Genomic DNA, 72,089 nt, shown 5'->3' on the forward strand with positions numbered 1-72,089 from the left:
ATGCTCTTTTCTCTCTGAAAAAATCATAAAAATATTTGACTTCATATCCTATATGTATTCTTCTTACATCAGATCATGATTTTTTTTTGTATACACTCAAGGTCCTTGCCATGTGAATGCCACCCACTGTATCTCTCAATCTAGAAATGTATTTTTATTTTTATGTTTCTATCTCAAGAGACTCTCTCAACTCCATCTTTTTCTATCGGTACCACTTGATTGTGGCCTAGTCATGCTCTGCTTCCCGAGAGTATGTCAGTAACCCCTGACTCCTTTTCATCTTCAGTTTCCCCAGATGTGCTGGTGTTATTCTTCTCACCTGGACCTCATGCCTCAACACTCCACATTCCCATCCTTTCTCTATGCTAATGTTGTCCACACCGCAACCAGAGTGATCTAGAAAAGCAAACCACATCTTGTTGGTTCCTGGTTTATATCCTTCCAGTGTATTCCCTTTACACTGAGAATGAAATCCAGCTCCTCAGCAAGACCAGGATGATGAGGGAGATGCGGCCCCCACCTTCTTGCCTCTCATTCTCTGTGTTCCAGCCTAGACTTTAGCATAACAACACTTATTTTACAGATGAGCAAATGGAAACTTAGAGAGGTTAAATGTATTCAAGATTACACAGCTGGTCAATAACACAACGCAGGTCTATTTGACTCCAGAGAATACACTCTTACCCAATGCTACAAAACTCACATTTCTTCCTCTATGGAACATTCCTAGATATTTTAATTTGCAGAAAGGTATTGTACCTTTATTAGTGCTTAACCTTAGATTATTAATTATAATCGCATCTTTCCCTGCAAACTTTGGGCTTCACAAGGCACGTCCTAGTACAATTTTGGTATAATGCCTAGCATATCATAGACAACAGGTAACAATTTTGGGGTAATTGATTAATTATTCTGTGCTATAATTAATTAATAGAAGGCAGAGACGTTGTAGATATGTTATAAATATTTAAATAAAATATGTTTTCCTGAATTCTGACATTCAATCATAACAGAAAGCTGAGAAGCCCAACACGCTTTCTATTTTTTTTCATTTTCCAACAGTCATTTTTATTATTTTAGTGTGTTGACTCAAAAGAAAAACAAAACAAAACAAAATTCTAGAAAATACTTGTTAGTTCTGGAAGCACAAATAAAATCAAACAATCAAAAACATTCATTTAATAGATGGCAAATTCAATACTATGAGAGAGTTTAAGACTTCAAAAAATCATAGACTGCCTCTGAAGGTGTTTTGATTTTCCTGTCACTCAAATTGCTGAAATAAAAATAGGAACACATGACAAGTACATAGAAAGCCATAATTTTACTGACATATCCACAAAATCTTGAGGATTCAAGAAAGTAGAAAGAAATTTCATAGACTTTATTAGAGTCCCCGATGGTTGGACAAAGGTCTTCCTGTAATAGTTTTATTTGTCAGCAGAGACTTGATAGAGGAACAACATCTTTGGAGGGGGTCAGTATTCTAGATAAGAGAATTGGCATATTAATTTCTGACTCAAAGAGAAATTAAAAAAAATATTTTTAAGTAGGGATTAATTAGTCATTTCAAAAGCAATCGTTGTTAGATAGATGGTGTGGGCAGAAATGGATGGATGGGGAAGGGCATTTGGGTTGACAATAGCCAGGTGAAAATCCTTATAGTCTCACTATTGAGGAGTTGTGATTTAAAAACATTTTTTTAATGTTTATTTATTTTAGAGAGAGAAAGCACGAGTGGGGGAGGAACAGAGAGAGGGAGACAAGGATCCCAAGCAGGCTCTGAGCTGACAGGAGTGAGCCACATGTGGGGCTCAAACCAGGAGATCATGACCTGAGCTGAAGTTAGACGCTCAACAGACTGAGCCACCCAGGCATCCTGTGAGGAGTTGTGATTTGATGAGAGGTATGTTTCTATCCAGAAATTAGGTAACGGTGGTTTTCTGCTCACTGCACTGTTAGCCAAGAGTTTCTTCCAGTGTTCAACTCCCTCACCAATTCCTTTGTGCATGGAATTTAATTTACCACAGACAGTTTTTTAAAGCCAATTTTAAGAGTTTAGTGAAATTTCTCCTCCCATTCTCCCCACAACATATAGGAGGCAAACATCCAAGAACCTCTCAATCTCTCTTATTCACAAGGAGGCTTAACAAGTGCTCTAGGTACATCAGAGAAACTTCACTGTGACACAATAATGGGCCTCTGCCCCAGGAGAGATTAGAATTCCAAAACCCCTTTTCCTTGCCTCTTGAAGGATACTTTTATGTTTGACAGGGAGTCAAGATCCTGTCTATACCAGAAGTAAAGGCATTCCGGCATATTTACACTGTGAGTGTTCCCCCCAAATACTGATATATAATAATACAATTTCAATAACTCAAACATTTTCACTTATCCTAATTGAGTTTTAAATATACTCCATTGGTACACTCAGTTGATATAAGGTGACCAATAGAGTTTATTTATGGTGACCACAACAGTTGTCTATTAACTATAAATGGGTCAGAAATTCTGCAGGTTGGTCTGAGTCCTCTCATATTTTACCATTTACCAGGAGGGTGTCCTCTGAGCAGCATCAGCTTCACCTGGAGTTTGTTAGAAATGCAGGTCCTCAGAAGCTCCTGGGTGGCTCAGTTGGTTAAGCATCAGACTTCAGCTCAGGTCATGATCTTGCGTTCCAGTACGAGCCCCGCGTCAGGCTCTGTGCTGACAGCTCAGAGCCTGAAGCCTGCTTTGGATTCTCTTCCTTTCTCTCTGCCCCTCCCCCACTCGCACTCTGTCTCTCTCTCAAAAATAAATAAACATTAAAAAAATTTTTTAAATAAAAAAGAAAATGTAGGCCCTCAGCCTCACTGCAGCCCAGATATTTGCATTGACATTAAAGTAAAAGATGCCCTGTTCTAGGCAGAGACTCTGTGGCTATTTGTGGTGACAGGCCAGTGTGTCTCCCCCAAGCCACACTGCCCCATCCATTGTGGACTGATATGTTGGCAAAAGACCAAACAATAAATTTCTAGAAAAGTTAAATTACAAAACAATGAAAATAATATTTTTAGATGCCAAGTTTTTCATGTGTATGTGCTCTACAGTTAATTTTGCAATCTTTTCTTTGTACATATGTGAGTGAACATGAAAGGGAAATATACAAGAAAAATTTAAAAATAATGAATATAGGGGCGCCTGGGTGGCTCAGTCGGTTAAGCAGCTGACTTCAGCTCAGGTCACGATCTCGCGGTCCGTGAGTTCGAGCCCCGCGTCGGGCTCTGGGCTGATGGCTCGGAGCCTGGAGCCTGCTTCTGATTCTGTGTCTCCCTCTCTCTCTGCCCCTCCCCTGCTCATGCTCTGTCTCTCTCTGTCTCAAAAATAAATTAAAAAAAAAAGTTAAAAAAATAAAAAAAATTAAAAAAATAATGAATATAATGAATAGCATGACATAATGCATAACATAACCATATTAAACATAATACCATTTATAGAGTGTTTCTATGTGCCAAGAATTCATTGTGCTCTACAGTTTCACATAGTATATCACAAGACCCTCATGATTCTCTGAGAGTTTGTCAAGTTCATATGCCCATTTTGTAGATAAATAGGCTAAAGTTTAAGTTAAACAACTGCCTGAGGTCACACAGCTATAAAGTATGGATCCCACATTTGAATCCAAGTTCTGTGTAGAATGAAAGCCTAAAACTTTTGCCTTCTCAATACTTCAATCTGATCTTTCCAAAGAAGAGGGAAATCCAGAGAAAACACGTATGCTGTATTATTTCTGGAAAGTCAGAAGACTTTCTGCTATTACATGCTATTGATGCTATTACAACAATGCTTTCACTCTACCCTCTAAGCTCATTTCTGTTATTGTCACTGTAATAAAATTGATTGTAAGGGACTTGCTAGGCAGAAATAAAACTGCTGATTTTGGGGAAAGTGGGGATGGAGAGAGAGTGGTTGAAAGTGAGGATGGTTCATTAATAGGATAAACACTATAATTTATTACTCAAAGGAAAAAAAATCTTATCTTGAGCTTTACAATGATATCATTATCAAAGAACTCCCTAGAGTGGGGAGATATGTAACAAAGGACATTTTGGGAAATAATATACAATTTGGGAAAGGAGTTATTTGAGTCAATATGTATGCTTTCAGCAAAATAAATAAATAAAGTCCAAAAGTTAACACATCCCATATTTAATCCTTATTTCTTTTTTTTTAATGTTATTTTTAAAGTTTATTTTTGAGAGAGAGAGAGAGATAGAGAGAATGAGCAGGAGAGGAACAGAGAGAGAGGGAGACACAGAATCCAAAGCAAGCTCTAGGCCCTGAGCTGTCAGCACAGAGCCCGATATGGGGCTCGAACCCACTAACCACGAGATCACAACCTGAGCTGAAGTCTGATGCTTAGCCAATTGAGCCACCCAGGCGCTCCTCAGTGGAGATGAACTTCTGACATCTTTAGAGCAAGAATTAGGTTTCATTGTTTTTATTTATTCCCACATCATTTGAGGAGAGCTGCTTTCTAGTGAAGATTATACAGGCAGGCTCCTCCATGACCTCCCTTGTCCTCTGAGTGGCGTCGTTTACTGGCACCTGTGCTCAGACCTGAGTACTGACCTAATGTTCAAGGCAAATCTATTCTTGGCAATATCTGATGTAGTCTTCAATGTGATTATTGATTCTGGTCATTCAAGACACTCGCCGCCTACCATGCCAGGGATGGCTGTCACTGAGCTATATTTTTTACATAGAGCTCATTTTATTTTCCTCCCATCATTCTTTTCTCCTATGGGAGAGGAAATATTACACAATTTTCAGTAGATTAGAATTAGCGATCTATCTGCTTTGCAAATGATATATTAAAGATAAGTGTGTATGGAATGTGTAGAGACCAACATTTCATCTGAGCAATAATCTAACAGGCACTACTGTAATAGTGCTCCTACCATTTGTTAATTGAAAATCAATTGGTTTCCACGTCCAAAATGCTGCAATTACCTGGACAACTACATCACACCGACAACATTTTCTTATGTGTTATTCAGACCCTGACAATTAAACCAGAAATGCAACATATTAATTCTCAAAGCCCTCATCCTTCAGTTGTTTCCCACTTCATCTTTATGATTAATTCAAAGATGGTCTGGCTCAGGGAATATCACACAACTCTGACCAACAGATATTTACAAAATAGAAATGAGGTGCTGAAATTTTTTAGAATTTGGTGCCAAAATTTTTGTCAGTGGGTATTTACAAAATGTGAATGAAGTGCTGAAAGTGTTGAACTTTCTGGGTAAGGGGAATTTGTACATTTTGTTGGTATCGATTAGTCAAAAGACACAAGTACAAAAGGGGGAGGTAATGTGTTAAATATCTTCGAAATTACCAAAGTTATAACTGGACATGAACTTAGAGATAATTTGGTTTCAAACTCCTCAGTTTGCATGTTGAAAACAAATGCAGATGGATGAAATGGCCAGTGAACTAGTTAGTCAATATTCTTTCTTCTCTTGTTGGATTTACAATATTCAACTTGACAACAACAGAAGTTTAGCTAGAACCATATTGTACTCGATTAGGAAATTTGGTTGTAGTTTCAGAGAATATAGGATTTATTCTGAAAAAGTGTAGAGTGCCCAGCCGTTTCTCTTCTTCTTCTCTTTCTCTTTTGTTTTTAAGAAGTTCTTTCAACAGCATAGCAGATTGGGCTGTTTCTTTATCCAGTTGCATCACTATTCAGGGGTCTTCTTTAAGAAATGTTTATTATAGAGGCACCTGGGTGGCTCAGTTAAGAGTCGGACTTCGGCTCAGGCCATGATCTCACGATTGTGCTCTGTGCTGACATCTCAGAACCTGGAGCCTCCTTGGGATTTTGTGTCTCCCTCTTTCACTGCCCCTTCCCTGCTCGCATTCTGTCTCTCTCAAAAATAAATAAACATTACCAAAAATTTTTTTAATTTATTTTATTATTATTAACCCCATTTAGTAGATGAAGAAGTAGGAAATCTTACCAATATTTTCGGTGTCCAATAGAATATAAACAATGGAACAAAGCCTTAAATCTTCATCTTATAACTCCAGATCTCTGGTTTAAGCTCCCTACAATTTCTTAAGTGTTAATATTCACTTACATCTGAATAACAAGACCAAAACCAACTGCCTGGGCTTAATAGGGTGAAAATGCTTTTGTCCTTGGAACGCCAGAGTTGTCTGATTTTATTCCTAGTACATGGACTAGAAAGGTAAGATGTACCTAATGACAGTGAGATAAAATGACTCGTGGCACTGTGCTTTTGGGGCAAAATGGAGTTCGAGAGCTGGAATCCCAGCCATCCAGTATTTTATTACATGGTCACAAGTGTCACTGTGTGTAAGAAACAGTGAAACAAGTCTGCTTTAACCCTCTTTGGCACAGGGATATGTGCCAAAATACCTTTTGAACGTGTAAAGAATATTTTTACCCATCTCCTGCACATTCTTTCATATTCAATATTGTGTTTATAGAAATCTATTTCTGAAGGAAGAGTCTTAATGATACTTTAAGTGAATGAATTAATTAAAATTTAGTATGGTATATATATATATATATATATATATTTTTGCTTAAAAAAAGCTATTTAGAAGCTATTCCAAAATCATCCAATCTATAAATTCACATTTATAGAGTCTATCAAGAAGCATTCTGGCTAGATAATAATTTTGTATTTTGGAATGAGAAACATGAACTGTAATTGATATAGCACAATGACTTAACACTTTATAAATCTCTTTTTTTTTTTCTTTGGTCCTGGTTGCCAGAGAAGCACATTCATTTAATCTTTATCAGAAACTGGAGTTGGCTTTCAACATCAACCTTCCGGTAGCTTATCTCATTTCCTAAAGTGAATTTTTTCAGAGGTATCACAGGGCTAAACGTGTATAAAATATCAATTACTGTGTTTCTCATCGTTGGGTGGGTCTTTATAGATTTCAAAATGTCACAAACTTTACGCCGATCTTACAACCAGCCACTGGGTATTTATTTATTTTTAAATTAAATTCAAAAAATATTTCTTTATTTAAATTATTTATTTTCTTGTTTATTTATTTATTTTGAGAGTAAGAGAGAGAGAGTGTGAGTGGAGGAGGGGCAGAGAGAGAGGGAGAAAATCCCAACCAAGCTCGGGCCCCATCTCACGAAGCTGAAGCGAGATCATGAAATGAGCCGAAATCAAGAGTTGGCCGCTTAACCAACTGAGCCACTGAGGCCCTTATGTATTTATTTTTTTAAAGTAATCTGTACACCCAATGTGGGACTCAAACTCATAACCCCAAGATCATGAGTAGCATGCTCTACTGACTCAGCTAGAAGCCCCAGGGTGTTTCTTTTTTGTTCAAATTTGGAGTTTCAAACAAAACAAACAAAAAGAAAACACAAATAAATAACAAACCTCCTCCACCACCACAAAAGGCCCAGACTTTAAATTTGAGAGAATTTCCCCCCATTGTGGAGTTGGAAAACCCGCGGAAGAATACCTGAAACTCCACGCCTGAAACTCTCTTCCCCTTTTTAGCCAGCCTCCTGGACACCTTGATATCTGATAACATATTTATGGTACACCTGGGGCCAGAAAGATTGAGTACTGTTTATGTTTTTTAATTCTCTATAAGCTTTCCTTTTCTTATCTGCCCGATGAAGTTAAGCTTTTTAGTGCATTACATGAAGCAACATACCTACGGCACATGGTATAAATGTGAATATAATAAGTGAGAAGTTACCAATATTGTTTATGACTACATGGTTGATTTGAGGGGCAGAGACTTGCTCCAGAAGTTAGAATTTCTGAAATGCTGTCCAGGAGGCACTTTATAAGCTGAGTTAATTGAATAAAGTTTGCAGCCTCCTTAGAGAACATATTTCAGGATAAATAAACAAGGTTAACCATACCTACTTTATCTTATCTCTAGTGAAGGCAAAATCAATTAAGGCAAATGAAAATAATTTATTGCTATTCATATAAACTCTTATGTTAATTTACATATGGTTCTTTAGTTTCTTGGGGCTAATTTAAAAACCTCCAGGAGGCGCCTGGGTGGCTCAGTCTGTTGAGTGTCCAACTTTGGCTCAGGTCATGATCCTGTGTGCACACATGCGTGTGCACACAAGAGGGGGAGGGGAAGAGAGAGAAGTCCAAGCAGGCTCCACAGGGCTCCATCTCACAAACATGAGATCATGACCTGAGCCAGAATCAACAGTCAATCCTTAATTGCCTGGCAACCCTGGATATGGAAGCATTTCTTAGGCAAGAAACAAAATTTTCAAACCACAAAGTATGACTGCGTTAAAATTAAAAGTTTCAGTTCAGGGGCGCCTGGGTGGCTCAGTCGGTTGGGCTTCCAACTTCGGCTCAGGTCATGATCTCGCAGTCCGTGAGTTCGAGCCCCGCGTCGGGCTCTGTGCTGATGGCTCAGAGCCTGGGGCCTGCTTCAGATTCTGTGTCTCCCTCTCTCTCTGCCCCTCCCCCACTGTTTCTCTCACCTTCAAAAATAAATAAACATTAAAGAAAAAACAGAAAACAAAAAACAAAAACAAACCTCCAGAACACTTTTGAGGGACCATCAATATTATAAGTATGAATATTTAGAAGTATGACATTAGAAAAAGTTTTGCAAAGAAAAAAGTGTAAGAAATCAAGCCTTAGGAAAACTGCTTGCCCATGAGTCATCCCTCCAGAAATAATTGTTTAAATCATAGAGGAAAATATTTCATCAAATTTACTTATTAGCACAACTTTACTGTGGAAGTTTTTCCAGAAAGTTTAGGAACAATAAAACTTAGATACAAAGCATAAATTACAACAAAAAAAGATAAATTATAAAAAAAAGAAAAACATTAATTACACAGAAAAAATAGAACCTATAATATTGGCCAAAAATTGATTATTTATTACATTAGACTAACTATACTTACCTTAGTCTATTTTAATATTATTATTTTCCACTTGATCTTGTTTTACCCTTCATTATTTTTAATCCATGAGTCTTAAGACACATGTTGGAAGATAGAAATCACGAAGTTAATACAAAGCACGGATAATTTTTCTTTAGTAGCCTCTAAAGAATCTGGTAGTTGGGGCACCTGGGTGGCTCAGTCAGCTGAGCATCCGACTTCAGCTCAGGTCATGATCTCGCGATTTGTGAGTTCGAGCCCCGCATCGGGCTCTGTGCTGACAGCTCAAGAGCCTGGAGCCTACTTCGGATTCTGTGTCTCCCTCTCTTTCTGCCCCTCCCCTGCTTACGCTCTGTCTCTCCCTCTCTCTCAAAAATAAATAAACATTAAAAAAAATTAAAAAAAAAAAAGAATCTGGTAGCGCTCAGTTCTGATACTATCATTTGGAAAAGATTTTCCCTTTAAATATACATAAGCGGGGTCAGTAATTAACAAGTTTATATTCCTATAAATAAATATTTAAAGTTTCTGTCTACTATTTATCAGAAAGTTACATTTCCTTAATTTAAAAAAAAATGCCATCTATTGATGATACAGAGTGGAAAGCTATTGCATTAAAAACATGGTCTTCCTAGATTACAGGTTCTTTAGAGAAAGAGAGTATTCTTATTTATCAGTATAATTCAAATGTCCAACATAAAACCTGTTTGTATACATAGTGGTGGATTAAAAGTTCTTAAATTTAAGGGCACCTATATGTGGCTCAGTCAGTTAAGTGTCCAACTCTTGATTTCGGCTCAGATCATGGTCTCACAGTGTGTGAGTTCGAGCCCTGCATCGGGGTCTGCACTGACAACATGGGGTCTGCTTGGGATTCTCTCTTTCCTTCTCTCTCTGCCTTCCCCTGCTTGCTTTCTGTCTCTCTCTCTCTCTCAAAAATAATAAATAAGTAAACTCAAAAAAATTTGTTAAATTTAACTATCCTATTGAAGTAATTACCACCATGTGAAATGATGTCCTCTTATGAGTAATTCTAGGGTTTTTTCAGGTGCTAAATTTAATAATTTAAGGGGCGCCTGGGTGGCTCAGTCAGTTAAGTGGCCGACTTCGGCTCAGGTCACGATCTCGCGGTCTGTGAGTTCGAGCCCCACGTTGGGCTCTGTGCTGACAGCTCAGAGCCTGGATACTGTTTCAGATTCTGTGTCTCCCTCTCTCTGACCCTCCCCTGTTCATGCTCTGTCGCTCCCTGTCTCAAAAATAAATAAAAAACGTTAAAAAAATTAAAAAAAATTAAAATATGCAAGTTTGCTTTTTCCTAACAAAATTAAATTTCTGAATTTATTATTGTGATGTTTATTCAAGATATGCTCAAAATAGAGTTTATCACTTAAAGACTTAGGAGTGTTCCATAGCCTTGTCCTTTGTCAGTCAGTGATCTACACCCAAAGGGTAGAAAAATTATTATTTTTTTAATGTTTATTTATTTTTGAGAGAGAGACGGAATGCGAGTGGGGAGGGGCAGAGAGAGAGAGATTGAGGGAGACACAGAATCCCAAGCAGGTTCCCGGCTCTGAGCGGTCAGCACAGAGCTACACACAGGGCTCAAACTCATGAACAGTGAGATTGTGACCTGAGCCTAAGTCAGACGCTCAACCAACTGAGCCACCTGGGTGCCCCACAAATGGTAGAAAACTTCTTAAAGTAGTTTTAAAAAAATATTCAAGAACATTAAAGAGTTTATCAATTAGGAAAGCCAGATGTCAGGCCTAAAGGTCACATAGCCAGAGATAAATCTCACACCACACTTGCTGGGTCTACTAGCCACTGTAGCTACAGACACCATTGCCATCGTTGTTGCTGACCTAGATGGCAGAATCGTCGTCCCACTGCCCTGAAACCTGGATACCTCTACACCCATCACATCGCCCAAATAGACTTGACTCAGTTCTGCTTCTTCACATTGCCCATGTCTGAATCAAAGTCTCACATAGCTGAGTCTGACTGGCAGATCCCCCTTCCCATACCAGCACCCTGCATGCAAATGGAAGTTCCGACTTTGGTTCAAATTGGAGGTCCCTGGGATGCATAAAATGAAATTTTCCCAGATGGGAGGATATTGAGAAAGTGCCGTATTATAGGAAACATCCCATAATTCTGCCATAAGTTCTTCCTCACCTCTCTGCCTTCACTCTTTCCACATATCCTTGCTCTCTCTGTTTTGGTCATAATTGTCTTTTTAAAACAAAGTTATCTTTAACAAATGGATTTTCATATATGCTGTACTTAATTCTCCATCAAAAGATACAATCATACTCGCCTTACTTTTCTCAAAGACCTTGAGAGAAAATAAAATAAGATAACTTGTAGACACTTTGAAAAGCAAAATATTTGTTTAAATATATGATATTATTATTAATGTAAGTATTCATTAATATCTTTATGGAAAGACTAGAGAATATTAGATTTACATCATCATGGTCTCAGGAAGATCATTCCTTAGTAGATTTATCATGCAATCTACTAAAGGAGGTGAAGAAAGCCTAAAAACATCCTTTTTATAGATAAGCACGAATAAACTACTTATTAATTAAAAGAGTTCTTTAAAAAAATCTAAAGAAATTTTAGCTATGAGACTAATGTTTATAGATATTAAAGATTTTTTATTAATTAGTTTTAGAGAAAGTTAGTATAGTTATTAAGAATATGAGCTCAGTCAGTCAAGCATCCAACTCTTGATTTTGGCTTAGGTCATGATCTCATGGTTTGTGGTCACATCAGGCTCTGTGCTGACAGCACAGAGACTGCTTGGGATTTTCTGTCTCCTTCTTTTTCTGTCCCTCTTCTGCTGGCACTCTTCCCACCCTCCCCCCAAATAAATAAATAAACATTAAAAGAGAGAGAGAGAGAGAGAATGAGTATGAGCTCAGAATTGGCCAGACCTAATTCTTGGATCTTTAGTTATTGGCTTTGTGGCTAAGAACATTCTTTAACCTCCTTAAGTCCCAGTGTCCCTTTTTGAAAATTTATCCTATATGGAATTATTATAATTAAGTGACATACTATGTATAAATTACATGCCACAGGATTTGGCATATATTATGTGATAAAAATGCAACTTTATACAAGTATTACATTATTTTATATGTCAGAGTAAAGGGATTGAAATCACAGCATTTAACTTCTTCCTTTTGTGAAGGGTGTGTGTGTGTGTGTGTGTGTGTGTGTGTGTGTGTGTGTGTATGTGTTCCTTTTGAAAGATGCCTGATATACTGAATCAGGAAGGAAATCAATTGTTGCCACTCTTGATTCTTCTTACTGGAATGAAATCTTTTTTTTTTCTATCACATAATCTGGAAAACAAATTTAAAGGTGATATTTTTTCATAATCTCACTTTTAAAATGGCCTTAACATTTTTATAAAAAAAAACCCTACTAAGCTGAAAGCTATGCATAGCATTTGCCTTTTCTCTTATATAAATCCCATTATACATGTTAACTATAAGGTATACCTGGTGAATTAAAGTATCTTCCGTTTTTAGCCAGCGTTAATCACCCTACTCTTGATGTATTAATCCACCAATATTTATAAATATTTGTTTTGCCATTATATAATGGAATCTACTTTTTAAATACAGGTCTCTGCTTTTATAACCTCTAAAAACTGGTTAATTGCTGTTGAGGCTGGAACTGATCACAGAAATATTACTGATGTTAAGATTATACCCATACTTAGATGATTTGCTAATTGTAATTTAAATGATAAATATTTTAATAGAAATTTCATTTGCTCTAAGTACACATCAATATGACTCATTTTTATAACATTAACCTATTTTAAGTTGTTAAAATTAAATTTGTTGTTAACCATTGATTAACATTTATTTTCAGTGAACTTTTGTGTGATGAAAATATGATGTAATAGCTTAGACTTTTTAAGAAAACTTAGGGGAGAAATTAGAAAATAGTGCAGACTTCTACATAAAATACATTTTGAGAAGGAAGAGGCAAGATGTCTCTTATCCAAAATGGAAGTATTCTTTCTGAAAATTATTCTCATCATCTGTTGGGAAATATTTGAAATAGGAAGGATATGCCAAAAATAATATACTTTTTAAAGAATTCGCCTATCTTAATATAAGACCTTCAACCTAATCTACCAAAGACAATGTCTGTTTTGAGATATTGATCTAGAAAGTTGTAACAAGAATACAAAGGGAAAGACCAAGATAATTTTCAGCTTTTGGCATTCAAAATAGGATTACACAACAGTAAACGGTCTTGCAAGCCAGGCTGTTGAAGTGAGGAAGGATTTGGAGATTGCACATCAAAATCCTTTTCCCTATGATAAAGATGCCAGACCAGATAGCCAGAGATGCCTGACTTAGAGTTGGAAGTATTAACCAACCTTTGACCCACCGTGGGCAGATATTTGTTAATGAGAAACTTTGTGTTCAACGAACCGATTTCATTTTCTTCCTGGTACACAGCCAAACTACATTTCCAGCTCTTTTGTAGATAGATTCTGACCATGTGTCTGAGCTCACATTCAGGCCATTAGAACCTGAATGGAATGACTGCGTTATTTTTAGGCCTTACCTACAGAAATCTCTCACATGTAATTTGCTCCCTTCTACCTTTGCTGACGACAAAGGTAGAATTGTGCTATGAGGAGACAGCACTTTTAGTGTGTCAAGTCACTGACATTTGGGAGTTACTTATTTTGGTACACAGTTCTAATAGTTATTAAATAAGGTAATCTAAAAATTGCCTGGCCCAAGCCCTAACCCTTCATAATTCCTCAAAACTGTTATGTATTTAATGTCAAGTACTTTAAAAATTCTAAGATTAAAGTAGTAAGAATGTGCATTTCAGATGAAAGCACATAAAGAGGATGGAAGTTAGCTATTGGGGGTACCAAAAACAGAATAGTTTTCTAATCATTTAAAGAATGGTACAGAGTAAAGGAAGAACGTGTTTACTTTCCCAGAAGTTACAACCTAAAGCAATGGGTAAAAATCACAAGGAACTATGATTTGATCTAACTAAAAAGAGACTTTACAAAGACTGTAAGAAATTCTCTTCCTTGCAGCCACTAGCTCGATCTAAGTGACTACATTCTGGTATAGACATCTCTCCATGATTTATACATGGAAACTACATAAATACTACACATATGTTACACACTCTTCTACAGAAGAAATATGTTACATAAAAAACATACTAAATCTTCAGAATTTAGTGTGAGGAAATATGTCTAAAATATTAAGAGAGGAAAAAAAACCTACCAGACACACGAAATAGTATCTTTAGTGTGTTTCAAAAGATAGAGCTTCAAAAACCTTTCAATGAAATTATAACAGATAAAAGAATAAATTATAAATAGAAGTCTTTTTTTGTTGAAAGGAACTTCATTGCTCTTTAAAAATGTCAAAATACAAAATCGATCCCCCCCAGATGAAGGCTCGGAGCTAGCAATGTTTCACTATTAATGGAATTAGAATACTCCGGCTTCAGGTGTTCTACTTACTACAGGAAGTTGCATAATCTACCAGCATCCTTGCAAATTTTTATTATAGAAAGTTCTTATTCAAATTTTATCCTCTTCAATTGAATTGAATTTATCCTCTTGGAATAACTGAAGAACTTTGTCATTCAAACTTAAAAAGCATGAATTTAAGTTTCTTAAACGTAAAAATCCTCAGGACCGTGAGTTGCTGACAATTGTTGGGCAACAGTCTCTAAATACCTGTGTTCTACATCATGAGCACCACTAACACTTATATATTGAAACACGTACTTCTGTAATTATAAATCAGCTTTGGAGACATACCACTGAAAAGAATTAATTCTTCTTTTTTGATCGTTCATTTATTTATCATGAGAGAGAGAGAGAGAGAGAGCGCACGAGCCAGGGAGGGGCAGAGAGGGAGGGAAGGAGAGAATCCAAAGCAGGCTCCCCACTGTCAGTGTAGAGCCTGACACAGGGCTCAATCCCACCAACTATAAGATCATGAGCTCAGCTGATACCGAGAGTCAGACGCTCAACGGAGGGAGCCATCCAGGTGTCCCAAGAACGAATTCTTTATTAACAATGGAATTTACTTATTTCTGAGTTACTTTTCAAATTTCCACAAATCACTTCACTTACATTTATGGTAACGCATTGCCCTTTGAAGTAAATTTACCCACAAACAAAGGAAGGGACTGACAGAAAGTTCCCAACTGTTTATTTGGACACATGAAAATATACTTTCAACTCCTAAGGTTAGAAGAGGTCCATACAAAAAATAGGCCAACACATGGACATGCCCAAGACACAGTTTGTACATTTCCTCTGAAGTAAAGGATTCCCCGGGTGCCGGTGGCTCAGTTGGTTAAGTGTCCAACTTCAGCTCAGGTCATGATCTCACTGCTTGTGAGTTTGAGCCCTGCATCAGGCTCTGTGCTGACAGCTTGGAGCCTGTAGCCTGCTTCAGATTCTGTCTCCATCTCTCTTCTCCTCCGCTGCTCATGCACTCTCTCTCTCTCTCTCTCATGTATAAAATAAAACATAAAAAAAAAAGAAACTTAAAAAAATAAAGAGATAAAAAAGCAGTCCTAAGACTGGTATTAGAAATATCATAATGAAATAGTTTTTGTTGTAATGGATTTGTCATGATATCACATAATCTTTAAAATCTGGGGCATGTATTTATAAGTATTGATATATAAAGAATTGAACGTGGTATATGATACCATTTTTCAGGTTTAGGAAATTGTAAAGGTGCTAAAAAGATTTTAACATATTCTAAACAGAAACATTAAAACAGAACACAGTAATAATTACCCAAATTATAAAGCAACTGAACTCCAACAACTATTAATTTAACTAAGAACAGGAACAACTGAAGAAAATAAATTAAATTGCAGCCAACTAATGTGGCGAGGGGGATAATTTGTCCTATAGACTTTTGCAGAACATTTGTGAAAACCTTCTGCAGCATTAGCTAACATTATTACATTGTATTGAATATTGATTATGCTAGAGAAAAAAAATACTAGCTAAGAAATATGGATGTAATATTCTGAGATGAAAATAAGGCTATACATTACTAAGCAATCTGTTTATATTGCTGATTTAATGACCTCCATCATTATTTATATTCTTCTTCTAGAGGCAATGCATTCTCTTCTGAACCTTGAGCCTCCTTCACTATAAAGTTGGATATTATCTTTGTGGCTGATTGTGAAAAATCATTCCAAATCCTCTTTATATGAAATAGGCTTCGAAGAACCAGAAAAAAATAGTCTGCGGTTTTTACGCTCTTGTTTCTTATCCATTTTCTCCAGTATTTGTTGCTGGGGAATAAAACAAATTATTACAACAAAGCATCCAGAGACAATACAGGCAACTTTAATATGTCTCTATGGTGTTCAGATTACCAAGGAGTGATTTCATTTAGACAGGTTCACGCTAATTAAAGCACACATTATGACTCTACGTTTATACAGTGAATTAACTTATTTTTTGACTGATATGATTTTATATTTGTACAACCCAAGAAATTAACTATAAACCTATGAGGAATATAAAAGTATTCAGTAAATGACTGATTAAATGATTATCAACAAAAATTGATAGATTTTCTGAAAACGATAATTTTAGGGAAAATATAATGAGAAAAATGTTCTATTTATACAGCAGGACACAGTTCAGTGATCAGAAATAAATTTATAAAGAAAGATACGAGTGTAGTTTATAAAAAGAATTGAGTGTGCGCTACTAACATTATTTAATCAGGGAAGAAAGGTGCATCACTCAATAAATCTTACAGTTACTGGCTAGAACATTTAAAGGCGGGGCAAATATCAGCCCATATTTGTTTTAAACAACAAAATACATTGACAGATAGATCAAAGGCTAATTTTAAAAATAAAGAAACCATACAACTAGATGAAAATAAAAGGTAAATTTTGTTTTAATAGTGGTGAGACAGTAAAGATCATTTTAAGTAGGCTACAAAGGGGGCACCTGAGTGATTCTGACTCTTGATTTCAGCTCAGGTTATGATCCCAGGGCTGTGAGATGGGATCAGGCTCCATGCTGCGTGTGGAGCCTACTTCAGACTCTCTCTCCCTCTGTGCTGTCTTCCACTTGAACTCTGTCTAAAAAAAAAAAAAAAAAAAAAAAAAAAAAAAAAGTGGGCTAAAAAAAGCCATAAGGTAAAGATTGTTAAATTTGATTTCTGTTTTTTAAAAAAAAATTTAACATTTATTTGTTTTTTGAGAGAGAGACAGAAGGTGAGTGGGGGAGGGGCACAGAGAGAGGGAGTCACAGATTCCAAAGCAGGGTCCGGACTCTGAGCTGTCAGTACAGAGCCCAACATGGGGCCCGAACTCATGAACCTGGAGATCATGACCTGAGCTGAAGTCAGATGCTTAACTGACTGAGCCACCCAGGGGCCCTTAAATTTGATGTCTAACTAAGCATTTTTCCAAGATGAAGAATTAGTAAACAAGCCCAAAGACAAATATCAAACATGAAAAAAAATATATTTACAAAATATATTACAAAGGCTCAATGTCTTTATTCTATAAAGAATTCTTACATTCACTAAGAAGGGAATCTATAGCTCAAAATAAAAATCGATAAGAGCATACAGAAGCAGTTTACACCTTTTAATTTATTATTTGCCTATTTTTTTTCAATAAGTAATATATTCAGAGTAACCAAAATCCAAATGATATACACTGATGAACATTGAAAATTCATTCCTCTCCTTGTGCCCATGTCCACACCATACCTCCACCTTCTGGACAAAACAAGTTTTAGTAGTCTTTAAAATGTATCTGTGCAGTGTTCATTCATGCAGACATAAGAAATGGAAATCTGCAGGTTTATTTCCCCTCGTTTTACACAAAACATACCATATAATATCCATTCTTCTGTACCACACCTTTTTTGGGGGGGAGGGGGATGTACACACTAATGTGGAGGTTTACCTTTTTTTCCACATAGAATTCATTCTCATTGTTCACGTGTCTTTACATATTTCACTGTGGATATGCTATAGTTTACTTAACAGCTCCCATAAAGATGGGCCTTTGGCTTGTTTTCAGTATTTTGCTATTATGAACAGGAATGCTATGAAGAGTGGTGTACATAGGTCATTTTCTACGTTTATCGGTATATCTGTAAGATATATTTCCCAAAGTGGAATTCCTGAGTCAAAGAGTAAACGTAATTGCAAGATACTGTCAAGTTTCCCTTTATTAGAGGTTGAACTATTTCACCTTCCTGCCAACAGTGTGTGAGTGTTCCTCTTTTCTCAAAGCTCTGCAAATAGAGTTGTCAAATTTTTAACTTGTTAACTATGTGGATATTACATAGATGTATACATATATATGTATATGTACATATATATATATATATGTGTGTGTGTGTTAGTGTAACTTTTAATATGAATAAGAATATCTTTTCCTGTGTTTCACCATTATTTTTCTTGTTTGTGTGTGTATGAATACATTATGCTATTTGTTTTGTTTGTTTTGCTTTTGTTTTTTCTTGAACTTGCAAATAAATTCAATTTCTATACAGTTGAATGATTAAACTTTTCTTCTGTGGCTCCTGGGAAATGTTTTAGTAGTTCCAGAGGCATAGATAGAAAAGGCCTTCCAACTCCAAAACCATAATACAATTCCAACCTGTTCTCTTCAATTACTTGAAGGATTCATTTTTGTAAACATTTAAGTTATTGGCAATTTTGTGGTTTAGACCTGTGGTTGGGTATGAAATATTAATCCAATTTTAATCCACTTCTAAGTGACTACTCTTTTGTGTAACACAATTGAGTAATAAGTTCATAATTACCACTGCTGACTTGTGGTACAAAGGGTTTTTAAATATAAATTGATGCATAGCCTTGATTATACATTTAGAAATATGTTAAAACAAAAACAATATATTTTCATAGAAAAATTTACTAATGGATAATAATGCTGATTGTGAGGGACAATAGGGACTTTCATACATAGCTGATGGGGGGTAAATTGTGAAACCTTATTGGACAGCAGTTTGGTATCATCTATCAACAATTCATGTGCACATAATTTTGATACAGCAATTCTAATTGTAACATCAATATAATCACACAAAAATGTGCAAAACAACATACTTTCCCATTAAGAGATTCATTAACTCTCTTCAGATACATTGACTCAATGCCATGCCAGAAGCTGTTGGAACATGAAGTAGCTCTATATGTATCAGTATAAACTTATTTCTGAGAATTATTAAATGATAAATAAATATTCAGAATAGTATATAATGTAGAACACTGAAATTGATGTAAACAAAAATATATGTGTGTATAAAAATATATGCTTTTAAATATATAAAGCATATAGTGTTATGAACATAAATATGATTAACTACATTATTTTAAAATAGTTTTAAATTCAATGAAAAATTGTGAAGATAGTACATAGAATTTCCATATATCTCACAATCTTTTTCTTCTGCAACGTCTTATAGTAGTATGGTACGATTTTCGAGATTAATGAACCAACATTGATATACTGTTAGTAACTAAAGTCCCTAATTTCCCTAATTTCAAATTCTTCTCGTTTTTCTCCATTGTCTTTTTTTGTTGTTGTTGTTCCCAGATCCCAATCAGGATAACACAATGCATTTAGTGGTCATTCCTCTTTAGGTGCCTGTTGACTGTTGACTTAACTTTACTCAACCTTAACAGTTTTGAGGAATACTGGTCTGTTGCATCATAGGATACCCATCTATTTGAACTGGTCTGATGGTTTTCTTATGATTTGATAAGAATTTGAGGTTTTTTGGAGGGAAACCACAGATGTATATTTCCACTGCCATCACATCACATCACAACAGGGGTGCACACCATCAAACGTGACCATCACTGTTGATATTAACCTTGATCACTTGGCAGAGGTAGGGTTTGTCATGCTTCTTCACTGTAAATTTATTCCTCACAGCCCCATGCTAAGGCCTTTTGAAAAAAGTCACTCTATGTCAGTCTACATTTAAAGGATGCAGAGTTATGCTCCACTTCCTTGGGAGCGAAGTGAATGCATAAATCAGTTGGAATGCTTGTGCACAGGATTCATTTATTTATATCTGTATAGACTCATAGATATTTATTTTAAAATTTTGATTATAATTTAATACTATTTAATTTTTTTTTGCTCGAATTGTTCCAGCTTTGACCTTTGAGAACTCTTTTAGTCAACTCTTGTGCCATAGTAACATACCTCCTACGAAAAATAAAATTTGGTTTTTTTTTTTTAGCTCTTTCTTACTTTCTCGTTATCTGAGGTTCTGTAGGCTAACCTTGTGTGTTTTCTACTCCAGTCCTATAATCAGTTATTTCTCCAAAGCTTCCTTTTATTGGATAATTGTATTAGAAACCACTATCCGAGCAAGTGTTCCTTATTAGTGGGATGGGTCTGCATCTAGACCCTCTTTGTAGACAGGACAAAGAAATATATGTGTAGATACTAAGCTTTGTGCATACCTGTACCTGTAAATATTTCCATGTCTAAGCATCTGAGTCTATATTAAGGCAAACATGAATTCTTATGGATGTATACAGCTTTAATTCATTATAACATGGATCATTTTAGTTCCCTCCCCTTGCTTATTTGCAACTTCTCACTCCAATAACGAGAAATCTTTTTACTATAATCCACCATCTATTTCCTCAATTTGAATATGCATTATAGTTGTATCAGACCAATTAACCTGGATCATCGTGGAACAGAACTTTATCGACTAGATTTTAATTTCATGCAGTTTTTTTTGCCTTTAATCTTATAGACTTCTTTCATTTCCAAAGTAACCAATTGAGCACCTTCGCTCCATCTCACCCCTTCAGTACTATGTTGGCTACTCTGTGACTTTTGCAGTTCTCTATAAAATCTAGAGTTACCTTGTCAATTTCCACAAACTAGCTTACTGGTACTTTAATAAGAAACAGACTTTTTGTTTGTTTGTTTTTAAAGATTTTATTTTTGGGGCACCTGGGTGGCTCAGTTGATTAAGTGCCCAACTTTGGCTCAGGTCATGATCTTGCAGTTCTTGAGTTCAAGCCCCACATGGGGCTCTTTGCTGTCAGCGCAGACTCTGCTTTGGATCCTCCGTTTCCCTCTCTTTCTGATCCTCCCCTGCTTGCACTCTCTTTCTCTCTCTCTCTTTCTCTCAAAAATAAATATTTAAAAAAATAAAGGTTTTATTTTTAATCAATCTCTGAACCCAGCGTGGGACTCTAACTTACAACCCCAAGATCAAGAGTCATGTGCTTTACAGACTGAGCCAGCCAGACGCCCCAACATATTTCTAATTGTATATAGGTTTTCAATTTTCTATTTTATTTTTTCACCCTGAGCATATATTCTTCTAAATCAATCAAGAGCAGCAAAAACAGTCTAGTTCATGGAGATCAGGCCTTAGTACCATTCTCCATTTTATAAAGTTTGATTGTGTGATATTTAATTAGATAAAAGGTCCCTTCTCAATTTAAAGAGACTGCTTAGATAGAAAACCAAAAGGAAAAAAAAAAACCTTCATCAAATAATAAGGATAAAAGAGTAAAAATGTAATTGAAATTCTAAGATCATATTTACTCATTTGTGTATTGTGTTCTTGTCACAGGTTTAGCAATAGAGAAAGTGTAGAATTCATGATCCCTAACCTATATAACCTGGTAATCTAGAGAAGGAATTATAAAGATATCATATATGGCAACACAAACTTCATGAGCACAGGGATCTCAGCTAACTTTTCTATCCCTTAATTCTCAGGATCTACTTATTCCTGGAATATCAGTTTCCTGAATGGAATATAGTATCAAAAGTTACTTGTTTTCTCTTAAAGATACTTTCCTTCTACCAAAGCACAGCTATGTATATTCTATTTTCCATTACTTTAAGAGGATAGAATTTCAACATGATTTTCCAAATATATGTAGTCACTTCATAACTTTTTTTTAAATTTTTCTTAACGTTTATTTATTTTTGAGACAGAGAAAGACAGAGCATGAATGGGGGAGAGTCAGAGAGAAGGAGACACAGAATCTGAAACAGGCTCCAGGCTCTGAGCTGTCAGCACAGAGCCCGACGCGGGGCTCAAACTCACGGACCGCGAGATCATGACCTGAGCCGAAGTCGGCCGCTTAACCGACTGAGCCACCCAGGTGCCCCCATAACTTTTAATCATTATTTTTCATACCAAGTAGGTCAAAACATGACTAATTTTAATCTCATAGAATGGCATAAACAATGCAGAAGACTGATAACGGTTACTGACTGCAAAAAGGGAGGTGATTTCTGATATGTGGGGTGCTAGAAAATTTGTAATTTGAATATCGGAGAAGAGGTCATAGGTGCATAAAATCTGGGCAATTATAGAAGGCTCAGTGACGCAGGTAAAGAGAAAAGTGACTTTAACAGTGATATGTGGGCAACTGTTACTTTTCGGTTTCACATCCAAATACCATTCTGAAATTAAGGGCATCCTTCATTGTTACAGATGCGGTCAGAGGCAGAGATTCTCATTATTGGAAGCACAAGACATTGAGTATTTCCTCTTAGGTAACTCCTGGGAGATAGGGCACAGGCATATGATGCAAGTTTCTGAGCTTCTGTGTAGGGCTCTGAATCTTGAGGCAATGAGCCAAAGAGGGAAGACCATTGGAGACATTATCCAGGGATGCCTCCATGGTGTGGTGATGGCCTACTTCCATCCTGAGGAGGTTGGTGGAGTGTCTGATATTGGTGTTACCAAAACTGTGTGAAACACAATACTCTTGGCCACAACTTTGGGCAAGTTCTTTGCTAGCCAGCTTCTTTGGTTCTCACCCATTGTGCAAGCATTGTGCAAGCTGGAAGTTTGTGAATGTTGAAATACAATTTCACCCCCTTATTTTCCGCTTCAGTTAATCAGTTGATTACTGTTGCTTGCAACTGACAGAAACAAACCACTATATTCAAGTACTAAAAAGAGAGGATAAGGAAATAACTTAAAAAAAGAAATTCCAAGGCTATACAATAATGCTTACTAGGAAATCTCCCTATTGATAAATAGATATCTACCGAAAAATATCAAAACCCTCAGTTCATCGCTCCATCATCTGAAATACATTCTGCAAAATGATATCTGTATTTGGACTAAGAGATTAGAGAAAAAGTAAAGTATGACAATAAAATTGGCTTTAGGGAAAGAAGGGAACATGGGCTGCAATAAAGGAAGTTAGATAATTGACAGAGGGTGCTTTACAGAAATATCAATATAGAATTTCAGTAGTAAGAATGGAGAATTATACATCGCTTATACTGCTTTTGAAACAGTTTCAAAACGCAGTTAAAGGGGAAGCAGAAAAAAATAGTCTGTTTTTCTTGAAATTAAAATTCTAAGGAAATGGGAATCCTCATGTAGTTGAAAACAGATACAGCTTAATGAGCTATAATAAAAAGAAGGCGATTTTTCCTTTAAATTCGTCTTTCTTAATTGTGTGATCATGTGAAGTCTCTGCCTCCATCTATTTTGTTTCTGTCTCCTTCTCAGTGCTTATTTCTGCCTTTCTTTCACATGATTGTCTTCTTCCTGCACACCTCTTTTCTAATAATTAAATCTCTTCATTTTTAGTCCTTGTCTGCCCCACAGGTTCCTGTACTCACTGTCTCTCAGTTCTTGCTCCTCTCACCTAGCTTCATTGGGCATGTCTTGTTCCAGTGGGGGTGGGGGGGCGGGAAACCAGCATGTAGCTCTAAAACAGCTCTACTGGACTCATTACTCCTTCAGGGAAAAATCGGTGCAGTTGGACACTGCTTTGTTCTCTATAGATCAGACTTTAATACGATTGGGACACAGCTTGCTTCCCAAAGAAAAAGTCTTTACATTGCTGTTTGTTCCCAGTGAACAAATATTCAAGAAAATAAAAGTGAGTGCACATATAAACTCACATGTGTACATTCTATTTCAAATGCCCTCCTTTTCTCCTTTCCACATCTCATTGTTAATGTGACCAGTAGTCTTCAACATATGGTGCTCCAGTAAAGTCTTTAATTCTCTGTGAAGGTCTGTGAGACTTTTTTTTAGCATAGCTGGGAATGACATTTACAAACAAAGCATATAATATAAATCCATTACTTATGGTATTGACAAGGTATGAAGAATTGATTAGGGAATTGTTCTATGTAGAAAAACAAGTAACTGATGACAGTCATTTTACACCCACCAGAATGTAAAAATTAATATGTCCAAAGAAATTAAGTGTAGATGTAGAAAGAAGGCAAGATATAAAATGGCATACATTTTTTTAAAAATGCTAAAAAAAGGGGCGACTGGGTGGCTCAGTCAGTTGAGCGTCTGACTTTGGCTCAGGTCATGATCTTGCAGTCCATGAGTTCGAGCCCCGCTCTGTGCTAACAGTTCAGAGTCTGGAGGCTGCTTTGGATTCTGTGTCCACCTCTCTCTTTGTCCCTCTGTTACTGGTACTCTGTCTATCTGGCTGTCTCTCTCTCTCTCAAAAATAAACATTAAATTTAAAATAAAATAAAACAAAATGACATACAATTTGATTTTACGTAATTTCTTACGTTTATTGAATTTTTAAAAAAACATCATATGGAATGTCTTTTAAATTCTTTTCCTCTCTTTTTGCTTGGATTGGCTTTCTTCTATTTTATGGGTGGGGCATGTTCACTAAAAGCTTTACTTTAATAGCAATACAAATAATTTCTTCCTGTGTGTGATTTGCTATTTTATTTTCTAGGTGATATATTTGATGAACTGAAACTCTTAATTTTAACGCAGTCATACTTTGTGGTTTGAAAATTTTGTTTCTTGCCTAAGAAATGCTTCCATATCCAGGGTTACCAGGCAATCAAGGATTGACTGTTGATTCTGGCTCAGGTCATGATCTCATGTTTGTGAGATGGAGCCCTGTGGAGCCTGCTTGGACTTCTCTCTCTTCCCCTCCCCCTCTTGTGTGCACACGCATGTGCGTGCGAGCACTCTCTCTCAAAATAAATAAACTTAAAAGAAAAGAAATACTTCCTTATCCAAAGATACTTTCATGTATTTTCTTCTTAATGTATTATAATTTTTTTAACATTTATGAATTCAACCCACATGGAATAGATCTGTTATTTATGTAGGTGTCCATGTTCATTTTTCCACATAAAAATTTTATCTTACCATCTTTAAAAACTCTTCTTTTCCTACTGATCTGCAGTATTAGATAAGTTATAAATAAATTTGGCTTATCAGTATAGTCTATTTCTAGGTTCCACGCTTTCTTCCTTTGATTTGTTTTTCTACACTTGTATCCGTTTACCTTGTCTGATTCAATTGAGTTATATAATAAATTTTGAGGTCTGATAAAGCAAATTGCACCATTTTTTCTTGCTCAAGATGGGCTTGGCAATTATTGGACTGTATTCTTTCATGTTAATTATAGAAAAAAACATTTATCAGGTTCCATAAAATATAAAAACTACCTCGGGCTGGATAGTAAATAGTTTAGTCATTACAGGCCATATGGTCTCTGTTATAACCACTCAACTCAGCTATTGTAGTGTGAAAGCAGTCACAGATAATACATAAGTAAATGGATGTGTCTGTATCTGGGAGGGGGGAAAAAGCTTTATTTAGGTGGAAGGCTGGATTTGGCCTGAGGTTTGTACTTTGCTGACCCTGTTATATCTATTGCATTACCATAGAGGCTTGGATCCTTAAACAATGTATTACTTAGTGTTGACTTTTTTTCTTTTTCATTTTATATAAATGTAATCTTAATATACGTCTTCTGAGATTTATATCTCTCAATATTTTTTTCAGATTCATCATATTAATGCATATGCCTACAGTCAATTCAATCTCTTTGATGTCATATTTTATTTAAATGTTGTTACATTAAAAAAAAAAACCCAAAAAATAAATAAATAAATGCTGTTATATTTTTCTAATGGGTGCACACCATTTTATCTGTATGAATTCTCCAAATATTGACTACTCAGTAAGTTTTCTTTTCCATTTCTATCTACCCAGTTGACCTTCAAAATGCTAAAAAATTGCTCCAAAATTGGTCCACTGCCAATATTCCAAAGACATGAAACATAGTCTCAGATAATTATTTTCTATCACATTAACAGTGCTTCATGACATGTAAAAAAATGATAGAATTGGGCATATTTAGAGATCAAGGTAAATTTTAAGTTGCTCTATTTTGGTCCTCATTTCCTTAAGTGAAAATGTAGAAATCTTTGGGTGTAAACAGTGCATTTCTCCTACTCTTAAAGGTATCTGAAGATTTCATTCTCAGTGTGGTCCTCAATATATTAAATGGAATGTGAAATTTACTTTCATTAAGTGTTGACTAAACTCAGAAGTTTTAGGGGATCCTGGTATTCTGGCTGGGATTCTTTGGGATAAAACTGAGACATATGATTGACATTTTCAACAACCAGATGCTTTCTATAAAGAAACATATGGGAGGGATTATGTGCTGGAAATCTGGGTTGCAGAAAGTGGCCCTTTCACCTTGTTGAAAGTACCAGGTGCTGCTTTGGAAGACACCCTCAGAAGAAAGGATGTTTACCCTCTGCTTCAGTGAAAACAGGCCACCAAATCCTTTGTATACCCTTTCAGACAATTTCCCAACAAAACGAATCCCTGGGAGGATTGCCAGATTACAGGCTGAGTCACCACAGTGAAAGGTAGTCATTAGTATCAAGTTTTAATATATTCCCTTGAAACAGGATTCAGATAATGGTTGGCCACCTCCTCTCACCTTCAATTAAGAGCTTAAGACCATCGACCATCCCTCTAAGTTCTACTGTATGCACTTGTCCATTCCTCCAGTTCAGAACTTTCTTTCCATTAGTCTCATTTGTTTTCAGATTAATCTTGGTAAAAACTGTCAAAATGTTTTCCATTTCTTTACCCATCATCAGCATCCAAGTATAAATTTGTCCTTTTTTTTTTTTAAGGCCAAATGTGTACCACAGTGAACAAAAGTAACAGTAAAGAGAAAAATGTATAAGGTTTTATCTGGAGCCATACAGTTAATTGTGTGTTGGCAGTATTCGGTGTACCTTCATATTGAATCCTTCTGTATTTGTCTATAGGAGGTACAAAGTAATCTAACTTCTGCTTACTAAATTTCAGCTTATTCACCAAAGACTTGAGCGGTAATATTGTGCTAGTTACAAACTGTCTTTATACAAAAATGACATATACATCATATAATCGGTTCATTGATCCACTCCTAAGTTTTCTTTTTATATTTTTAAATTTTTATTTATTTTTGAGAGAGAGAGGGAGAGCACAAGTGGGGGAGGGGCAGAGAAAGAGAGAGGGAGACACAGACTCCAAAGCAGGCTCTAGGCTCTGAATTATCAGCACAGAGTCCAACATGGGCCTCGAACCCATACTGTGAGATCATGACCTGAGCCAAGTCAGACATTCAACCAACTGAGCCACCAGGAGTCGCAGATCCACTCCCAAGTTTCAGTGAATATATTTGTTTAACTATCATGAAACATTGTCTTGTGACAGACGAGCCTCAGTTACAAATAGATTAGAGGACACCCTTTTTTGAAATTTCTTCTTGAATTTTGTTTACCTGTCTTCACCACCTTCCCCTGAACCTGTTTTTTTTTGTTTTGTTTTTTTTTTTTTTTTCAGCGCTCTACTTTCTATCTCGTTTATTACATTCATGCATTCCAGTTATGGTGTACAGAATTTTGATTGGGAGTGGCTTATTTGTATATTTTTACTTCTCAGTAAACTCTGCTTTCCTCCTTTTCTGACAATACACATTTATTTAACAATACTATCAAATAGAAATTACTTAACTTCTCATCTTGATGAAATTGAAAAGCATTGTCAATTGCCGATCAAAAACAGAACTCCCACCAACACTAAATTGAAGCTCGTGATTTTTTTTTTTTTAGTTACTTGACCCTCTGTCGTTGTATGTGAGATCAAGCCTTTTCAATTTACTCAGAATGGCTGACTAGGCTAAATAGTGAGTATCCTTGGGCATCCCCAGGGGATTTGTGCTGTCTGAAGCATGATTCTTCTGCTAAAAAGTGACTAAATGAATTGAGTCTGGAAATGGTCTCCTGGACATGCTTCTCTTTTGCATAACAACAAAATATACTTTGGGGGACCCTTTATCATGTTACATTAAAAAAAAGACTTCTAGGAAAAATTGTCCATTATACGCTGAGAAGAATTTAAAATATTATTAAGTTAACTTCTCTAGTTTCTTAAATTAACTGTAGTCTGTGTTTTTGAGTTTTCAAGTTCTTATTAAATATTTGGGATCAATGTTTTCCTTGATTTAAAAGGGTTGCTTAGATAAGCAAAGACAAGATGAGCACAAATGAAGCATGAGTCTCAAATTAATGCTGTTAAAATTCTAGGTTCCAGAGAAAAGATTGTGTGAAAGTCATTCTTTCACACCTGAAGCTAACTGAACTTGGGAGAGATGGCTGAGGTATTTAGACTGCCAAGGCTGGATGCAAAGGGATTTTGCATTTTAGTCCCTCTCCCACCCTGATCCACTTTCCACACTTCTCCACCCTATGCTTTCGACCAGAAGGCTCATGCCTAAGGGTCAGTTCACCAGGGTTCCTTTGCTTTCTGCCTTCCCACTGGTGTCAGCTGATCGGAGGCACTGGCAGGATTCCCGGGGAAGGAGAAAAAGAGTATAGTTTTTCCTGTTCCTTTCCTGCTTTAGGCTGCATTTCGTGGTGCTAAATGGATCTCTCTATAATTTCTAGAGCTAGAAGACTGAGGGAACAAGATTAATGGAGAAGACATGAATAAAGGGAGGAAGATGACCAGTGGTGGCATGGCCAAAGAGGGGTTTTGGGGTCAAACAAAATATTTATTTAGGCGTGCCTCCTAGCCTTGATGACACCATTGTATGAATTACTAAAAAAATCCCCTTTCAATAAGATGATTTTCTTTTTTGTTCTCTCTTTTTAAAAAATTTTTTAATGTTTTTATTTATTTTTGAGAGAAAGAGAAGGAGGGGGAGAGAGAGAGAGAGAGAGAGAGAGAGAGAGAGAGAGAACACTAGCAGGGGAAGGACAGAGAGGGAGAGAAAGAATCTCAAGCAGGCTCCATACTGTCGGCACAGAGCCAGATGCGGGGCTCGAACCCACGAACCATGAGTTCATGGCCTGAGCTGAAATCGAGTTGGACACTTAACTGACTGAGCTGCCCAGGCACCCCTCAAGAAGATGATTTTCAAGAAAGCAGGTCTCTCAGAAGATATGGTATACAAAGGCTCTTTTCCTGATCTTGATTGATACAGTCTCTCACCAGGACTTGTCTTCATGAGTGGAACCTAGCCTAGACTTTGATCTCTATTCAGCATCTCTGTGGGGAGCCTTTGTCTAGTGCACTTTTACACAAAGACAGCCTGCTGCTCTGTGTCTCCTGGGGTTTTACTAAATTTGCCCTGTGGCATGAAATGTGTACACTCTCCTCCATTTCCTCTATGACGTATTTCATAAACACTATATTGTTCAAAAAAATATGCAAGTATCTGTGAGTTTGTTTTTCATCTTTAGGTGCTCAAAGAGGAGAACGAGGTGACAGCTGACATCTGGACTAAATGATATATGGTTACACAAAGAAGTGTATGAATAGCTAGATATCAGAATGTGAAATAGAAATTCTGTTATTGATGAACATAAACTGAAGCCTCAAAATTGTGGATAATTTCTAACATTGTAGACTGAGTTGCTAGACACATTCCCATAAGACTCATGCAGGTTGGATCTGATACCATCTCTGTTCTTCAAAGCTGTGACCTAGGAGATGGTGTCACCTGGTATAAACAAGGCCATCTAGACTCACTTATTTAGAAGGAGATGGAGGTGAGATGTGACTCCTGCTTTAGAAGGGACCACCAGGACAGAGACAATCTTGACCATCTCTACTCCATGTTCAAAGTAAAATCCCTAATCTCCTCACAACCTCCCTTCCTTTCTTTCGCCCTATCTTGATTCACGTATTTATGAATTCTTCGAGTTCCATAACCTCAAAGTATCACAGCCTCAATGCCTTAGAAATGTCTTGAATTTCTTGCAAACATATATGGAATCTTTTAATAGTGTGCATTTGCCACACTCCCCCCCCCTTTTTTTTTGAAACTATCCAAGTTCAAATTTTCTCTCCTTCTCACATTCAATACTTCAATATTCTAACTAAACCTAATCGAACTTCCATACTTCTACTCTATTTTTCTATCTTCTAATTTAAACTCAAATATAGCCTTTCATATAAATGATATAGGTTCCAAGGACCATGTCAAACCTACCTAGTCTGATGTTCAGAAGCTCATGGTCTCATACAAGCTCTCTAGGTGGGTCTGATTCAACAGCACACATACTGGTAATCATATACCTCTGTTGTACTGCATCGCATACATCATTCTCAGATGGGTCATCCTAAATCCCAGATTCCGGGCTAAGCAGCATTTGGTACTTATCTTCCTGTGAGCTAATGAAGTCCAAGTTTTAAGGCATTCCATAATCTGGTTCCAGCTCATAGATAAGGAAATCATCTTGCTCTTACCCTGTGCTTCCCTCAAACAAAAGACTTGCCATCACTCAAATAATCTCCAGGAAATTTCCATCTATTTCTTTTTATACTCCCTTCCTTTATTTCTTATCTAAGAAATATAAATATCATTCATTCAAAATGTAGTGCTAAGGGTCATTTTCTGTACTAATTCCATTCAGCGAGGCTCAACTGAAGGTAAATCCATGCTTGATAGAGTTTAACACTTACTTTGTAGAATGTGGTATAAATAAAAAAAAATAGTAAGAAACTAAAAGCCACATTTTAACTCTCAGTTGCCACTAAATGCTGAACAAGTCATTTAATTTCTAAAAATTTTTCCCCCTCTAGTCTATGGAGAAGATTGGATTAGATTTCTTTTTTTTATGCCAAGAATCCAAATGCCTGGGTTCTAGTTCCAGCTATGTCACTTCCAAGGTCTGACCTTGGGGAAACTACTTAACTTTCCCCAAGATTCGATTTCCTCATCTGTAAAATGTGGATGGAAATAATTCCCGTGTTAAAGGATTATATGTTGAAAAGAGGATAGAACAGTGTCTACCACCTAAATTGTGCTTCATAAATGATATTATTGTCATAAGGCCTTGATGATTTTTTTCAATGCCCTTTGATATTCGGCATAGGAAATACAGACTGAATAAATATGTTTTAAAAGAAAAAACGTTGAACATTAGAGTGAATGATAGGATAATTCATTTAGCCGTGATGCGCTGCTGAGCGAATAATGGATTTGGTCTAAACTGGAGGCAAAGGTGATTAGGTACTGTGGAAAAATAAGACTGAAAAGACAGAGCAAGTCCAGGTATGAAGAATTATGGGAACTACACACTGTTCAAATTTGATACAACAGACAAGTGGAAATCATCATGGCTAGTTGAACAGGGAAGCAATACAGATAAAGAAATGACCCTTTTTTTTTTTTTTTTTTTTGCAGCAGATATTGCATGGATTGGAAACAAGAAGGCATGCATATAGGCAACAAACTTTCATAGGTAATATCGCCTATTTTCATATATACTTCACAAAATAACTAACGGGTTACGAGAAGAGTTACGTATCATTATAGTTAAGCTAATTCTTTCTATCTTACACTGTTTTGGTGAGTTGTGTATAAAAAAGAAGATTTTGCTAAACTGATATATTCTTATAAAAGAAGTATAAATTCTATGTTAAGGATGTATATATTGTATATGCTTTAATATAGTTCTTTCTTGCTGGAGCATCATAAAATTTATAGCATGATATATTAAAAATCCTTCATAGTACATTTCAATAATTAGAAAACATGAATGAGTAGGTTATTAGTTTTGAGTACAACAATAGAAAGAATTGCTTCATAACAAAATGATCAGAATGCTATTTGATGGTGTTATAGGAAAATGTGAGGAGCATAAGGATTTTTTCACCTATGGTGAAACATAGTTAGCCAAAAATTATTTATGCTGAAAATGAAATTCATGATTTTCAAGAAGCTTACAATATACATTTGATTATGTCATCTGAGCTCATTAATTATCCTTTATTCTAATAGCACATATGTAATGGATTGAGTGGTCCCATCATTTCCAGAAAAAAGTTAATGCATTTTTTAATAACTTAGAATTTTGGAATCATAGATCAACAAAAGAACTGGTACCTTTAACATTTAGGACACAGTAGTAAGTTGCTTTCCACAAATCAGTTCTTCCGGGTTCTAACACATCTCCTAAAGGAAATCTTTTCTGGGAATTGAATATTGATATAGCCAAACATTTAACCTACAGGTATTATTTCATTGCTGCTTTTAAGTCAAAATTACATTTCCAGAAATAATTGGTAATTGCAACAAAACTAAATCTTTCTAATTTTAATATTCTTAGCAATCTTCATAACACCTAAGATTCCAAGCAAGAAGTCTTTTATGGACATAGTTAATATAATTTTCACAATTATTTAGTTCTCTATTGAGACTTGTGTCTGTAAATTTGTGTTTTTGTTTCTCCCCAGTTGTCTGTCTCTCTCTCACACACACCCTATGCACACAACCTACACACAAATACTCATACATTGTTTGAATAATTACGCTGCAGTTTTTAGATATTATTTTTAAACTTTAAATTTGAAAATGGCTTATGTCAAAATTTCTTTCTTGGATAGGGGATGCACTACTGGTATCCACTTAGATTATGAATAAAAATTTGGCAAAAATTGTTAACCGTAGCATGTCCCCTGTCCTTGACTGTATTCTTAAGCTCCCTTTGAGTTAATATTTAGCTCATCAGATAATTGTATTTAAGATCTGTGTACCTAGGGGCGCCTGACAGCTCAGTTAGGCAGTTAGGCGTCCGACTCTTGATTTCAACTCAGGTCATGATCTCGCGGTTGTGAGATGCTGCCCTGCATTGGGCTTTGTGCTGACAGCATGGAGCCTGCTTACGATTCTCTCTCTCCCTCTTTCTCTGGCCCTCCCCAGATTGTGCTCCTCTCTCTCTCTCTCTCTCTCTCTCTCTCTTAAAATAAATAAATAAATAAATAAACTTAAAAAAAAAAAAGATTTGTGTATCTAGTCAAATTTCCTACTCTGTATATGTGCCTGAGTCAGGTATTGAATAGAAAAGAGTTGGAAAAACTACAATAAAATAGTAATTATTTAAAATGGCTTAGCCTAGTCTCCCCTCTCACCCTTGGCTCACGTTTTTGTACAGGACTCCCCGGAATTTTTGATTGGTGTACTCTAATCCAGTAGGTCCTTTTATGTTGGGGTGCAATGACCAATAGAAACTACATGGATGGGGGGCACCTGGGTGGCTCAGTCGGTTAAGCTTCCAACTTCATCTCAGGTTATGATCTCGTGGTTTGTGAGTTTGAGCCCCGCATTGGGCTCTGTGCTGACAGCTCAGAGCCTGGATCCTGCTTCAGATTCTGTGTCTTCCTCTCCCTCTGCCCCTCCCCTGCTCATGCTCTGACTCTGTGTTTCAAAAATAAATAAACGTTAGGGGCGCCTGGGTGGCACAGTCGGTTAAGCGTCCGACTTCAGCCAGGTCACGATCTCGCGGTCCGTGAGCTCGAGCCCCGCGTCAGGCTCTGGGCTGATGGCTCGGAGCCTGGAGCCTGTTTCTGATTCTGTGTCTCCCTCTCTCTCTGCCCCTCCCCCGTTCATGCTCTGTCTCTCTCTGTCCCAAAAATAAATAAAAAACGTTGAAAAAAAAATTCAAAAATAAATAAACGTTAAAGAAAGAAAGAAAAGAAAGAAAGAAAGAACCTACATGGATGATTCTGGACTCCCTAAAATTGCTTGTTAAATTTTGTCTTTATGCCTGTATTATTGTTTTCAGGAACAACCTTCATCAAACCCAAGAAATTACTTGTGATCCAAAATAAGGTGAAAAACCACACTTTGGCAGGGAGGGGTAAACTAGAGATCTGGGAAAATGGAGGGACATGGCTCTCTGTAGACCCAAATTTCTTTTAAAAATGGCTTTTTTCCCCTCAGAGCTCATGCCTTTCTTCCTACTGTTTCATAATCTCTGTTTATTTAACATAATAAATGTTTTCAATTACAGCATAAAAGCTCTTGGGTGAACCTCTGTTATTTATCTAAATTAAGCCAAGCAATTTCTAATTTCTTCTGAGGCCTTTTAACGAATGGTTAGATGTTGGACCCGCTCTGGCCCCTTAGTGCCCTGCTGGCCTGTGGGAGATCACTGAATTTTTCATTGTGCTCTTGGGCTCCTCTATGTATGGGATGAGGTTTACACTGTATCAATTCAGAGTTCCCTGCTTTGTTAATATCTGTTTTTTGTGAACACATTACTTACTATTATTTCTTTATTCCTGCTCCCAATTAAAGTGACTCACTTCTACAGCTAATTTACTTATGGAGATAATAAAAAATATAATTATTTAGAAATCTGGAGTCATCGGGGTGGCTCAGTCGGTTAAGTGTGGGACTTCAGCTCAGGTCATGGTATCACGGTCTGTGAGTTTGAGCCCTGTGTCGGGCTCTGTGCTGCCAGCTCAGACCCTGGAGCCTGCTTCGGATTCTGTGTCTCCCTCTCTCTCTCTCTTCCCCTCCTCCACTCTCACTCTGTCTCTCTCTCAAAAATAAATAAGCATTAAAAAAAATTTGAAATCTGGAGTTATTTTCTCTCTCAAATTTACTCCCTGGAAAAATACTTAACAAATTATACACATGTAATGGGAAGAATAATAATTAGTATGTTACACAGATCACTTCCAAAATATTTTAAGACAACTTCTTGTATTGGACAATGCCCACAAATGTGGAAATTCAAAGCTCAACAAGACAGAGTTTACGATATGAAGAAACAGGCCGTCTAGAAAGAGAAACCGACTTGAAACCAAATAATGATCATGCTATATCATAGCTCATAGTCCATTTTTAGTTTTTCCTGATTCTTACTTTTTCGTCAATAGTAGTTTTTCTTTGTCTATTCAGAGCAACTCTTTTGGGGAAGGAGTTTTTTTTTCTCCTCATTATTTACATTATAGAAGGACCACAGGAAAAAAAAATGTTAACAGGTGATTTCTTCCTCCCGCTTATAACTTACTGGACCAGGGTGGGACAATGACTCAAGATGAGCCAAGTAGTTTCTCTTTGACGTTGTTAGAACTACAATGGCTGTGAATGTCATGTATGACCAACCTGTGACATGTAAACTTGGAGATAGTAGTTCATATTCTTTTGGCCCAAGAACCAGAGAAATCCAGACACAGAGATAGGCTAGAATATGTACACAACAGGGGGGAGCTGAGAAGAAAGTACTGAAGGAGTTTTTAGTTTCACTGTTTAACTCCACTCTTCAAAAGGCAGTAAAACCTGCACCAGACTATCAGTCTTCCCACCAGGTACCTACCTTTGTCCTTGTTACCACAAGCGAGAAACTTAAATTTTGTACCTCGGTTTCCTCATTCCTCATAAAAGGGAAATGATCGTAATAGTATGCTACACCATGGTAACACTATATATGACTGTGATAATTATAGTATGTTACCCCAGTAGAAATCCTATGGGTTTTGTTGCAAAGATTAAATGAGTTAATACATATAATGTGTTTAGAGCAGATCTTGGCACCTAATAAGCACTTTGATAAACGTGAGCGGATATTACTATTCTTGCCATTGGATTTCATGGGATAACTCTCAATAATTAAGATAAACTCCATCTTTTACTTTCTGGAGTTAGTTTATGTCACAAAAAGCTTGAAAAATTGCCCTTTCTATAAAGTTGTATATTGACATTGGTGTTTTTACTTTAATTGGCAGCACGGGAGACAGCTTAGGCTGATGGAAAAAATGAACCTTGGCAAAATATTTCTCTAAGCTTCATTTTTCTCTTTGTTAAATGCAAGTCTTAATAACTATTGCATAAGGTTGTTTTAGGATTAAATGATTTACAGTGTCTATCACCTGGCTTATTGTGAATAAGCAACAATTCATATGATATTATGCTTATTATTTTTGGTAGATTTATTCTAATTCATTCTGTATTTATTATTATCTGGGTAACTCTATTGTTGCTTGATTTGTTTCAATTTTGAGCTATTTCACTTCAAAATTGTTTGGGGCTTTTTAGCTAGTTATTTTAGGCCTTAAAATAAGCACTGTAATAAAAGAATTAAGTAATTTTACCCATTATGACTATTAAATACCTAATTTTTTTGTCAATTTTCCAAGAATGACAGTTAAAGTAGGATTTAATGTTAACAGTTTAATCATTTCCTTATAGTTCCTACTCTTAATACACTTCCACGTCAATACATATTAGATAAGTTAGTAATTGTTCTCACCACTCTAAAATTTCAAAGTTCTTCTAGAAGAGAATTAAGATACTATGGTAATCAAACAGGCACTTATAATACAGTTTCCGTTTTCTCTACATTCCTTAAATTCTTTTCTTCATTCCACTTCTATTTATAATACTAGTTGCGTCTTTCCTGTTGATGTTTACATTCAGGATTTCATTATTTTATCAGATCCTAAATCTTCTGAATCAACATATATTAAGGTATAGTTTCACAATTTATTAATCAAATAATTCATATAGTTTTTATGTACCATAAATCTAAGAGGCCTACTGTTTTTAATGTTTTTATTTATTTTTGAGGGAGATTGAGAGCATGAGTGGGGGAGGTGCAGAGACAGAGAAGAGAGAGAGAGAGAGAGAGGATCTGAAGCAGGCTCTGTGCTGACAGCAGACAGCCCAACGTGGGGCTTGAACTCACAAATGGTAAGATCATGACCTGAGCCAAATTCGACACTTAACCAACTGAGCCAACCAGGCTCCTCCAAGAGGCCCAATTCAATAAATACCCTTGTACCCACAAGCAGAAATCAGTGAGGTCAAGAACTTTCGCATATAGTTCAAAACAAAGATGTTTTACAATTTTCAAGCATCCGATACTTGTAAGCATAAAATGGCAACAAACAAAAGCTCTCTGATATTAAGAAAGATACTGGTAAAATGCCTCTTTGCCAATGAGGTATTCAAAAACAAAATGACAAATTATTATGAATTTATTGAAATAAACAATACTCCATAAGAAAACCTATGGATTACAATTAAAACTGTACTCAAAGCAAAATAGATAATTTAAATTTATTTATTATTTAAAAAGAAATATACAAGTAAATAAATTTTCATGTTAATAAATTAGAAAAATAATTTATAATCAATTAAGAAGACATTAAAAAATAAGTCCAAAATAAAGTAGTTTAAAACCAAAACACAAAGGGATTTAAAAATACAATGCCTGCACTTTCAACAATTCAACATATCAGTAAGAGAATTATTTCTAGTATTACAGGTCACAGTCAGCAAAATTGGTGAACTTCTTTTTGAAGATTTAGGTAGTACAATGAAGCAAGAATAGAATAAAAATAAGACATATAAGGAAAAAAATACAAAATTTTCCTTCAATTGAAGATGATATAACTCATTTCTAGAAAATGAAAGAAAATTTATTAAAACCTTATGAAAATGAATAAGACCATTTGGAATACTGGCTGTATATCAGATGAATATACAAAAGTCAATAACTTTCTCTATATTCGCAATAATCAGAAATTCAAGTGGAAAATTAGTACGTCATTGACAATGGTAATCAAGATTGTAAAATCCTAATAAAGTTCTAAAAAGCCATTGGACTATAAAGCATTATTGAAGAACATAAGAAATGTGAATAAATAGAGATATACTCCCACTGAACAGGAAGATCTGATTTTATAAAATCAAGTACAGATACTTTAATGAACTTTATTGAAGTATGATTATATACAGTAAAATGTATACATTTTAATTGTGTAGCTGATAGGTTTTAATGAATGTATACATCACTATAATTTCCACCTATTTTGAGATATGGAACATCCTCATCACATCAGTAGATTCTCTTGTGCCCCTTGTAGGGAATGCCCCCCTTACAGGAAATCTCAGGAAACCACTGATCTGAGTTCTATCAGTATAGATTAGATTTGGCATTTTAGAACTGCACATAAATATAGTAATTTAACAGCTACTCTTGTATTTGGCTTCCTTCACTCTATATAAGGTTTTCAAAATTTATTCTCGTTATTGAATCCATGGTTGTATAAGTGGTTCATTCCTTAATCTGCATATTTCATCATAAGATTATATAATGTTTCCACCTCCTTTCACCTGTTCATGGACAGTTTGGTAATTTCTAGTTTGGGGGCCTTATTAAAGTTGTTATTCTGATATTATACTTGAATGTATCATTCTTTTATGAGCATATTTGAACTGTTCTCTTGTGTGAATTCCTAGGAGTGGGATTACTAATTCATATAGCAAGTGCATTTTAAAATAATTTTACCTGGGGCACCTGGGTGGCTCAGTTGGTTAAGCGTCTGACTTTGGCTCAGGTCATGAGATCACCGTTCATGAGTTTGAGCGCCCCGTCAGGCTATGTGCTGACAGCTCAGAGCCTGGAGCCTGCTTCAGATTCTGTGTTTCCCTCTCTCTGCTCCTCTACAGCTTGCACTCTATGTGTGTGTGTGTCTCTCTCTCTCAAAAATAAAGAAACATTTTAAAAAATTAAAAAAAAAGTTTTTCCTGCTTTCTCCTCAAGGATTTTGATGGCTTCCTGTCTTACATTTAGCTCTTTCATCCATTTGAGTTTGTTTCTGTGTATGGTGTAAGAAACTGGTCCAGGTTCATTCCTCTGCACGTCGCTGTCCAGTTTTCCCAGCACCATTTGCTGAAGAGACTGTCTTTATTCCACTGGATGTTCTTTCCTGCTTTATCAAAGATTATTTTGTGGGTCCATTTCTGGCTTCTTTATTCCCTTCCACTGATATGTGTCTGTTTTTGTGCCAGTACTATACTGTCTTGATGATTACTGCTTTGTAATACATCTTGAAGTCTGAGATTGTGATGCCTCCAACTTTGGTTTTCTTTTTCAGGATTGCATTGGCTATTTGGGGTCTCTTCTAGCACCTCAGCCACAGCAACTTCTTACTCAACGTGTCTCTGGAGGCAAGGGAAACAAAAGCAAAAATGAACTATTGGGACCTCATCACTATAAAAAAATTCTGCATGGCGAAAGAAACGATCAGCAAAACTAAAAAGCAGCCAATGGAATGGGAGAAGATATTTGCAAATGACATATCAGATAAAGGGTTAATATCCAAAATCTATAAAGACATTATCAAACTCAACACCCAAAAAAACAAATAATCCAGTGAAGGAATGGGCAGAAGACATGGATAGACATTTTTCCGAAGAAGACTTCCAGATGGCTAACAGACACATGAGAAGACGCTTCAACATCACTCATCATCAGGGAAATACAAATCAAAACCACAGTGAGATATCACCTCACACCTGTCAGAATGGTTAACATTAACAACTCAGGCAATGACACATGTTGGCAAAGTTGTAGAGAAAGAAGAACACTTTTGCACTGCTGGTTGGAATGCAAACTGGTACAGACACTCTGGAAAACAATATGGAGGTTCCTCAAAAAATTAACTACCCTATGACCCATCAATTGCACTACTAGATATTTATCCAAAGGATACAGGTATGCTGTTTGGAAGGGGCACATTCACCCCAATGTTTATAGCAGCGTTATTGACAATAGCCATAGTATGGAAAGAGCCCAAATGTCCATCAACTGATGAATGGGTAAAGAAGATGTGGTGTGTGTGTGTGTGTGTGTGTGTGTGTGTGTATGTATATATATATATATATGCATACACACACACACACACACACACACACACACACCATGGAATATTAGTTGGCAATCAAAAAGAATGAAATCTTGCCATTTGCAACAATGTGGATGGAACTAGAATGTATTATGTTAAGTGAAATTAGGCAGAGAAAGACAAATATTACATGACTTCACTCATATGTGAAATTTAAGATACAAAATAGACGAACATAAGGGAAGGGAAGCAAATATAATATAAAAACAGTATGGGGGATAAAACATAAGAGACTTAAATACATAGAAAAATTGAGGGTTGCTGGAGGGGTTTGGGATAGGTTAAACGAGCAGGAGGCATTAAAGAGGATAATTGCTGGAATGAACATTAGATGTTATATGTAGGGAATGAATCACTGGGTTCTACTTCTGAAATCATCATTGCACTATATGCTAACTTGGATATAAAATTAAAAGATAAAATAATTTTACCTACTTTATTGAAATACAATTCACATACCATGCAATTCACTCTCTGAAAGTTTACAGTTCAGTGATTGTTAGGATATTCACAGATATTTGCAACATCATCACAGTAAATTATAGAACATTTCCATCGCTTTAAAAAGAAACCTTATGTGTCTTAACTGACCCTCCTCTGTCCCCTCATACTTCTCTCATCCCCAAGAAATCACTATTCTACTTTCTGTCTCTGTAGCTTTTCCTATTCTGGATTTTCATATGGATAGAATCAGGGCATATAGCTTTATGTGATTGGCTACTTTCACTTAGTTCAATGTTTAAGAAGTTTATCCACGTTGCAGTATGTATCAGACCTCCATTCCTTTTTATGGACAAATAATATCCCATTGTATGTATATAACACATGTTGTTTATTCATTTATCCATTGATAAACATGTGGATTGTTTCTACCTTTTGACTACTATAAATTATGCTAGTATATGTGTTGTTATGTAAGTTTATTTGTATAAACATGTTCTCATTTTGCAGGGGAATTGCTGAGTCATATGATAATTCTATTTTTAACCATTTGAGGGACTACCTTATTGTTTTCCAAAGCAGTTGCACTATTTTAAATTCCCACAAGTAATGTATGAGAATTCCCATTTCTCTATATCTTCACTAATACTTGTTACTTGATTTTTTGATTCTACCCATCCTAACTGGTATGAAGTGATATCTCACTGTGGTTTTGCTTAGCATGTGCCTGATGACCAATGATGCTGAGCATCTTTGCTTGTGCTTATTGGTCATTTGAATATCTGCCTTCCCTGGAAAATGCCTATTCTAATTTTTTCCCAATTGATTGCTTGGGTTATTTGTCTTCATATTAAATTGTGAGGCTTCTTTATATATTTCATGCAAAATCTGTCTTCAGATATATGATTGGCAAATGTTTTCTTCCATTCTGTGATTGTAACTGAACCCGAATTTGTCTGCCCGATGCACAGCAAAGAAAATCACTAAGACCTCAGGCATGCATCGAGGAAAGGGTTGATTCAAGAGGTAGCCAAACAAGAAGATAGGAGGACAAGACTAAAATCCCCCTTCCTGAAATGGGAGAGAACAAGTATTTTATAACCATAGGGGTTGAGATTACATACATATTGATGAAAAGGGAGGGGAAACTTACAACTATTCACAAGAAAAGATGGAGGATGCACACTGGGCAAACATATAGGTAACACGTATCTCATGTTCACTTTGAGATGGAGACAACATCAGAATGAGGCAAAATTCAGCCTCTGACATCAGGAGGACCTTAGGACAGGAGAAGGGGCGAAGGGCATGCTCTGAGAGCTGGTATAAACTGCATGAAGTCTTGGGCTAGTTATGTCAGGCAAGGTATGCAGGGCCTTGCTTGTTCATAGGCTTGAACCATGTCATTTGACGCTGAGTCCAAGTTTCTGCCTAGACAGCTGATGAATTAGTTAGTGGAGCCTGAAAAGACACAATAGCTGATTAGGGAGAAACAGTTCTTGGAAAAACGAGCTTTAAATTTTCTGCTAGTTGCAACCTCATTAACCCTATGGGGCACAGTTTCATGATTGTCTTTTCACATTCTTGGTAGTGTCCTTTGAAGCACAAAGTTTTGAATTTTGATTAAGTTAAGCTAATTTTTCTTTTGCTTGTGCTTTTGGTATCATATTAAAAAATGTCTTGCTGAAGATTATGTCTGTTTTGTTAAAAGATTTTTTTTTTAGTTTTAGCTCTTACGTTTAGGTCCTTGATCCATCTTACGTTGATTTTTGTATGAAGTGCAAGGTAAGTGTCCAATTTCATTCTTTTGCATGGGGACTTCCAGTTTTCCAATTCATTGAAAAGACTGTCCTTTCGGGGCGCCTGGGTGGCTCAGTCGGTTAAGCCTCCGACTTCAGCTCAGGTCACGATCTCGCGGTCCGTGAGTTCGAGCCCCGCGTCGAGCTCTGGGCTGATGGCTCAGAGCCTGGAGCCTGCTTCCAGTTCTGTGTCTCCCTCTCTCTCTGCCCCTCCCCCATTCATGCTCTGTCTCTCTCTGTCCCAAAAATAAATAAACGTTAAAAAAAAAATTAAAAAAAGAAAAGACTGTCCTTTCTCCATTAAATGGTTTGGGCACACTTACCAAAAGTCAGTTAGCCATAGATGTATGAGTTTATCTTGGAACTCTTAGTGCTGTTCTATTCATCCATGTGACCTTGCTAGTGTCAGTAGACTGTCTTTTATTTTTTTCAGCTTTATTGAGGAATAATTGACAAATAAAATTGTAACATATTTAAAGTGTACATTGTGAATATTAATATATGTATATATTGTGAAAGAATTCCTCCCATATAACTAATTGACACATCGATTACTTCCTATATATGTATGTTGGTGGCAACATTTAAGTTCCAAATGCTTAGCAATTTCAATTCTACAATACAGTGTTATCAGCTATAGAAGTATAGCCACCATTTAATACATTAGATCTTCAGGCCTATTCATCTTGCAGTTCAAAGTTTGTACCCTTTACCAACTTCTCCCTATTCTCACCTCCCCCAACAGTGCTCCCATCCAGCCCCTGGCAACCACTTTCTGCTCTCTGTTTCTAGTCTAGGAGCTTGAATTTTTTTTTTAAGATTCCACATAAAAATGATAGCATTCAGTATTCGACTTAATGGAAGGATTTCCTTCTTTCTCATGGCTGAATAGCATTTTACCATGTGTGTGCACTTGGTGTGTGTGTGTGAATGTACCAGACAGATGTCTGTCTGATATTATGTTTTCATTTCCTTTGAGTATATACCTAGAAGTGGGATTTTCGGATAATATGGTAGTTCTATTTTTTCTTAAATTTTTACTTAAATTCCAGTATTGTTAACATAGTTTCAGGTATACAATATAGTGATTCAACACTTCCTAACAACACCCAGTGCTCATCACAAGTGCACTCCTTAACCCCCATTACTTATTTTACCCATTACCCCACCCAACCCCCCTCTGGTCACCATCAGTTTGTTCTCTATATTTGAGTCTGTTTCTTGTTTTGCTCCCCCCTCCCTTTTTTCCCTGTTCCTCATTTGTTTCTTAAATTCCACATATGATTGAAATCATGTATTTGTCTTTCTCTGACTTATTTTACTTAGCATAATACAATCTAGCTCCATCCACATTGTTGTTGCAAATGGCAAGATTTTATTCTTTGTTATGGCTTAGAATATTTCAGTGTGTGTACACACACACACACACAGAAACATATATATATGTATGCATATATATACATATACATATATGCATATATATGCATACATATATACATATATGTATATGTATGTATGTATATATATATATATGCATGCATATGGTAGTTATATTTTTAATTTTTTTGAGGAACCTCCATACTCTTTTCCACAGTGGCTGCAACAATTTACATTCCCACCAACAGTAGACAAGAGTTCCCCTTTATCCATATCCTCACCAACACTTGTTATCCACTGTCTTTTTGACAATAGACATTCAAGCGGTGGTAAAGCAATATCTCATTTTGATTTTTATTTGCGTTTTCTTGATGATTAGTGATGTTGACCACCTTTGCCTATACCTGTTGGCCATCTGTACGTCTTTTTTGGAGAAAGGTCTATTTAGTTCCTCTGCTTATTTTTAAATCAGATGATGGTGATGACGACGACGATGATGATGATGATGATGATTGCTCTACAGTTGCATGAGTTTCCTATATATTTAAGATATTAACTCCTTACCAGATATAATTTGCAAATATGTTCCCCCATTCCATAGGTTGTCTTTCCATTTTGTTGCTGTTCCTTTTCATTTTGTTGTTGTTCCTTTGTTGTGCAGAAACGCTATAGTTTGATGTAGTTCCATTTGATTAATTTTTTGCTTTTGCTGCCATTGTTTTTAGTGTCATATCCTAAAATGTTAGTTTTCCATCCTACTTATTGTTTAATTTTACTCTATATTTTCTTGCCTTTTAAAATAGAAACTTAGCTAATTTTTTTCTAAATATTTATTTTCCTTTTCTTTTTATTCCCTCCCTTCCTCTCCCCTCCCCTCCTTTTTTCTTTCCTCCCCTTTCTTTCTTCCCTAATGCAAGTCTTTAAACTTCAGGTAATGCTTTAACTGCATACCCAGAAGTGTTGATTTTTTTAATTGTCACTCATCTCCAAACATTTTTTACTTTTCTATATCTTTTTTTAAATTATAGATCGCTTGGGTTTTATATACTTTCCAAACATTTCAGGGTATGTAATTTTATTATTTAATTTATTTCTGTTGGGATTAGAGAATATATTGTGTAATATTTCAGTTTTTTATTGATTAAAATTATTTTATGGCCCAGAATTTGGTCTACCTTCATTAATATTTTATGTTTACTTGAAAAGAATATGGATTCTGTAGAAGTTGAACTGTCTTTTTAAAATTTTAATTAAAGGGTAATGGGTGATAGAGCTTTTCAGATCTTTTGTATTCTGATTTCTTTTTCCTAAAATTTTTTATTGACTACTGAGATAAGGGTGATGTTTTAGTCCATTTGATGTGCTATAACAGAATACCATAGACTGGGTGGCTTATAATCAACAGAAATTTATTTCTCACATTCTAGAGTTTGAGAAGTTCAAGACATCAGTAGGTTTAGTGTCTGATGAGAGCCTACTTCATAGTTTATAGATGGCCATTTTGATGTGTCTTCACATAGTGGAAGGAGTGAGAGTTCTCCAGGGTCTCTTCTAAGGGTACTCATACAATTCATGGAGCTCTGCTCTTGTGACCTAATCACCTCCCAAAGGCCATACCTCCAAACCATCACACTGGGAATTGGGTTTCAACATATGAAATTTAAGGGGGTACACACATTCAGACTATAGCAAGTGATAGTTTCTACAACTATGGCTGTGGAAATTTGTATTATTTCCATTTGCTTTAACTTTTTTTTTCATAAAATTTGAAACTTTGTTACTAAGTGCATATATATTTTTGGTTGATATGTGCTTCTTAGAAATTGGCCCTTTTACCTCTAAGAAATTACTCTCTTTATATTTTGTCTTGAAATATACTTTCTTTAATATTAAGGTAGGCATGCAAGCTTTCTTTTGCTTCCAGTTGCATAGGTAAATATTTTTCATTTGAGAACAAACAGATGGTTACCAGCAGGGAGGCAGGAGCGGTCAGGGTGAAATAGGTAATGGGGATAAAAGAGTGTAATTATCATGATGAGCACTGAGTAATGTATAGAGGTGTTGAATCACTGTATTGTATATCTGAAATTAATATAACACTGTATGTTAACAATACTGGAATTAAAATAAAAAAATGATTTAAAAACTAATGTATTTGTGATGTTATTTATGAAGTATATCTCTGGTAGACAACATAGAGTTGATTCCAAATGATTATCTTTGCCTTTATGCCTTTACGCTATTAGTTTCTCTGAAAAAGTTTTCATTTCACTCTCATTATGCAGAGTATTTTCATTGCATTAGAATTTTATAGACTTGTTTTCATTTCAAGTATTCCATTCCTTTGACATCTGGCTTCTATTATTTCTAATGAGAAATCACAGCATTTTTTTTATCATTGTTCACCATAAGCAATATGCCTCTTTTTCTCTGGCTATTTTGAATATTGTTTCAGTATTATTTCTTTATTTTTTCAGCTGTTTAACTATTCTGTGATGGCCCTAGGTATTGTTTAGTTTGAATTTATCTTGTTTTCAGTTTGCCAAGCTTTGTGGATCTATAAATTAATATTTATCATCAAAATTTTAAATAACTTTGGTCTTTGTTATTTCACATATTTTTTCTGTCTTCACTCGATTTCTGGGATAACTGTTAACATATGTATTAAACCTGAGCAGAACTTCTCAACTGATAGAGCAAAGAAATACACGCATGTAAGCCAGAGTTCCTTCTAAATGTAATAACCTTTATCTATTTAAAACTAAATATGAGTTCTTACTGATATCTCCAACTCTAATACATTAACATCTGGATCATTTAGCCTCTTCCTCTTGCTGGCTGGCAAATTCCTATGTCATAAGTGAGAAATCTGGCTCTCCCCATCTGTCATCCTTTTATTTAATCATTCACTTCCGGTATACACATACAGCAGTGTCAAAAGTTTTAACCCATACTCCTGTAGAGAAAAACATTATCGACTATAGTATAGTCGATATTTTTGTTTTTGGTCTTCCGGACTTCACTCCTTTTCAGTTACTTAGGTCAGTGCCTTTCTTTCCCCACTTCCTTCAGTGAGACTAGTGCGTCCCTTCGTTTTGGTCTTCCGGATTTCACTCCTTTTCAGTTACTTAGGTCAGTGCCTTTCTTTCCCCACTTCCTTCAGTGAGACTAGTGCGTCCCTTCGTAATAAAGTTAGATTCTCGTGTCAAGTCTACATTCCTTCCTGGAATCATCTAACCTCCTTAATACATTTATAATTTTGTATACATTAAGAGTCATTTTTTTGTGCTGTAAATTTCTACAGGTTTTGAAAATGCACAAGTTCATGCATCACTATTACAGTATCATACGAGAAGAGTTTCCCCATTGTAAAAACTCCCTGTGCTTCGTATATTCAATCCTGTATACCCCCTTCACTCCACACTGAATCTCTGACAACCACTGATCTATTTGCCATATTAATAGTTTTGCCTTTTCCAGAATGTGTACAGATGGATCATATAGTATGTATCCTTTTCAGATTGATTTCTTCCACTTAGGAATATACACTTAAAGTTCTCACATGTCTTTTCATTTTCAAATGACATACCTCATTTCTTTTTGTTACTAAATAATTTTTCATTTTATATATGTACCACAGTTTTACTTTTCCATTCACCTATTGAAAGGCATCAGTTTTTCTTCTTCCAGGTCTTGGAAATTATGAAGAAACCTGCTATAAGTATTCATGTGCAGTTTTTTGTATGAATATACTTTTCAAATCTATTGGGTAGATACCTAGCAGTGTGATTGTTGGGTCAAGTGGCAAGATGATAGCTTTTTAAGAAGCTGCCTAAGTATCTTCCAATGACTGTACCATTTTGAAGTTCCACTAGCCAAGAATGAGCTTTCCTGTTGTTATATATCATCCAGCATTTGATATGGTCAACTTTTTAAAATTGGATTTTAGCCATTTTATACTTGAGTGGTTACGTCTCATTTTTGTTTTAATTTTCAATTTCTATATAACTAATGATTTTAAGTATATTTTTATATGCCTTTTTTGCTATATGTGTATCTTCTTTGGTGAGGTGTCTCTTCAGGTATTTTTTGCCCATATTGTAATTGCGTTTTTGTTTTTATATGGTTGAACTTTAAGAGTTCTTTGCATATTTTAGATATAAATCCTTTATCAAATACGTGTTTTGCAAATATTGCTTCCACTTCTATGGATTGTCTTTTCATTCCATTAAGAGTATCTTTCGTAGAGCTGAAGTTTTTAATTTTAACAAAATCCACCTTATCAATTTTGGTTTTTTGTGTATTATGTTTGATGATGTATCTAAAACACTACTGCCAAAAGGTCAGCTAGATTTTTACCTCTTTTTTATAGAAGTTTTATACTTTTTGATTTTACATTTAGGTCTATGATATATGTTGAGGTAATATTTAGGAAAGATGTAAGTTCTGTATAGATTAATCTTTTTAATATATACATCCCGCTGTTCTGACATCGTTTGTTGAAAACACTTTTTTTTTTCATTGCCTGCCTTTTGCTACTTTGTCAAAGGTGAGTTGAATAGAACTGTGTTGTTGTATTTTGGAGCTCTCTATTGTGTTCCATTGGTTTATGTGTCTACTTTTTTGGTAATTCCCTGCTGTCTTGATTACTGAAGATTTAGAGTGAGTTCTGAATTCAAGTAGTGTCAGTCTTTCAACCATGTTCTTCCATATTGTGTTGGTTATATGGATATTTTATCTTTTAACACACAATTTAGAATACAACAAAGAACTTGCTAGATTTTGACTGATATTGCATTGACTCTACAGATCAAGTTGGGAAGTATTTAAATACAGAATATTGTGTCTTCCAATTTACAAAAATGGAATCTCTCTACATATGTTTAGATCTTATTTGATTACTTTAATCAGAGTTCTGCTGTTTTCCACATAGAGATCCAGTGTATATGTTGTTAGACATATACTTAAATATATTTCCTTTTTGTAGTGCAATTGAAAATGATGTGTTTCTGTTTCCTTTTGTTATTGTTGTTGTTTTCTTTGTCTTCCAAACTCGAGGCAACTAACTTTTGTACTTTTGTATATTTACAAAATCACAATCGTGTGACCTTGCTGAAATTGCTTTCTAGTTCTGGAAGGGTTTGTTTGTTTGGTCAATTATTTGAGATTTTTCTACACACACAATCATGTCATCTGCAAATAAAGTCAGTTTTATTTTTTCTTCTCTATCCACATAATCTTTATTTCCTCTTCTTATCTATCTTGTCTTGGATATTGCCAACTGCTTCTACTGCTTTTATTGATATGATGGTATGGTTTTTACTCTTTAGCTTGTTGATATGATGGATTGATTTACTGGTTTTTAAATTAAATTTAAATAGATTTGTTGACCTAAAATAAATCCCACTTTATACATTATTGGATCAGTTTCCCTTTTTTTTTCATTGCAAGCACTTGCACCTATATTTTTGAGAACTATTGTCCTGTTTTTGTTTTTTTTTCTTTTCTTGTAATGTCTATGGAGTTTTTGCATTAGTATAAAATTGCCCTTGTGGAATGAATTACAAAGTGTTCCCTCTACTTTTTTTACTAACTTAGACTGTACAGAATTAGTATAATATCCTCTTTAAATTCTAGATAGAATTCATCATTGAAACCATCTGGGACTGAAGATTTTTTTTTTTTTTTGGAACATTATAGATTTTCAGTTATGTTTTAAATAAACATAGACCTAATCAGATTAGGTGAACTTTGATAGTTTGTGTATGTCAAGGAATTTGTACTTTTCACCCAGGTTATCAGATAGTTGGCATAGGTTGTTTATAATATTCTTTTATCATCCTTTTAATATCTATGAGATCATACTGATGCCTCCTCTTTCATTTTTAATATGAATAATTTATTTATTTTCTCTCTTTCTCTTTCTCTTTTTTAGCCTGGCTGGAGGTTTATGGAGAACACACTAGAAGAATTTCAAAATGATTAACTTTTCCCTCCTTGCCAGAAACATGAGGGTTTTTTCTTGGCTTTTCACCATGGCACCTAGTATTGTTCCTGAAATTAAGACCCATGAAGGTGTGGGCTACCCCAAAGACTATAGTCCCCAGGCATTTCCCAGTCTTATGTTAGTCAACACTTAGTCTCTAGCAATTCATTAAAGTTGCCATTTAAGAGTTACTACTAGTTTGGGGTGGCTGAGTGGCTCAGTCATTTGAGCCTTGGACTTCAGCTTCAGTCTTGATCTCAGAGTTCATGGGTTCAAGCCCTGCATTTGGGCTTTGTAATGACAGCACAGAGCCTGATTCAGTTTCTCTGTCTCCCTCCCTGCCCCTTCTCCACTCACTTTCTCCTCTCTCTCTCTCTCAAGAATAAACAAACAAACAAACAAAAAATAGTTACTAGTTGTTTAAGGGTCCAGCAGTTTCTCCTCCAGGTTAGCTCATCTCAGCTGTGATTTTTCATACTTGCTTCTTTCTCCAGGTTTCTGTGGTTTGCCCTGTGACCTCAAATCTCTGATACAGGTTCAAGAAAATATACCGATTTTCAGTTTGTTGAGCTTTCTTTCTTCTATGGTTAAAAGTGAAGATTTCCAAGACTTCAACATGTCAGAGCTGACACTGAGAATGTAATTTTATTTTGCCAAGTATTTACATATACTTTAAAATATTTGTTCACCGAATCCAACAGCTGGGTATCTGAATCATCTTAGGACTGGATCCTGTTTATGACTTTTTAAATTTAAATTAATTATTTTTTAATCATAGATAAAAACTACCTGGGCCTTTCCTTGTCCAGTAATATTTGACTGTGTACTTTACATCACTGACAAGATATAAAGACTTTGGATCTTTTATTTTCCTTTAAATAGTGTTTGTCTTATTTAAGTAAGTAGTTGAATAAATGACATGTCATCTTGATCTCATATAAGTTTGTTTATATGTTGTGTTAGTGCATATATGTACCATCATCGAGATGTTCTTGCAACCCTTCCTGATACCATTGAATGCCCATATTTCCTGTCCCCCGTGGTTATTATCAAGGTTTATTTTAAGGCTTTGTTCAAGCAGATCTACTTACTGAGTACCTTGTTCTAGGGAATATTTCTTAAACTTAAAGCATATTACTCCTCATATTTCAACTGGGTGCTCAGTGTGGTTGAGAAGTTTTAACAAGGTCTCTATAGTCTGGCAGGGCCAGATCTTCAGTGTCCCCTGGCAGCACTGACCAGCCATTTCAATCTCTCTCTCTCTCTCTCTCTCTCTCTCTCTCTCTCTCTCTTTTCCCCCAAACTCATAGCAACTACTCTACTCAACCTGCAAATGCACAAGATAGCCCCTGGTAAAGGATATACGGGCAAATCTGGTCTCTAATTTAGCTTCTTCTCCAGTGTTCTGCTTTACAGGTCCAAATGCTTCAACTACCCTGAATTTTGTCTTCGATCTTCTCAGATAAAGATGATTTCCATGTTCAGCTTTGATTCCTGGCCAAAGAGACAAGGATATTTATTGCATAAAATATTGACACCCCATCCCAAATGGAAATATGTATGGCTATCAAATGATCATGATTAAAGAGATTATGATATACACTTGACCCTTTAATAACTTGGGCATTATGAGTTCTGACCTCCTTTTTGGTAAAAAATTTGTGTATCACTTATAACTCCCCCAAAACATAACTACTAATAGAGTACTATTCACTAAAAGCCTTACTGGTAACATGAACAGTCAAATAACACATATTTCATATGTCATATAAATATATATATATATATATATATATATATATATATAATATGATGTAATTTTACAATATAGTAAGCTAGAGAAAAGAAAAAGTTATTTAGAAAAACCTAAGGATCAAAAAATATATTTACTGCACTGTGTCGTATTTATTAAGAAAAAAATCATGTATAAGGATACCTACACAGTTCAAACCCATTTTGTTGAGGGTCAACTGCATATACATTATTAAGATGAATGAATTTGATCTTTTATATATTTAAATGAGGAAGAATTATAATATAATTATAAGTTAAAATGCCAGATATAGAATAATAATCCAAGCATGATAACATTAGAAATTTGAAAATGCACACACACACACATATACACACATTCCAACACAAACAGAGGAATCTGTTGAATGGTATAACCCAAATGAACAGGTGCCTTTGTACTAGTGTGTGGGGACTCCGACACCACAGGGCAATATTTTGTAATGAACTAGAGACCTCTATGCTTTAGTAATGTGTACAGAATTTATCTTGAATTGATGCTATTTTAACAGTGAAAGTGAGTGTTATTTATCAATAATTGAGCGTGAAAAATAAGCATGAACTAGAGCTGTCCTGGGAAAACTAAGATGTATGATAACCACATATAGGAATGAAGTTTGATACAAGGATTAGTCTGTATCCAATTCTATCCTTCTATTGGTGCCATAGTGGCCTCTCACCAATTTCCAAAAAGGAAATATCCTATCAATATGATTTTAAGTCACTTTTTGTAATTTTAATATAAACATAAGATTTAATTCTCCAGTCAATTTTTATCTTTGATTTCCTTTACAATTACTCTTTATGCTCTTTAAATTTTATGCTCATTGGGAAAGTCACCATTTTAAATCATACAGTGTGGTCAAAATGTTAAGATCAATAAGTCCTTGGGTAAATGTAGGGGGTAAAAGAAGCTACAGGTTCATTTTAGACATATGTGCTTAACATGTTCCTTTCCAAATGCAATTCTCTGTATATAAAAGAAATAAGCATACTTTTATCAATGTAAGAAAGGTTTTCTGATTCCAGATGCTTCTCGACAAGTGAAATCCTTGTGTCTCCAGAATCTAGAAAACAGTGTTCATAATATTAGAACTTAAAACACTTGGCCAACTTAATTCTTAGTCACGTTGTAGTTAGCAAGTGATTATAAGACAAGGAGTATCTATGAATAAAAAAATTATATATTCACACCAATAGAAAGACTATATTAGAATTTCATATATGGATGTAGGTATGATTAATAAGTATGAGGACCTATAGTAAGTGTTATAGGTGAGGATCAGAATAAGTAGGTCTCAAGAAAGATAATTGTCATTGGGTTGAATATAATTTGTGCAGAATTGACCTAGGGAAGAAGAGTTGAGTAAGCATTAATAGATGTGAAAATTTGCTTTGTTTGTGAGAAAGGGAACAGTAGTCGATGACGACATCTGTCAGTTGTTATTTTCTCTATATGACCCATGGAACCTATTGAACACTTTAGAAACAGATCTAATTTTTTTTTAACAACGCTGCAAATTGTGAATTGTTCCCATTCTACGGAAGCTTTCATTAAATGATTTGCTTGAGTACACACAGTTAGCATTTGGGGAGCATCATTGACATTGAAACCTGGGACCATTAGGCCCAATAATCTGTGTCTGCTAACACACGGGCAAAAGAGGCTGTGTAGTAGAGCAAAATAATTATACAATTTACTTGTTTTGTTTTCTGATACTCAGATGATTTCCCATTCATTACATTTTTTGTTTAAAGTTCAATTTCTGTGGTAGGCTTTTCCGCAAAAATTTTTCCTTCCTTTTCTTTCATTCAAGGAAAAAAAAAAGGCCAAGCATACCTTTGGATCAGGATCTCATATACTTCTAGTATCAACTATATCAAGTCACACAAATGACTCTTCATTAAGTTTGTTCTGTGTTTATAGAATAGTACATGGATTAACCTGAGAGTTACACTTCCATTGCCTAAGCAATTTCTATTTGTACTACAATATTTAGAAGTATTGGAAATATTTGAAGAGGGTGTTTAAGAAAATCAATCAGTCAAACTACCCAATAATGAACGCCTGAGTAACGTGAGCATTAATCACAAGTACAGTGGTTTCTCCATGGAGGGTGGAGAGTGGGGATTTGAACTAAATTACAAAAGAGGAATAACACTATTTTAAACGCTTGTCTAATAACATAATCCAAGAACAAGTTAGAGCAATGTAAAATAAAGCTCCAAGATATTAAATAATTATTTTCATATTCAGCACTTTCCTTTATCTTTTCCATGTGAGAAACCATCAACTGAGAAAATCACATAAGGAAAATTATGAAGTGTTTTAAGAAAATATGCAGTGTCCATGGTAAGTTCCTCACTGACCTTAAAACTTGAGCCTGCAAAAGCAAAATAAATACGCTGAGCAAGATTAAATCTGAGTAGAGATTGAATGTTTTAGTCCCCTCATTTTGATACATACAACAAAATAAAGAAATATGGATTTCAAATATCCAAACTGGAGGCATCTGAGAGAAAATGTGACTATTGTCATTTTGCAAATCTGAGTTTTTTTTAAATGTCAGAGTCATTTTCTAATCTTACCTCTCTTACTTGAAAATGATCCAACTAGAGGCATCCAGTTATCCTAGAAGTGGCATAGAAACATTTTTTAAACTATCTGTGCATATAAGTGTAGTAATGTAATAACAATGACAGCCATAATGATTGATATAAACTTATATGGCAGAAGACAAAATATATAATGATGCATAGTTATGAAATGCTATAATGTTTTTTCTGAGTTCCATGGTTTGCTCAAAAGCAGTGTGCAAGCATGTAGAGGTTTTGTTAGAGACACAGAGAGAGAGAGAGAGAGAGAGGCAGACAAACATAGTGACAATAATAATACAGTAAATCAGAAGTTTAGCTTTTGAAAAGATAAAGTAAAAATGAGATTCTTCAATTGATTTTTAAAATTTTGATGTTGTTTTCATGAATTTTCAGAATACATATTTTTTTTTAGATGTGAAGTAGATGAATTTGAAAGGAACTAGAGTTAACTGGTTCTTAGATTTCCTTCTTAGAGAAAGTATAATAAATGCTACAAAAAAAAACAATGGGAGAAGTAAAAAATATGAGCAGATTATAATAAATCTAGAGTTTCATGTGCACATATGTGTGTATACCTGTATGTGTGTGTGTATGTGTGTGTGTATATTTGTGATTGTATATATATTTATATATGTATAAATTTCAATATTGCTAATTTTTTGTTCTTAGTCCTCCTAAAAAGTTACAATTTTGGAAAAGGTATTGTAGCTTTATTTCTGCCTTATATTTTATAACTTCTCCACAAAAGAATATTCCACCATATTCCACTTAAATATTTTTATGTGCCCAGTGCCACCCATCTTAATCTTCAAGGTCTCCTTTCTACACCAACCAATTCTTCACATTCAAGGAGATGCACTAGAATCTATACCTATTTTCTCATGCTCATGATTCTAAAGAAAAAAATAATTAATTGCTTAGTCATTTCCATGTAATTATTGTATTATATTAGCTATTCCCTCAACTTATTCTTTTAAATAACAAATAGGCTCATTTCTTTTCTCTTAGCTTTTCACATATTTTCAATATTTTTACATTTTCAAGACTGAAATAAAAATTGGAATTTCAAATATTTCTCCCAGGTATATTTATGCATTTGTTTTTATTCCCTTTCTGTTCTCTCTTCCTTCCCCAAATATATTTCTTGGTTTCTTTGGCTTGTACTAACTTTTTCTCTTAGGAAGTAGGGATCATATAGTCCTCATTATAGATCATAATGTAATAGAGTCCAATTGAAAAGGTGTATAACAATTAAAGAATTCATAATAAGGGCAGGGAAATATAATGGAAAGAGCACAAATTTTGAAGTCAGGAAAATAAAGTTTACTTTTGCCATTCACTAAGTGTTATTTTCAGCAAATAACTCAAACTTTGTGACTTTTGCTTTATCAATATGAGAAAGCAGAATGACAATACATACTTCAAAAGATCACTGGGTGAATTCAGTGAGAGACATAGATACTTGATAAGTGAGAGTTAATATTATTATATAAAAATATGGACCTTAAACTTACCATCGTTTATTAAAGTTAATGAAATCTCATTTATAATATGGTACATTAACATTTTTTTAATTAATATAATGAGTTGAAATTCACTTAGTCTCTTTGGCCTGCTATAAAAAACACCTGCGTAGCTTAAAAACAAGAAAAATTTATTTCTCACAATTCTGGAAGTTAAGTCCAATATCAAAGTACTGGAAAGTTTTGTGTTTGGTGAGTCCCTGATTTCTGGTTCACAGATGACAGTCTTCTCATTGAGTCTTCACATGGTGGAAGGGGGGAATTAGCTCTCTGATGGCTCTTTTATATTTAAAGGCACTAATCCCAACCATAAGCGTTCTATGGATTTATGTCTATAAATTTATCTATTCTGCATATTTCATATAAATGTAGTCCTGTAATACTCTGTGTCTGACTTCTTTTACTTAGCATAATATTTCTAAGGTTTGTCTACTTTGCAGCACTTATCAGTACTTTATTCCTTTTTATAGGTGAATGTGTACATATACCACAATTTATTTATCTATTCATCTGGTGATGGCAATTTGGGCTGTTGCTACATTTTAAAATATGGAAGTACAATGTTGATCCTCTAACAGTTAAAGCCTTGTGAAAGAGACTGATATCTCGATCTGTTTCTGTCTCTTTCTTTCCTATATTCATTAATGGAAACATGTGCCAGTAAAGGAGCCAGATTTCTACCCCCGAGTCAAGAATAGTAAGCTACTGATCTTCAGCAGTGGTTTGAGTTATTCCGTTGAGAATTTATTCTGGTAAGTACATGAGCATTTTAAAAAATTGCTGTCTCATCTCCACCGACTACCTATAGCTTTTCTATTCTTATATGTCACCAAACTATATTTCTTTTCACCAGCATATCTTCCTTTTCAAGAAATACTGCCATAGCAGTGATTGTTGATTAAATTGAGCCAAACGTTACAAAGAAGCTTGAGAATCACTATTAAACCTGTAACTTTACGATACATCTTTTAAAATGTACGAATCTGTCACTTTTGCAGAAATAAATGCATTAATTTATCTATTTGGAATTTAGTGGTGTTTCAAAAAGCATTTCAGCTTGAGCAAGATGAGAATGTGGTGTGAGTGTTGGTTTTTTTTAGCAGTATATCATTTTTTCTTTTAAATTTTTAATGTTTATTTTTGAGAGAGAGAGAGAGAGAGAGAGAGACAGAGTGTGAGCAGGGGAGGGACAGAGAGAGAGGGAGCTACAGAAACCGAAGCAGGCTCCAGGCCTTGAGCTGTCAGCACAGAGCCTGACACGGGACTTGAACTCAAGAGCAGTGAGATCATGACCTGAGCTGAAGTCAGATGCTTTACTGACTGAGCCACGAGGGCGCCCCAACAGTATATCATTTTGAAGCCAGTATGAAACCACTGTTATCACTGTTTGATATTTTACTTGTTCTACAGGAAGTTGAATGGTAATAAAATTAAAAAGAGAGAAAGAAATGTTGTGAAAGCGGTAATTCATACTTCGGGGAAAAGAAGTGGGAGTTTTCATTAGATTATGGGTATAATAGTTAGACACACTGTCTAGTCCTCTGGTTAATTACCCCTGATACACTTTGAGCTTGTATGATAACACTAACATGAACAATGAAGCCTAACAAGATTTTATTCTTACTCTCCAAATTATTTAAGGTTTTGAATCATTTGCAATAGAAAAGTATACTTTTATTTTAAAATGTTTTTGTCAAAGATTGTTTTTTTTTAAATTTTTCTTCTTTTTCAATGCAAAAATTGCCTCAAAATATTTTGAAGATATATCATCCAAGAAATGATTTAGAACACTGATGCCACATGGATAGTTTTACCATTTATAGACTACAGTATCTTTCTAAAAGTCAAGTTTTTAGCAATTAAGTTAAAAGTCTTGGGGAAGTATTTTATTATACTAAACATACCTGAGACAGTTGAAATAGTAGGTTAGTCAAATGGAAAAAAAAATATTTAACAAAAGGCAAAGTTGCTCATTTTAAATGTCAAATTGTTTTCAATCTCATATTTTATTAGGAACTTAAAAGACTCCTTGGCCTCCTACTTTTTTTTCTATAGATTTTAGTATCATTCATATACAAATGAATACTGGAAAGAGACACATTTATTTTTCTTTCTATTAATGTAATAGCCCCAGTAAAATTAGAATTTATCACAGGAGATGTCTCCTAAGAGATATATGAACAATTGCTTCCCCTTAAACTTGCATCTCTTTCTTTTTACAAGAACTTTTTTACATTTTCCAGTCCCCTCAAATTTCTGACAGAGAAGCTAGAAGCCATGAGAAGCTAGGATGCTTAATATCACCTCTATTAAATATGCAAGTCTACCTTACTAAATTTATCCACCATTTTCTTCTGTGCTGAAAAAATTACAGCACCTCTTTCCCACCTGTGTTTTGCAACCTAAGCCCTCACACCTTCACTCTCTACTAATACTTATCCCTTCTTTCCTTCATGTATGTAACTTGTTTCTTTTTAATAATTTTTAAATGTAATCAAGTATTTCTTATGCAAGCATTTGAAAAGATATCAACAAAAAGATTAGTAGAATCAATGACTACTCCAGTCCTTCCCACTGTTGTTTAATCTCGTCCTACCTTTTCGAGGTCAACTTTTCGTAAGAGAGATCTATGTTTACTATCTCCATTTTGTCACCAATCACTGAATCCTCAACCCTTCGGTTTGATTCACATTTCTCATTTCATCCTGTGGTGAACTGTGACTACAATGTCATTTGGTCTAATGAACATTTTTCATTATCAGGTTTATGGGAGCTTTCAAAAGCATTTGACATTGTTGGCCTTACCCTTTATCTCTAGACACTCTGTTACCTTAGCTTACTTGATATAAAACAGTATCTTAACATTTCTTCTATTTCTTTATATGTATTGTCTTCCTCTTGTCTGTAGGCTCATCTTTACCAAGGTTTATAAGTTGAAGTTCTTCAAGATTTTTTTTCTACCTCCTATCTTTTCACTCCATATGTTATGCCTAGGTAATGGTATTCATAACAATGGCTTAAATTTTCATTTTCATGAAGGAAGACTTATGATTTTTTATATACAAACTATACCTCTCCTCTGACCACCAGACCCATGTATCCAGTTACTCACATGACATTTCTACTAGATATCTACTAGACCTCTAGAATAATTTAAATCAAAACTTTTCAAATTGAACTTCATGATACCTCCCCTTTGGTTCCAGGAGCTAACCCTCATCAAGGGGCCTTTCTCAATACCGGTCTCTCCCTTTTCATCCACGTGTATTATATACAATCTTATTGATTCTGCCTACTAAGGAACTCTTGAGTCAACCCACCTCTCTGCCTCTCCATTTCCATAACTATGGTCCAAATGACAATAATTTCTCATATAAAGGACAGCAATAGCCCCTTTACTTCACTTACTGGATCATCTCATGCCACCCTCACTGGCATCTCCATAGCCAGCCAAAGTGATTTTTTCAAAACATAAGGCTGATCATATCACTCATATGGTTAAAAGAATTCTAAGAATCAAATAAAGATTTCTATAACTTAGCTTTGTAAGCCACTTCCTATATTCTTGGTCTTACTTTACAATATGCTTTTCACAAGACTGGTTTATACCTAAAATCTACTATTTTCTAGATGTACCTATACTCCATTATAACACAAATTGTTACCCTTGATACTTCTCTTAACCTAATCTTTGTTTTTACCTAGTTATTTCCAGCATTTCCCTGGATTATAGTTCAGCCAGATCCTTTTCAAAGAGGGCTTCTCTATCCTTACTGACTAGATAAGTTTTCTTCATTGCAAGTTTGTAGAATACTTAGTAACCCACTCAAAATGTTTGTTGCATCTAAATTCTTAAAAATAAATATTTGAATTTTACATTACTATCTGTCTATTCTACTAGACAAACCATGAGAGCAGGTTCTGTGTCTCTCTGTACTCATCATGGAAACTTCAGTATTTAGTAAAGTACCTAGCACTTAATAGGCCCTCAAGAAAATTTTCTGGGTGATAAAATAAATGAATGAATGTTGGATGTTATACTTAGGAGAATGGAAATTCTGATACTGAGAAGGAATTATTATTATAACTGTTAACTTGACAGAAATTCAAGTTAAAATTAAGAACAATGACCAAGTCTGGAAGTGTGATAAGTATATCACTATTTGGTTTTGTTAAATCTACATCTCAAACAATAGTATCATTTAGGTGTAGCATGTTAGAAAAGTTGTACATGATGAAGACAAAGTGGGGGCACTTCTAAGAAAGACAGTGAAAGGGATTAATGAGTTAGAGTGATTGATTCACGTGGGTAGAATAGTAACAATCAGCTCAGCACTGAATGTGAAATTGGGTTCTTTGTAGACTACACAGGACAGAGCTTGTTTTCTGTGCTATAAGTATCCATTCTATTTTAATTGTGATACATTTCATCAAATTAGACTGTTTGCAACTAAAGTAATTACATTTTAAAAGCAAGGCTCAAAGATGGTTTAAAGAAAATATAATAACCATCTGTAATTATTGGAGGCACACCAACACCAATTGAAAATAGAAGGTGTTGGATAGAAGAATTAGTTCTAAAATTAATAAAATGAAATTAGACTTGAGAAATTTTCAACAAAACATAAAATTCCTTTCCAAATATTGGTTTTCCTAATATGAGTGAATGCTCATAGCATCTATTATATTTAAATCATTGAAAGGAATAGCCAGACTGAGGTGGTATTGAGTATGAGGCCTAAAACTCAAAAAATAAGTATATAAATAAACATATAAATATATAAAAATTAAATATAAATAAAGCAAATATTAGAAAGATAGTGCTGCTCATAATGTTTTACTTTCAAGTATGACTTTCCCTATAATTTTCAAACATTGGGTCCTTATAAATATTTACTATAGGGGCATCTGAGTGGCTCAGTCAGTTAAGCGTCCGACTTTGGCTCAGATCATGATCTCACGGTTTGTGAGTTCGAGCCCCACGTTGGGCTCTGGAACTGACAGTCCGGAACCTGGAACCTGCTTCAGATTCTCTTCTCTCTCTCTGCCCCTCCCTTGCTCTCACTGTCTCTCTCTCTCTCTCTCTCTCTCTCTCTCTCTCTCTCTCTCTCAAAAATAAACATGTACAAATGTACATCTTAAAAATATTTACTATATTTTAAGTTAACTTTAATTCTACTTTGTAAACATTTTTACATTTGAAAATTAGAAGTATCTGATGACAAAAATAAAATTTAATTGCTTTATTAGAGCAACCCCCCGCACCGTGTTCATCAGAAGAGATTTTTGATCTTAGATGCTAAGACAAATGTCTAAAACGTATTTTAACATTTTATATGAGAATTTTATATTTATCAATATTTGAATGTTCTTGACTTTTGTGTTCACATATTTTTTGTCTCTCTGTTTGTCAGGTTCAATTCCAACTGCCATTCTTTTCCTGGTACGATGACAAAAATAGAATCACTCTGAAACACATAGATGAACAAATATTCCATGGAGAAAATTAATCTCTTTGTCTTCTTCTTGGACACTAGATCATATTTCCCAGACGTGTAGCTGTGTTTGGTCATACAACTAAGCTCACACCAGTAGAATGTTAGAGAAAAGTGTATGTGCAACTTTCGTCTCACATATTAAGAGATAATCTAGAGCTCTTTCCCTTTTATCACAGGCAAGAATGATTAATCACTCCAATGGCCTTGGAAGTCCTCTGTGAACATGGCAGAGACACATTCTTGGACCCTAAATAACCCTGTGTGTGAATCAAGCTATCCAGTGACATTAAACACTTACTCCCTAACATTCCCTGATTGAGAAATGATCTGGTAGTTTCTCAAAGCATTTAAAACCTTCTACTCGAATTAATACCTATGTAAGCAGGAAAACAAAATTGTTAAAGATCTTATGCATTGCGTATAAATAGTTATAATCTAAACAAAACAAAAATACCCCCAAAACATGTTGTATTTGGGCTTGAGTTTAGTATTAGCAGGTTATAGAAAGATCATGAGATTTCTGGGAGGTCTTTGGTTTTGCTGACATTTCTGAACTTCACACCACTATGGTGTCCTTCTTTGTTGCCTTTTGGAGTTGAAAACTTGAAATGAAATAAAGATGTCTTTTGAAATTTGAAGTCTCCCCTTGGAGTTGAGCTCTTGGGGCAAAATTGCCCAAGGATGACATCAGACGGATTTTGCAGTAACTGCCTAATCTTATGCCAGTATAAATTAATTCTTCTGCAACAGCACTGGTTTTAAGATCAGTAATAGAATGCTTTTTTTGTGAGAGAACATACTAAAACAGTGAGTTATAAACTCATGTCCCACTTAGGGTTATTAAATTTGCTGACCTTAGTAACTTCATCAGAGGTTTACTGTTTCCATTTAACTCTCATTTTACCTTGAATGAGAGAGATGTTAAATGTTCTTTTGTCTGTGTTGAATGCTTTCTTGGTGCCATTTTGTGGTATTTGCAGGCCTCCCTGACATTATCAAATGGATTGACATTTTAAATATTTGCAGTGCTCAGTGGGTACTAATTCACCAAAGGTGAACCACAAGCTTCTTTCGCTATGGCACAGCAAGTGATGTGTGTCTGTTTAATCACAGCAGCTGAAATGAGATCAAAAGCCACTGTGTTGTTAAAGTCCTAAATCTGCTGTCACAGCAGACACACCTGGAGGGGTCCTTGAAGGAAAAAGCTAAGTAGTGAAGAACCCACTTAGGCCACTGGCTTATCTGACTGAACCCATTAACCCAGCTCAGCAAGAACTCTCTCCTAGCATGTAACATTTCCATATTTTTAGTAAATTCTTTATAGGTGCAGCTCAATCATTTGTGGGCCTCAGCAATTCTTGATTTTCTTTATACTCTAAATTGAAGTTTTATTTTTATGTTTTATCAGAGTTGAGAATCCAAATATTTCAAAAGATGAAAGATATAAATCATTCTATGAAGTCACTGTCACAAATTTAGGGGACTTGATCCAAAAAGGATCTTAGAGAGTAGAAAATTGTACTACAGTACTAACTTTTTCACTGTTGAGATTTCATACCACATGTTTTATTTATAGATTCTAAAAAAGACCAACGTTAAAACATCAGTGAATGGAATGACTCTTTAAAATTTTATCCTAAATCTTTTTTTTCCTACAAGACATAAACTTTATATATTATCCCCAGTATTTTTAAAGAGTCCATTAAATAGCCTTTTGTATTTTAGGTTGACTTAAATATCTTTAGCCTTCACCTTCTGCAAGAAAACATTTGCATTAAGATTTTTAGACAAATTCTCATGACTTCCATCAGTCACATGTATACCACCAGAAACTCAGCATTTCTAGTTTCCGTCCTAGTCTTCCTGAAGAAGTTTAGGGTATTGTACCAAATCTGTATCCATGTGTGTCAAATGCATTAATATAGAAAATATTAAAGGCTAATTTCCTGTACTTTAACTTGCTGTGTATTTATACTATATTTAAGAAATCAGTAGAACATAAAGCATAAAAAATGGCTAAATATTAATTGAGAAAATCAATACATAGTAAAGTTTGGGTGTACAAGGCTTATTATTAGTATGATAGCGGAGTCACTGAAAAATTTCAATGACTTGTTCTATAATTTGTTCTACTTCCGTCTCATCCTGATACGTAAAATTCTTGGATGTCAGGCAAAACATTTAAATTTCTTCTAATGCTTTTTCTTTGTAGTTAAGGAAACTAATTAATAGAATAGCAGAAAATAAATAAAACAAAACAAAAAAACATGGAGATTATGAAAAGGAAAAATAAGTAATTGGAGGTGTTTACAAACATGCATATTCTTTCAGTGCCCTGAAAAGAAACTGCTTTTACATCAGACCCTCATCATCATTTCCCCACTAGGTTTCTATAAGACGACACCAATGCTTTCATGAACAGATTCAAAGAGTGTGTGTTAGACAACAGGGCTTGTTGGGCAGGAGGAGAAGGAAAAATATTAAACATAAGAGATTACCTCTATATTCAAGAAGCTGAAAGAAAATACTTAGCTGCACAAGTTGTAATGAAAGAAGTATTTATTGAATGTGACCATGGGCATGACGCCATTCTGGGTGTGAGGTTGAATGAAATAATGATCTATACTTTCATGGAGCTTTCAGTCTAGCAGGAGAAACAGGAGGGAGACTGATAATAGACATACCAAATAAGTAAAGTATGCAGTTTGTTAGAAGGTGAAAGTTTTCATGACAAAAGAATAAGGTGGATGAGAGCATGATCATAGTAAGAATTGGTCTTTTCTTTTTAAGTTTATGTATTTATTTTGAAAGAGATGGAGAGAGAGCAGAAGCAGGGGAGGGGCAGAGAGAGCAGGGGACAGAGGATCTGAAGTGGGCCTTGTGCTGACTGCAGAGAGCCTGATGCAGGGCTGGAACTCACCAACAGTGAGATGGTGACCTGAGCTGAAGTCTGATGGTTAACTGATTCAACCTCCCAGGCATCCCAGAATTGGTCTTATTGAGCAGGTGAGTTCTGTACAGAGATTTGATGACTAATACTGTTTGGAGGAATTTTTTAAAGAGGAGATAAAAAGTCTTAGGGAAAAATGGAAAGACATCCATGGAAGTACCATTTATTAACTGTCCACTCTCAGATGGGGGCACTCTTCCTCATCTCACTTTCCCTGTATCCTCAACTTCTCTGAAGGCTTAGGATCATCCTCATGCTCTTCCCCCAGATTCTTCCTAGGATATTGCTTCCCTGGAAACCCTCTCAAGTAGGGGCTTCTTTTCTCCCATATCTTTGAAATCTTCTGGTGATCAGGAAGTATGTTTCTGGCTTCATATTTCTTCTTCCAGAACTTTCTAACTCTGTCTTTCCTGACATTCTTAGTTTCAAATATCCTGTCATCAGAACTTACAACTGTAGAACACTTACATCTATAAAATCTGGATCGATTTCTAAATATTTTATTCTTAAGCTTATTTGTAATTACGTTGACACTCTATTTGTATCGTATGACTAATATCTATATGACTGATCCAGATTGCTCAAATCCTTGACCTTATCTACTCCTGAAATTTTATGTGTCACTTTAACTCAGCCATTCACTTACTAAATATTGAGATTATCAATAACTCCAGCTCCTTTATAATCTTAATTTTAAGAATTTTACTCTCTGATCTTTACATACTCTCCAGTTTCCCCCTTTACTATTCTGACACTAACAATCTTTCCCCCGGAATAAACTTACAATTTATTGACCCTGACGCTTTTTACAGTCTCTTACTTTGCACATGACTTGTCCTCATTTTCTTTCATACTCAACTTAAATTCCATGTACTATCATCTTAATCATTCTGTAACTCTCAACTTCTTTAAATTTCTTTCATTTTGTTGTACTTAGTGGCCCCCCTCCCCCCCAAAAAAGGAGAAAAAAAAGAAAAGGATCTCAGATAAGTTGAACTCTCTAGCTACTGTAACCTTACATCAATAGAGTTGAGTACAGCAGAAGAAATCATATAATCTTGCCGACAGTCCCACTTTAATTGTCACTACTCTTAACTGGGGTAGTTAGAGCTATCTAACAACATCACACATTTCCCTAGTATATATATATACTTTTAGTGTTAGATTACCATTCCATACCTTCTCTTCTTTCCTTAGCTTCCAATACCTCCTCTCCATTCTCCATTTTAGCTTACAATTTTGCCTTTAATTTGGCTGAGGAAAGAGAAACAAAGAGAAAAGCAGTAATACTATAAAAACCATCTCCAACGTGCCACCTAATTATCTGCTTCTCATTTCAGTAAACTTTGCTGAAAGTGTGATCCATTCTCATGGTTTCCAAATCCTCTTCTCACACTTTTATTAAATCTACTTCACATAGGTGTTCACTAATTTTAATTCACTGAATCTTCTGGCAGAGTCGACAATGATCTCTGTTTTGCTAAGTCAAGTGACCAATTCTTAGTTCTCTTATATGATCCAACATTTTTCTACCCCTGAATAATACTTTTATATGTCTTCCATCATACCATACTCTTGTTCTTACCACAAATTCTTACTTATGAGTTCTTTAATTTTCACAGGATAAGTAATCCAAATGTATATATGTTGTCTTAAAGGTAAACAAGTAGAGATAATTCTTCCTAATATAGTTTAGGAAACTAAATTGCTTTGGTATTAAAACTGGAGAAAAGCTATACCAGTAAAATTATGGGCCAATTTCATTTAAAACAAACTGAGGGTTGATGGGGGGTGGGGGAGGGAGGAAAATGGGTGATGGGCATTGAGGAGGGCACTTGTTGGGACGAGCACTGGGTGTTGTATGTAAGAGATGAATCACGGGAATCTACCCCCAAAACAAGAGCACATTATATACACTGTATGTTAGCCAACTTGCCAATAAATTATATTAAAAAATAGATTTAAACATATTAAAGAAAAGAAGATAATAGCAAACTGAATCTGAATGGATATATATATATATATATATATATATGGTAAAATCTATCACAGAAATTTGAGAATGTACCTTTTTTAAGTTTATTCATTTATCTTTAAGAGAGAGAGAGCACAAGTACAAACTGAGAGGGGCAGAGAGAATATCACACAGGTTCTGCTCTGTCAGCACAGACCATGAGATCAGGACCTGAGCTGAAACCAAGAGTTGGAGACTTAACTGACTGAGCCACCCAGGCACCCTGAGAATGTTTTTATATTAGAAAATGTGTTCACAAAATACACTAAAAGAGTGATGGAGGAAAAAATATATCTTCTTCTCTGTAGATGAAGAAGAAGGGCTTGATAAAATTCAGCACTCACTCAAGTTTCTGACTCAACAAAACTTTTACTTAACACAAGGCATATTTGCCAGAAAATTAGAATGAAAATTTGACTTCATGATAAAATTTTAAAGCATCATAAAAAAGGCAAGAATAACCACTATCACTATATTTATTTTAATTTTATATTTTACTTGAGGCTCTACCAAATGCATTGACAAAAGAGACCAAAAAGAAGTGATGAGGAACCAAAAAGAAGAAATAGTTAAAATTCACAAACATTATGATTATCTACCCAAATCAAGGGGCAAATACAAACCAAAATTATAATTTTCTGGAAACACAAGATCATTGTCAAAATCAGGATTTTCTTACGTAAAGGATTGCACAATAAATTTATGAACATGTAATTAAGAAAAAAATGTCTTATTTATAATAGAAACCAAAACCATAAAGAGTATATATACATTGACCAATAAATGGGAACACTCTTGAAGGGAAAATAATTAAAACATTTTAAATTTTGTGAAAGATATTAACATTTCTATAGGAATGGTGCCTGGGTGGCTCCCAACTCTTGGTTTCGCTCAAGTAATGACCTTGCAGTTTCCTGAGTTCAAGCCCATATGGGGCTCTGGGCTGGCAATGCTTGGAATTCTCTCTCTCTCCCTCTCTGCCTCCCTCCCACTCATGCTGTCTCTTTCTCAAGATAAATAAACTTAAAAAAAAACAACTTCTACAGAAAAATATAGCAAAAATAAATAAAATATAAAAATTAATCTAAATAATTATAGAGATAAAACACATGCAGAACCTGTATTTTAAGGGTGACAATTTGTTCGCAACTAATCTTTTAAATTCAATGTGATTCCATTCAAAATTTATATAGTATTTTTTACAAAAATTTACAATATGTTCTTAAAATACATATAATTATTAAATGGTCAATAGTAACCAAGTCAATTTATAAAAGGAGAATTTAGACTTACTCTGTCAGCTCTAAGATTTTCTATAAAGCCATACTATTAAAATAGTGTTATTGGCACAGAGACAGTCAATAAACCAATATAACAGGATAGTAACCCTAGAAGGAGATTTCATAAAACAAAAAATAAATTATATAATAGATGAAACATCACACATCAAAAAGGAAAGGATGACATATCTAATAAATTAGGAACTTAAAAAATGCTCAGATAAACAAATGGTGCCAGAACAACTGGATATTCAGAAAAAAAAAAAAAAGATGAAATTGGATTTCTGTAGGACACTTTTTTTCCACTTTTTAAAAATTTCAGATGAATTAGAGGCTTAAGCATAAAGATTTAAAAATGTAAGATTTAAAAAATAAAACGTAGAATATCTCTATGTAGTGAGGGTAGGAAAGGATTTTGTAAACAAGAGACAAAATGCACAACCCACGGAGGAAAAATTGATAAACTCGATTTCGTTTAACATATATTCAACAGACACCGCACTAAAAGTTAAAATACAAACTGTACACTCAGAGAAGATATTTGAAAATTATATCATCAAAGACTAATTTCCAGAATATACGAATAATTCTACAAATCATGAATTAAAGGGAAAATGAAATGAGAAATGAGCAAAAAGATCGTTTATAGAAATCAATAAAATCAGCATAAAAATATTCAACCTTAAAAGTACTAAGGGGATTATAAATTTAAACAAAAATTAAATGCCAGGTCATACTCATTAGTTTGAAATATTAATGTCCAATGTCACCAAATACTGTAAACAAAGAGGAGGAAAGGGAAACTACATTGCTGGTGGCAATGCAAGGTCATTAGAGAGCCATTTAAAAATAGGAGAGCTGGAGAATACATATTCTCTGACCCATTTTCTAGGTATCAACACCAAAAAATCTCATAAATTCTAGGACACTTCTAAGAGTCTTATTAGTCTGTGCAGAGTTTGGTAACAATGAAAATGTGTACATAAACTAAGTTTTCTTGGAGATTTGTGGTACTTAAATAAGTCATATTATATATATGTAAATTTGCACTAAAATTCCCTTTTTATCTGTCTGGAATGAATCAGAAGTTTCAAAATGATAAATCTCAAACCCCAATGTTCTATTTCTTAAAATAGTGGATGAATACATCATTGTCCATTTCATTGTTTTTATAATTTTGTATATATGTTAATACTCTATTAAACAATATTAAAGAAAACACATTGTTGAGTAAAGAAGGCAAATTTGAAAAACAGACAGAATGTGGTAATTGAAGTTAGCAAATAGTAGCCACTGCTGGGGTTGAAGATGTTGAGTTACCTGGATGAAGATCATCAGAGCTTTCTGAGATCTTGAGACTATTTTTAATCTTAATCTGGATGCTGGCACACACACACGTGTGTGTGTGTGTGTGTGTGTGTGTGTATGCGTGTGTCGCGGGGGAAGAAACAGAGAGAGAGAATACTGGAATGCTTTGTGTATCTGGATGAGAGGAAGGGATATGGACTATCTTCAACCTTGTGGGAGGGGATGTAAGGAAAGAAGTTAGCCCAGGCATATCACATCTTACCCCTGCTCATTCTTCTCTGTCTTTGCTGGTGGTCATGGGCCTTCAAAGAACCTTTGCTTCTATGGATTTCTTAGAAAATCTCTCCATATTGGCTACTTTAATATCTTTTTTTCTTTTATGACCTCTCTCCTAAATCCATACCTTTGCTGTGTTGCAGATTGGATGTTTCCAATCATTAGGCATGTTTTCCGGTTCCTCTACAGGTTTCATCACACTGAGAATCTAATTAATACAACATTTTTGGAATGGATAGATGGAATATCTTACCTGTAAACTTGCACTTTCTAGAATTGTAGGAAGGATATGCAGGTAGACCAATGTCAAGAGGTATTGAATGCCTCTTCTATATTCCTGTGTAGTGATTATCCATGTTCCTTTGAGCGCTTCAGAGAAGGATAATTCTGCATTTCCTGAACCAGGACATCATAGATCTAAGGGTTAGAATATTCTTTACGTTAATATCAAAAATTATAATTGCAGGTTCCACACCATACCATTTATATTTTAAAAATACCTAGCATATATCAAGTTAAACACCTTCAGTTGAACAAATATTTACTAAATGACTACTGTTTTATAAGAAAAAGTTTATTGAATGCTAGATATATTTTGTCTCCACATAATAGAGATATTTTATCTCCACATAATAAATAATATAATAAAACATATACACAAAATACCTGGATGAAAAATAATCCAAAAGAGATCTAAAAAAAATCTAAATGCTAACACAAGTACAAAGACAACATTGAGTTAAATAATAATTGCACGTGTTGAAATGAGTCATTCTCTACTTGAGCAAAGGCAAGGCCATTTGCAGCATAATGCAAAGCAAGTCTGTTATCCCTCAGGGAGGACACAGCACTTGATCTACTTTTTCCATGATATATTACCTTTCAGAGCTTTTCTTTCACATAAGTAATCACTTGCAGGACAGAAAGAATGTCTTATGCAAGAAGAGAAAGAGGAAAATAGGTAAAAGTACATGCTGGAGAAAAATAGAAACCCCCAAAATCAACCACTTAAGTTTATCAGACTTGAGGAATTCATTAACAGTGAAAAAGAATCAATAAAATGAAAGACCTATTCGAGGAACAGAAAAGAGACTATAAGAAACAAAAGACATCCTTGCTTGTTCTGAAATATTTTTTTAAGACCATTACAAAGTATATTGACACACAGTACATTTTTCCTTCTGCTATACTATTTTTAAATGACAAGATATAACAAATCTTCAGTGGGAAAAATAAAAGGGATTTATAAGCAAACTTTTTAGACACTGTAAACATGTTCTGAATACTGAAAACCCAGTCATTTATACATTTGGAAATTAATAGTACAAAAAATCTTTGCATTAGAACACATTATTTAACCTTATTTAAATTAAGTATAAAAGACCTCATAATGTCCAACTTTGGGGAAACTAGAATATATTCTTGACTTGTCACACAGGAACCAGATAAATCATTCTATCTCCAGGAAGATATATAAGATGTGGAGCAAAAGCCATAGAATAAGTAGGAACACAATTCTTTTTGCAAAACCAGAGGATGGAGGGAATGCATTTTCAGGTTCTACCTCCTGCCCTCGGGTCTCTCAATAAGAAATAAAGATCCAGGGGACCACTGAAAAGGTAGCAATTAACCTCATGTGAAGGAAGGAGTCTGTGAATGCTACACTGAAAATAGCATACTTTCCCTAAGTCTTGATGGATAAATGGAAAATTTCCAGAGTAAAAGGAAAGAAGGACATGTCAAAGAGAAAAATACTTTCTTTAATTTTTTTAATCTTTATTTATTTTTGAGAGAGAGAGAGACAGAGTGCGAGTGGGGGAGGAACAGTGAGAGAGGGAGACACAGGATCTGAAGCAGTTTCCAGGCTCTGAGCTGTCAGCACAGAGCCCGAAGTGGGACTCGAACTCACGAACAGCGAGATCATGACCTGAGCCGGGGTCAGACGCTCAACCAACTGAGCCACCCAGCTGTCCCAGAAAAATAATTTTTAATACCCAGAAACTTGAAAGTTTCAGTGACTTACTGTTCAATGAACAAGAAAATGAATGAATGAAACTGAAATCATAAGATACCAAAATAAATATTATGCAGTGCTTCATACTTTATTTACACATGTTATACGTTACTTAAAAACTCTTTTTTGAAAGATTTTTCTAATGTTTTGTATTTATTTTGAGAGGGAGAGAGAGAGAGAGAGAGAGAGAGACAGAGAGAGAGAGAAGAATGGTAGTTGGGGAGGGGCAGAGAGAGGGAGAGAGAGAAAATCCCAAGCAGTTTCTGCTGTGTCAGTACAGAGCCCAAGGTGGGGCTTGAACTCACAAACTGCGAGATCATGACCCGAACTGAAATCAAGAATCAGATGCTTAACTGACTGAGCCACCCAAGCATGCTTTACTTAAAAACTCTTTGAGGAAAAAATACAGATGAGATAAAAGATTTGAGGAGCGTTATCAAAATTTAACATCAATAGTAGTGACTAAGAAGAAACAAATGAAAATCAAGGCTTTCATTTAGAAAGATATTACCATAAAACATATTAGTAAATGCCCGTGGCTTCTACCTATTCACTGATGACCGCATTGATAGAGCCATACATGAAAGCTTTTAAAGTTAGGTTCATTATAGTCACCTCGTGGAATTGGCTATTTAGCTGATCAATTCTACTCACTACTATAATTCATTTTGGTAAAAATGTATATACATACATGCGCATGGGAACCTTAAATATTATTGTTACATACAAATATGTTTTAAACAGAATATATCTAAAACGTTATGTTTTTAAACATGGCTCCAGAGTCATTATTTAAGCCTGTCAAAGTATCTAATTGCAAGTGTTTCATAGAAACACTTACAAGAAAAAGAAGGAAATTTCATTAAAAAATGCAAGATGTTTAACATCAACTAAGTATCAGTAATATGAAAGAACTTTCAAAAGACAGAATTATTCAAAATTCCTGCCCAGAATTTCTATCATATATTATATCCTGTGCTAGGATTGCACAGGACAAAAAGACAGGCATCAAAAAATTAAAAATACCTTATTTAAGCTTAACCTATTCAAATTGCTCCTGGAGATTTAAATAAGTTTTTTAAAAATTTAATTTTTTTTTTTTGAAAGAGAGGGAGACAGAATGTGAGCAAGCAAGGGGCAGAGAGAGAGGGAGACACAGAGTCAGAAGCAGGCTCCAGGCTCTGAGCTGTCAGCACAGAGCCCGGAGGCCGGGCCTAACTCACAAACCGTGAGATCGTGACCTGAGTCGAAATCAGACGCCCGACAAAATGAACCACCCATGCTCCCCAAATAAGTTTTTAATGTTAGGTACAACACAACATATTTTTCACTGACTCTTGCATCTACTTTTACTGAAATACATATAGGCCTTTATACTGTTCTTCAGATAATTTTTGGTTGTCTCAAGAATTTTGTCTGGTAATCATACCCCAAACCTGTCATTTTCTCCATCAAATTTACATTTTT

General features: G+C 35.0%; 1 long non-coding RNA gene across 1 annotated transcript; it reads left to right on the forward strand.

The window, feature by feature from the left end:
* Positions 1-2,248: 2,248 nt before the first annotated feature.
* LOC132667533 (uncharacterized) lies at positions 2,249-39,714 on the forward strand. Its single transcript, XR_014137671.1, has 3 exons — positions 2,249-2,332; positions 31,474-31,528; positions 38,958-39,714. It is a non-coding gene; the product is annotated as an uncharacterized LOC132667533 (long non-coding RNA).
* Positions 39,715-72,089: the final 32,375 nt, after the last annotated feature.

Source organism: Panthera onca, chromosome B2 (genome assembly GCF_046562875.1).
Source record: "Panthera onca isolate mPanOnc1 chromosome B2, mPanOnc1 haplotype 2, whole genome shotgun sequence".
In the NCBI taxonomy this organism is placed as follows: Eukaryota; Metazoa; Chordata; class Mammalia; order Carnivora; family Felidae; genus Panthera; species Panthera onca.